Source organism: Humulus lupulus, chromosome 8 (genome assembly GCF_963169125.1).
Source record: "Humulus lupulus chromosome 8, drHumLupu1.1, whole genome shotgun sequence".
In the NCBI taxonomy this organism is placed as follows: Eukaryota; Viridiplantae; Streptophyta; class Magnoliopsida; order Rosales; family Cannabaceae; genus Humulus; species Humulus lupulus.
The window spans coordinates 42,212,241-42,284,329 of NC_084800.1; the positions used below are offsets into that span (position 1 = coordinate 42,212,241).

General features: G+C 33.0%; 6 protein-coding genes across 6 annotated transcripts; 2 read left to right on the forward strand and 4 right to left on the reverse strand.

The window, feature by feature from the left end:
* Positions 1-4,306: 4,306 nt before the first annotated feature.
* LOC133795313 (uncharacterized) lies at positions 4,307-5,375 on the forward strand. The gene is made up of 2 exons (XM_062232768.1): positions 4,307-4,813; positions 4,929-5,375. Exons 1-2 carry the CDS (start codon positions 4,307-4,309, stop codon positions 5,373-5,375), a joined length of 954 nt encoding a protein of 317 aa, XP_062088752.1.
* A 2,840-nt stretch (positions 5,376-8,215) lies between these two features.
* On the reverse strand, positions 8,216-11,676 carry LOC133793736 (uncharacterized). The gene is made up of 2 exons (XM_062231030.1): positions 10,806-11,676; positions 8,216-9,137 (listed from the first exon to the last, which is right to left on the reverse strand). Exons 1-2 carry the CDS (start codon positions 11,088-11,090, stop codon positions 8,976-8,978), a joined length of 447 nt encoding a protein of 148 aa, XP_062087014.1. The 5' UTR covers positions 11,091-11,676; the 3' UTR covers positions 8,216-8,975.
* Positions 11,677-35,685: 24,009 nt separating this feature from the next.
* Positions 35,686-36,710, reverse strand: LOC133796964 (EG45-like domain containing protein). The gene is made up of 3 exons (XM_062234683.1): positions 36,404-36,710; positions 36,013-36,313; positions 35,686-35,904 (listed from the first exon to the last, which is right to left on the reverse strand). The coding sequence occupies exons 1-3, from the start codon at positions 36,600-36,602 to the stop codon at positions 35,898-35,900; spliced, it is 507 nt and encodes a 168-aa protein (XP_062090667.1). The 5' UTR covers positions 36,603-36,710; the 3' UTR covers positions 35,686-35,897.
* A 3,243-nt stretch (positions 36,711-39,953) lies between these two features.
* On the reverse strand, positions 39,954-43,714 carry LOC133796965 (26S proteasome regulatory subunit 8 homolog A). The gene is made up of 9 exons (XM_062234684.1): positions 43,372-43,714; positions 42,552-42,649; positions 42,208-42,432; positions 42,013-42,075; positions 41,747-41,910; positions 41,223-41,379; positions 41,005-41,103; positions 40,648-40,758; positions 39,954-40,483 (listed from the first exon to the last, which is right to left on the reverse strand). The coding sequence occupies exons 1-9, from the start codon at positions 43,565-43,567 to the stop codon at positions 40,343-40,345; spliced, it is 1,254 nt and encodes a 417-aa protein (XP_062090668.1). The 5' UTR covers positions 43,568-43,714; the 3' UTR covers positions 39,954-40,342.
* Positions 43,715-45,751: 2,037 nt separating this feature from the next.
* LOC133796966 (uncharacterized) lies at positions 45,752-49,728 on the forward strand. The gene is made up of 7 exons (XM_062234685.1): positions 45,752-46,377; positions 46,625-46,760; positions 47,975-48,056; positions 48,410-48,585; positions 48,708-48,845; positions 48,944-49,083; positions 49,196-49,728. The coding sequence occupies exons 1-7, from the start codon at positions 46,260-46,262 to the stop codon at positions 49,456-49,458; spliced, it is 1,053 nt and encodes a 350-aa protein (XP_062090669.1). The 5' UTR covers positions 45,752-46,259; the 3' UTR covers positions 49,459-49,728.
* A 1,806-nt stretch (positions 49,729-51,534) lies between these two features.
* Positions 51,535-59,328, reverse strand: LOC133795315 (mRNA export factor GLE1-like). The gene is made up of 7 exons (XM_062232769.1): positions 59,158-59,328; positions 58,738-58,905; positions 58,490-58,648; positions 58,150-58,159; positions 57,977-58,047; positions 57,706-57,787; positions 51,535-51,564 (listed from the first exon to the last, which is right to left on the reverse strand). Coding segments are annotated over exons 1-7 (522 nt in total). The 5' UTR covers positions 59,160-59,328.
* Positions 59,329-72,089: the final 12,761 nt, after the last annotated feature.

Sequence of the window (72,089 nt, forward strand, 5' to 3'; positions counted from 1 at the left end):
TAAGTGCGTGACTATCCAGTAGAGGTGTGTTCGACCAGCTTGAAGGAGATATGGATCAACTAGATAGAGGAGGACTAAGTCAAGATTCCCAGAAACGGCTCCAACAAGAACCGATCTTGGCACACGCGGGAATCTCTCATTCTTTCCACAAATTGGGTGTTCTGTTATATTTTGAATATTTTTGTAATTTAAATGTAATAAATATAATGAAATATCCCGATTCTAGGGGATATCAGATGTATGATCCTCAGCCTATAAATATATGACTTATGGGATTAGAAATGGGTCTTCTTCTTCTTTTTGAACTCTTTTGGGAAATTTTGGGTCTGAGTTTTCTAGAGAGAGAAAGTGCTTGTATCTGAAATAATTCTTGTATTCTTGTAATCTGTACTGAAGAAACTCAGTTGGCTCAATTCATCTGATCTTGAGTACAGATCTATAATCACAACTCTAAATGGATTAGGCTATTACCAACATATTGGGGCTGAACCACTATAAAAATTGCATGTGTTATTTACTTTCTGTTCAAAACCGTCTGTGTCGTTTAATTTCTCTTGAAGGTTCTATCGTTTTTTACGTTCTCACGTCGTTGGCCAAAAACGCGGTCAACACGTAGATTAACAAAACAATAAAAGTCTTGTGCACTATTTTAATCTTATGACTAATTCTTTTAAATATATAATTACATTTAAAACTACTGTGACTCAATCACTATAAGTGTAACTTATTTATATGTTCGAAATTTTATATATATTTGTATTAAGCAAATAATCATGTAATAAATACAAGCAAGCAACGCAATTGATAAGAAAAATAATGTCTATTTCTTTATTGATAATAAAAAATGTTACATAAAAAAATATAGTTTTATAAGGGTATAAAACACAACAACCATTGAATTCAAGTGAAGTGCAAATTTGAAGATCTAGATTTGACTATATCTATCTATATTTAATTTTTATTGATAGATTATGAGGAATTCTCATATTTGGCTTAAATTGTGGCGTGAGAAACTCATAATAGAAGCTACTATAAACAAACTGAGAACAACTTCTTTAGCCTTATTGACTCTTCAAAGTTCATCAGCATACATAGGCCTCTTAAGTTGAGGATGATCTAGAAACAAACAATCTAGCAGTATGTGGGTTTTAGAGAGAACCTTGATCAGCCAATGGATAAAGAAGACCAGGATGGAATTTTTGAGAGAGAAAGTAAACAAAAATAGTAGAACCCGAAAGTCGTTATTTCTTTATTTTTAGTACAAGTTTTGATGTACACGTGTCAATCAAAAAATTGTTGTGTGAAAAAGAGGTTGTATTAACGTCTGTTCTTAGCACAACTCTTACTAAATTTTATCTCATCATTTTAAATACATTACCAAAATTCACATTTTTTTTTATTTTACTATATTGAGTTTATTTATTATATTCATATCATTTAAATGTTATATTTTATAATTTTTTTGCTGCCATTATAATAATATTTTTAATTAATTTAAATGTTACGAAATTAAGAACAGAGAGGAAAGAGATAAATTAATCTAAAATATTGCAAGTATATGGTTAGTATTTTATTGACATAGAGAAAGTGCCGTGACAAAATATAAAATATAAGAACCGGTGAAGCCATTCTTTAAAATGTTTTGGAAAAAAAAGTTTATTTTGAGAATGTTCTCAAAAAATATATTTTTTTAGATCATATATTTTGTTTCGAAAACTTAACATAAATATGAGAATTTTAACTAAACTTAACATATATATGGACAAAAAAATAATTAAGCTAAATATGGTAATACACGGTTAATACAAAAATATAAATATGGAAATCCCATAAACTAAACAAACAGATTCCCATAATTTTCTCGCCCACTGCCAATCAAGAAAATTTTTGTCCGCGTACAGCAATTCATCGACCATTTTTTCCGATCACAGCTTCATATTCTCCATTGTTTCTGATCAAGAACTGGTGGCTGCTACTGTCATCATCGTCTCCGATCAAAATACGATCAAGAATTGGTGGCTGCTACTCCATCATCGTCTCCTTTCTCCAGTCATCCAATTAAAAATTCAATTCAATTTCAGATCTTCTTCTACTTCTTCTCCGGCAGATCTTCTTCTCCGATTACATCCCCTGCTTATATGTTCGTTCACATCAGCAAAAGCAGAAATCAATCAACTTCTCTGATTTCTCAAACAGGTAAGCAAATCTTTCTTCAAATATACGACATGCAAAATATTACACAAAGAATCTGCAAATTACTTCCTGATAAAATTCTTGACTCAAACTACTTGTTTCAAAACTTTTTTAATTACACACGTGAAACCAGTTACATAACAAAAAAGTTCAACATTAGATAATTCAAATATTACAAAATAATATAAAAATAACAACAAAATAAATACAGAAACCAGTTACAAACGAAAAATAATAATAATAACATTCTGCATAATAAATTATCATGAAAAATGTAAAAATACAAACTGATTTACGTTTATGAAACCAGTTACACAATATAATTTTAACTTTGCATATTTGAAAATAAAAATAAAAAATAAAAATAAAAAGACAACACATTCACTAAAGTAACCAGTTACACACACAAAAACAGAATTTAATGCAACATAAATAATTATGGAACCTGGAAAATAGTTCTCAATTCAGTAAAAGAAACCAGTTACTAAAATAATTTCAACATTAATAATATTCATTCACTAACACAACCAGATACATTTTAAACATCACTAAAAATTATGTTGTGTTATATTGCAGATATGGAGACCATAATGACATTGATTCGTTTTGGAGGAAAATGGACAGATAGATATCAGTATGATGAGTACACCATGACTGGACTGATAATACCAACAAATTGTTCTCTAAACAATTTGGTTCATTTAGTGAAAACTGAAATAAAATGCAATATTCAAAATATTGAGCTGAGTTACCAGTTATCACCAGGTATGCCACCAATGAAATTACTCACTGACAATTCAGTCCTATTCTACATTGAGCTGAAAAAGAAGCAAAATGAAGTAACTGAGCTACCACTATGCATCACCACTGTTGATCAAACAATAGCTGAAACTGTTCAACACACTACATATGAAGAAGAAACACAAAAACAGAACACAGATTTAGAAAAGCTAGTTCTTCAACTAAACAACAAGCAATCAGCTACAGAATTACAATATCACGAAGCAACCTACACGAGAAATAACCAGGTACAAACGTTCCCAAATACTATAGACATAGCTGATGATGTAGCAGAATTTATCATAGAGAGAACAGAAGAAAACAAAAGAAAAAGAAAAGAAGAAACAAAAATTATAAATGATCATAAAATTTTCAAACTTGAAGAAGGCCAGATTTATAAGGACAAAAAGCTCTTAAAATCTGCTCTATGTTATTATGCTATGATCCACAACTTCCAATTCAAGACAAAAAGATCTGAACCAAGAGAGTACCTGGTAACCTGTGTGGATGACAATTGTAACTGGTTACTTAGAGCTTCAAAGTTCAGGAAAACAGAAACATTTAAAATCAGAAAGTATGTAAAAACTCACACCTGCTCCTTGGATATCATTATGGAAGACCACAGGTAGGCTAATTGCAATGTCATTGGGGAACTAATAAAATCAAAATACATGTCAATAAAGAGAGTACACACACCACATGACATAATCAACGACATGCTAGATGATTTTGGTGTTTCAATGGGGTACCAAAAGGCCTGGAGAGCAAGAGAAAAAGCTTTAGAATTGGTAAGGGGAAACCAAGATGATTCATACCAAAAACTTCCCATCTACCTTCACATGCTAAAAGTCTCGAACCCAGGTACAATTACACACCTGGTTACAGACAATACAGATCACTTCAAATATATGTACCTAGCATTTGCAAATTCCATCAAAGGATGGAAACACTGTAGGCCAGTCATTGTGATAGATGGAACTTACTTGAAGACATCATTTGGGGGAACTTTATTCACTGCTTCAACAATGGATGCTAACAACAACATATTCCCATTAGCCTTTGGAATAGGAGACTCTGAAAATGATTCATCATGGTTATGATTTTTCACAAAGCTGAAGAAGACATATGGAGAAAGAGAAGGTACTGTTTTCTTCTTTATTTTCTTATTGAAACAAACTAAACTCATAAAATTATCAGTTTAATAATAATCCAGCAATAAAATAGAGAAAACAGTGAAAAAAAATAAATAAATAACAGTCATATAAATTAATGAAACCAGTTACTCAGTTAAGACATAATAACCAGTTACTCCATTGTGATTTTGCAAACAGGTATGACAATCATTTCAGACAGGCATAAAAGCATAGAAAATGCTATAGACGATGTATACCCAAAAGTTTTCCATGGAGCATGCATATTCCACCTGTTAAACAACATCAAAGTCAATTTTGGTGTCCATGGGGAGGACCTAAACCTAAACTTTGTCAAAGCAGCAAAGGCATACATGGTACAATCATTTGAGCACTACATGCATGAAATAGACAAGATTGACACACGCATAAGACCGTATTTACAAAAAATTGGATATTCAACTTGGTCTAGATGCCATGCTCCAACAAGAAGATATACAATGATGACATCAAATATAGCTGAATCAATAAATGCTGCATTGAAAGCTGCAAGAACGCTGCCAATCACTACAATGATGGAGGGCCTTCGAAGTTTAGTTCAAAAATGGGTATGGAAAAATGGTAACGAAGCAAACGGAACATTCACACAAGTAACAACAGATACTGAAACTGTGCTTAGAGAAAACTTTATTCGTGCCATTAAATTTCAGGTACCTGACATATATTGAGCACTGAATATTATTTATCAAAACTTTTAGTAACCAGTTACTCAAAAATATCACAGTATCCAGTTTCTAACATGTGTTTCTCTACTAAAATAAACAGGTCTTCCCAGTAAACACTATACTGTACCAAGTTGTGGTTGAACAGAAAGGAAATTTTTTGGTCAACCTAATGGAGAAAACATGTGAATGCAAAAGATTCCAACAAGACGAAATACCGTGTGCACATGCAATAGCAGTATTCGCCAAAACACGGCTGAAAACATATGATTATGTTGCTGATTACTACAAAACTACAACTATGAAAGCAACATATGACTCAATTGTTCATCCATTGCCAAATGAAAGCGAATGGACACTGCCAGAGACTTTAAACATAATTGTCCTACCACCAAAATCAAGAAAACCACCAGGCCGCCCTAGAAGAAAAAGAATCAGATCTAGAGGAGAACCAAAGGTGCAAATAAAATGTGGAAGATGCGCGCAGCAAGGGCATAATAGAAAAACATGCAGGAATGAACCAATCCCAAAGCTGCGGAACACAACATAGTCAAAGAAAATAGACAAATAATTTTCTAAAGAATAGATATACTACAATTTCAATATTTTCATTTGATGTAATAAAATTGTATCCTAATGTTTTCTACCTCAATAAAAGTACAAACTTTTTAAACATTTTACATTTTATAAACTTGATACTCAACTTCATGGTTCCAAACACAAAGATATTCCAAATCTGGAGACTCAAGTACCTGGTTACAACTCATATTATAGAAAGAAAAAAAACAGATACTATAACTAAATTTAACAAACAACTACATATACATGAAACCAACGATTTAAAAACCTTATTATATAACCACAAATCTTTCACAAAAAACAAAAAAACATAAATATTATAAACTTGATAATCAACTTCTAGGTTCCAACACAAGATATGCAAAAACTTAAAATTCAAGTACCTGGTTACAACACATAAAAATATATATAAAAAAAAAAGCAGTTACTATAAGATAATTTAACAAACAACTATATATTAATAAAACCAACTACTTAAAAAACCTAGTTATATAATTACAAATCGTTCACACAAAAAAAAAAAAACACAACAAACATAAATAAATCAAAAAATAATTAAAAAAATTGAAATAAAAACTAAATAAACAGTAACCAGTTACCTGAACCATATAGCTTTTATAATCTAACACAGAAGTAACCGGTTACACCATCTTCATACAATAATAATCGAATCCTATATGGAAAAAAAACATGTACATAACAATATCTTCACACTTTAAAAAAAAAAAAATCACCAACTCTATTGAAAAAAGAAACATACACATTAAAATAAAATACATTAAAAAAAACTTTATATTAAGCCAAAAGTTGAAACCAATTCTTTACATTGACCAAAAAAAAAAAAAAAAAACAATCCATAAGTCTAGTACTAAAACAGTATCCAGTTACAAACCACAACTTCACTATTAAACAAAGAAAAAAAAAAGACATGGTCGTTAATACAGCTAAAAAAAAAAACTCCAACATCTCTACTTATAATTCCTCCTCCTCTTTGATTTCTTTGATGGAGCATCATCTTCTGTCTTGTACCCACCAATCTGCTTGCATGACTATACAAGTTAATGGCAAGATAATCACGATAGGTAGCAATTTTGGCAGCCATGTTCTTCGGGATGTCATCAATCTTCCCATGGATAAACAAATCAACATACTTGATAACAAATACTCCACAATCACTGCAAAAAAAAAACACAAAAAACAGCATATGAAATTATTTAAAAACAAACAAAATAGAAAAATAAACAACAATATACAAAAAACCAGTTACTTACTTATCCTCTTGAAATGACAAGTCTTTGGCAAAGTTAAAATCAATTGGATCCTTCTTCCCAACAGAATATGGACCAACATTCAAGTCCAAATCTTTCCTAGAACAATAAAAATCAAGAAAATCTAGAAAATATGGTAAAACAACAGAATAAGCCTTCACATATGGCAAAGCATTACTCTCATTCTTCTTCCCCGTCAAAGAATTGTAGACAGTTAACATCCTACTCTTAATGGAAAAGTGAATAAAAACCCAATGCAACTGAACCTTCACATGCACAGGAAAAAGAACATGATCCACATCCACCCAAGGAGTGTTACAAAACAAATATTCACCAATAATGTAATTTGAAATTAGGTTATCAAAACGAATGCTGCTTGAATCACATTTGGCTGCCACAAAGTTATCATACAAACCCTTGATAGTTGCATCAAACCAAGAGTCTGTAGTTGTTACCCTCTTGTTCAAACCATGAATCAACTTAATCTTCTTCCTCAAGTAATAAAAACATACATTTATATGCTACAAAAAATAAATAAACATACAAAAGTTAGGAACCTGGATACTAGCAAATATATAATAAAAAAAAACAAGTTACACACAATGCTACAAGAACCTGGTTACTACCCATAAATAATAAAAACAATTTACACACAGTACTAAAAGGAACCTGGTTACTTGTCTTCACCATGATCAACAACAAAAACAAAACATCTAAACAAACAAATACTAATTAATAAACATTATATCAAGAACCTGGTTACTAGCCAATATATATAAAAAAAAAAACAAGTTACACACAATGCTTCAAAGAACCTGGTTACTACCCAAAATTTAAAAATAATTTACACACAGTACTAAAAAGAACCTGGTTACTTGTCTTAAACATGATCAACAAAAAAAAAAAAAATATAAACAAACAAATACTAATAAATAAACATTATAACAAGAACCTGGTTACTTACAGTGTCCATAAGCTCCTCCCCACAAGTTTGAAGCTTGTAAAACCACATTTTCTCATAAATTTTAACAAAAGAATAATCCATTGGGGGATTGATAATGTTATTGACATCAGAAAATTTCTTCTTCCTTCAAAACAAAAATATATATATATATTAACAAACAATTAAATATCAAGAATAATAATATTAAACAAAATATAAAAAAACATACTTATTCTTAAAATTCATTTTATCCTCAATCCAATAAATATAATCCAGGCAATCATTCTTTGAAACATTCTGCCCAATTTCATTTTCAAATAGAAGCAATCCTCTAACAATCACCACTTCCTCTTCACAGTTTCTTTTACTTCAGAAGAGCCAAACTCAGTAACAAAAGGAGATTTGACATGAGTACTAGGTTTAGGCTCCCTCTTTTCAATAGCAACAGGAACCTCATCATCATCACCAACCATCACAACCTTCCAATCATCCTTACTCCCACTAAATATCTTTTCTCCTTCTGCATACTTAACAGTTTATCAATAACACTCAAAATCTCTGGATCCACATATACTTCTTCAAAACTTAAATCAACTGAACTGAACTCAGGCTTCTTTGTAAAATCCTATAATGAATAAAAATAAAATCAATTACAACAAATTCAATTTTAAATAAAATAATACAAGAAACAAAAACAAAAATAAATTACAAAACCTTATCTCCACACACAATATTTGACAAATCCAACCCAGAATAAACATCATCAAAATTTTCATTTAAATCCTTCTCAACACCCTAAAAGAAAAAATGAAACTGGTTACAACAGTAACTGGTTACACTAAACAACTACAAAAACACAACATACTATTAAGAAACATAAACTAGTTACCTTACTACCATCAGACTCTTCAGCTGAATCATTTCCACAATCCTAGCCAAAAAAACAATCTGGTTACAACTAAAAATGGTTAAAAAAACAATAAAGCATAAAAACAAACAAGTTACCTTAGAATCATCAGAAATAGGACTGGAAACATTATCACAATCAGCTGGCTTTTCCCCTTCATTAAAACCAGCACTTTCATCACTTGTATTTGCAACTTTTTCAGAATTTTTTGCAACAAATTTTGCAATCATTGCAGATAAATCACTGAGTTTCCCCATGAACTCAGATCTCATAACTGCAATGTCACTAATAATAGTTTCTTGGCATGCTTTTATTGATGAGATTGATTCACAAATCAATCTTAACTTTTCACTATCAACCTAAAAAAACAAAATAAAATACTTTACAAAACAACAAAAAAAAAAAAAACATAAAAAGAAACCTATAAATTTCAAAACAAAATAATATTTTTTTTTAACTAAAACAAACAACAAAACTAACCAGTACCTGGGTACCCGGACTACTGTCTCCATCTTCAGCACACACCTTCGGCAAGTACAGAGGCTCAAACTTAAACTTCTTTACTGCCAGTTTCTTTCTCTCCTCAAAAGACGGATAGACATTCAGGATAGTCAACTGAATAAATTAAAAATATATATATACAAAATCAAGAAAACTGGTTACCATCAACTGAAACCAGGTACACAAACAAAAATCCAAAAATGAATAAAACAAATTTAGCAAGAAACCAGTTACAAAACAAAAAGATTATACCTTCTGATTGTTGAAAATCTTTCCCACCAAGTTTGCATAGAAGGCATTATCTGTACTCTTCCAATTCAACAAACGTGGAAATTTTTTCCCAACCCGTTGACAAAACTCAGGACTCAACTTAGCTATACTTTCATATATCCATACAAGAAAAGCAATGGGAAACCCAAGAAGTTTGTAAGGGTGAAGGCCAACCTTCCCATCAACGAACAGTCCATCAAAGATTTTATTCTCACCCTTCAAAGCAGTTTTCAAATAATGAAAACTCCTATCCCATACAAACTTGCCAAAACTAATATTTGCTAATTCAGAAAAATCTCGATCAACCATCTCAAAAAAGAAATCATCAACCAACTTATCACTAGTATAGCCGTACAAATAGTTAACTAGGATATGAACTATACCCAATTTGACAACATCCTCATCATCAACTAGATCCTTACTAATAAAAGCATTTCGTAATTCAGACTTTGACACCTTACCAACAAAACGGCCAAATATTTTTTTCTTAAACAAAACTTTCTTTTTTTGAAAATGACTTAAATCAAAAACACCATCACATCTAAGACCTGTAACTAGAGCAAACTCTTCAATAGAAAACCTACACACTCTACGACCAAGCTTAAACCACATTTCCTCTTCCCCCCTCTCATGAGAGACCTCTCTCAATAACACAAGCTGGGCAAGTTGAGTTTGAAAATGAATATCACATACTTCTAAAAAGTGCCCAAATGGGGTCTTCTTAAACAATGATTTCTGACTTTTCGTCAACTTAGATTTCAAGTCAGTAATGACACTCTTGTCAGTAAAATGTTGAACCTTACTACCAAACCTCTTGGAGGGGTTTATCTTTAAGTGAGCCTGCAGAAAAAAACAAAACAATTAAACATGTAACTAGTTTCAAAAAATATAAACATGAAAAATTGATAAGTACTTTACATTTATAAAACCACTTATATGTATTTAACTTTTGTATGGTTGAAATATACATATAAAAAAAACAATTCATTCACTAAGGTAACCAGTTAAAAACTCATTAAGCAAAATCGTTCACTGTTATCTGCAAAGTAACCAGGTACATATGTAACCAGGTACACATGAAACCAGGTACAAAAAAAAATAAAACAGTGTAACAACAAAAAAAAACACAACAATAACAATAAAACAAACACAAAACAGAATTGAAAATTATGCAAATTAACTACAAATCTATAAGAACCCAGATACACAACCATAAAAAAATTAAAAAAAAAATAGAATCCACATGTAACCAGGAACACATATAACCAGGTACACATGTAACCAGGTAAAAAAAAAAACAGTTTAACAACAAAAGAAAACACAACAATAACAATAAAACAAACACAAAACAGAATTAAACATTATGCAAATTAACTACAAAACTACAAGAAACCAGATACACAACCATAAAAAAATAAAACAAACAGAATCCACCGAATGTGAAACACAATAACAGAAACATAAACAGATGAACAATTTTTTATTATAATAATTAAAAAAAGAAAGACATACCACAACATGTTTAGTCTCATGAGAATCATCTCCAGCATCCTTACTACCAGATGCACACGAATCCTTCGTCTGTTTAACAGTGGAAGGCGATTTTCTTGTCTTCCTTGCAACAGAGGAAGGGGATTTACTCTTCTTCCTTGCAACAGATTTCAAATGTGTAATGTTACTCCTTCGAGGAAGAATCTCGCCAATATCATCCCCTACATTCTTCGATTCATCCTCTACTATACCAGAAATTTTCTTCTCAGAACCAGAAACACCACCGCATTCACCAAAGTGATCCATCACACAAATTCGAGCAAGAGAAATATACAATGCACTGCATAAAAAAAACAAACAACACAAATGAAAAAAGAATAACAGATAAACATATATATAGAGCACAAATTACAAATAACTACCCATAAACTTCCCAAAAAATAAACTGATAAAAAACTGACAAAAACCCCACTAAAAAACTAACGATAAAATCGTGCACCAAAAATAAAAACCACCATTAACACAGATTAAAAAACAACCACCCACGATCAAATCAAAATATAAAATACAAATCAAAATTAACAATCAATATACATTAAAAAAATAAAAAAAATAAACCCAGAAACCGGGTACTCACCGATACGAAAACACCACAAAGAAGCACAAATCCACAACGAGAAACTTATAAAAATCCTAAGAAAAAGAAAAAAAAAAAAAGAAGAAATCAACACAAAAAACCAAATGCTGAAGGAAAGAAAAAATTTGAACCAAACGATATATAAAAAATGTGATACTGAAGCAAACGGAAAAATACATACCTGAAACCAGGTACTCACCGAGACGAATACACGCACAGATGGCACAAAATCGACAACAAAATACTCAAATAAACCCTAAAACAACAGGGAAACTAAGAACAAATATCACCCTGAAGAAAACGTGATGCTGAATAAAATAAACTAATAAAATTGAAGAAACGTGATGCAGATAAAAACGTGATAGAGCATATGTACTCAAGTACCTGCATGCATACTGGGAATTGATTTCCTTACAAATTTTTTTTTTTTAAAATAATAATAAAAATAATAAAAAAAACACATAAAAGGATTGAAAAGCCCTCACAAAAATCCACATAAATGCATAATAAACAACTACTGAATTAAAATTTTCTTACAAAAATGTTTACCAAAATAATAAAAATAATAATAATAAAAAGACAAAAATTTCCTCATAAAAATACCCCTATAGAATAAAAAAACGTATATAAAAAAAATATGGGATACAAAAGCTATATTTTGATAAATATGGGAAAACCAAACCCATAAAAAAGGAAAACAACAAAAAAACCATAAAAAATGCACACAAAAAAAAAAAACCATATATATCAAATTTTATTGAATTTTCTCATATTTCATGTAAATTCATTTTTTGTCTCATTATCTGTTTTGACTTTGTATTTTAACAAATTACTTTTTGAATCCTGTATTTTTTAAAATAGTTCAAATAGACTCTTAAATCTGATTTTGATCAAAAAAATTTGAACTAAAATCACAAATAATTCATCAAACTAACAACTCAGAACAAAAATACAGTCATTCTGCCTAAAAACTGTGTTGTTATATTTAATTTTTTGTTCATCAAAATTAAATTTACGAATCTATTTAAATTATTTTACAAAATATAAGATCTAAAATATAATTTTGTCAAAATACAAAATTCAATTAGATAATAAAGCAAAATTCAAAATCTAAAAAAAGGTTGAAACCATGATCTTATTACAATGTAAGGCCTACTTTTATAATATGAATAGTTGGGCAAAAAGTAAAACAGCAACCAATTATTTTTATTATTAAATAATGAATCCCAGGCCAAACGTGAGAGAGTGAGACCACATGGCTGGGGCTGAAACTTCCATTAGAATGTTCAACATTTTTGTTCTTATATATTTTGTCGTTGTTCCTTACATTTCTACTAAAGGCTCCCACTCAAAATTTGGATTACATTGTGTTATATATATTTTTCTTTTCTTACATGCCGTGAAACAAATATTTGGGCGACTCTATTGAGATTGGGAATTTTCTTGGATTTTTAGGAAATGGATAATTTTGTAGAAGTAGTGACTTGAAAGGTTTAGAAACTGAGATGATTATTAGAGATGAATAATGAAATAATGATTATGCGTGTTGACTACGATGAATGATAGTACTCTTATCTTATTAACCAATAATGAATGATAGTCACGTTCAGTCCCTATTGATCGTCACTATATACGCAGCTAGACTGCACTACATTTTTTGGGATCGACGCGACTGCATGCATTATCAATGCCTTAACTTTATCTCTCAGATCACTAGATCAGATATGGACAAATAATCCATAGATTAAGTTCAAGCATTCACACTAGTGATGTAGACATATGCATGGTTATAATTTTAGAACGGAAAAAAGTCCCACATGCCATGTGAGCAAAGGCTCCACTTCTTGGGGTGGTTGTGGACTCGATCAAAGTCTCAACCGATGACGCGTTTATATAATATATCATTGTCAACAATCAAGATTCTTTTTTGGTTTGAAATGTTGTTGTTTGAATTTGATTTCTAATTGTTAATTCAAGAGGAACAAAATATATGGAAAAAAAAAGAGAAAGAGGAGAAGTGCCGCATGCATAATTTTAGAAGAAAATTATTAAAAATACTATATTATATAATATGATATATCATCTATCTATCTCCGTCCCTAATTGTAATGAAGCTTGTAATCTTTTCTTTACATTCATGTTCGTTTGCAACACAACAAGGAATAAGAGATGATTATCACTAATAGTTTATTATTATAAATAATAACTAAAGGAAAACTTAAATACAGTATAACTTCGATTAAATTATATTTTTATTCGGTATCAATTCGAGTCTAATGTGATAAATTAATAATTTATTATATTTATAAGATAATAATTTTACAAAAAATACATATATCTCATTTGATATATAAATTAATAATTTTACTATTCATGTATTAAGAGATTTTTGTATAATATAACTATTATATTAGTTGCTTTATCTTGAAATTTAAGTCAATTTGAACTTTATCTCTAAGTATTTTTATTGTATTAAAAAGTCCCAATATAATAAATTTGGTGTATTCATCAATTTTTGACATGTAGTACACATATTCAATATTTTTCCACGGATAATACTTTCGTAAATAAATATTTAATTAACTAGTATATAAAGTAATATTTAGATTAAATAATACTATTTGATGTTCTCAATGTTATAAATTTATGGAGAGATTTTATTGTATATTGGTCAGAAACGGTTTTTAATGAGTTATGACTAGTTCCGGCGTACGCAATTAGCTAGACTTCTTAGGTACAGAAAATATATTACGGGACTTCATTTGGATTTTAATAAAATTTTGTTATATAATTCTTGTTATAATAATATGGTTTGAAATCAACATAAAAAATAAATAAATAAAGTGGGTACATACAAAAGTCATATTATAGTAAAACGGATTCGGATCAACATATGTGTACTGGTGTACATATGACACGATGAATTTGTATAACATAAAAAAAGTGTCAAATAAATAAGTATAACTACTTTACAAATAATTTATTAATTATTATCAGTTATTTACAAAATATATATTAAAAGACTAATTTGCACAACATAATATATATGCTGGAGCCAGTGAGAATTTAAGGAAAGTAGCCTTTGGATTTTTTGTTTCTTTTATATTTTACATGCAAATTAAACTTTTTTAAAAAATATTATTATAACTCAAACTTTTTTTTTAAAAAAAGTAACAATATAAAGTCCCCGAACAAACTAAAACTACTATTAGTCCTCCAAATAATAGTTTTGGCTCCGACAAATATTATAATGAATATGTCAAGAACTTATATTCAAATGCAATTAACATACATTTTTTCTATATAAAAAATGTGTAGATAACAATTTATTTTTTGTTTTAACAGTTTTTTATTAATTTTAACAGAATATTTTTATATTTAATGATAGATTGTAAACATGAATTAATTTTTTGACGGTTCTCGTTTTGCGAGGGGAGGATTCTCAGTAGTATATATCTTTGGTGGGTCCTCTAGTTCAAGACAATTTTGTTTCTGCTAGGGGTCCGTTGGGATGGAGTCGGGGCTAGTTGTGGGGTTAGGGCGGGTTGGATCTGGGATTGGGGATTCTGGTACTGTATAGGTTGGGCTTGTTTCCATTGTGGGTGGTTCTGTGGTTGGGTTCAGGATGACTTGATTTCGTTCGCATTGGTGTCGTTCGAGTGATGTGGTTGGGCTTCATCAATGTTCTTTAGCTTTTGATGTTTTGCTTGATTTTTTTTTTAAATTCTGTTTTTCAAGATTACCAACTGAATTTAACCAACAATTTAATTAATGCGAAACAGTTATAAAGTTGTTTGATCAGACAGATATTCTGATGTATCAGGACAGATTGCTGATGAATTAGAATATACAAACAGAAAGTAAACAAACTTAAATGTAAAGTGACACAAGAAATTTTTTACGTGGTTCGGAAAACCTAGTCAACGGGACCACACCCAGATATAAAATCAATTAGTAAAGTCTCAAAAATACAATAAGCAATTGACTTATACAAATTTAGACTCCCTCTAAATCCTTTTGGCAACATTGTAGTACTCCCCTTTAATAATTAATTTGATTTTGATAAACACCAAAAACACAAAATTCCTTCTAATCTTGATGGGTGCTCGCTTCTTTCCAAAGTGAGACTTATGAAAATCTTCTCCCGAAGATTGTATGTCATGTTCACAAGTTTTATGACATATTTAAAAATAAACAACACAAAGCAAAACAAACAAACAAATAAATATAATTAAACAAAGACTACTCTTTACATAAAAAATAACTCTTCAAAAATATAAAACGTTAAAATGGTGAAGAGATAAGATTAGATGTTACTTAAGTTTGATATTTATAGAGTTTATTAGATAACCCTAAGATAAGCCAATCTAAATCATATAAAAACAGAAGCTCTCAATACATTTAATGCAGAGAAATCCGAATGTAACATATTAAAGAGGTAGTTGTCTCCTGATTTTTTTTAATATATTTTTTTTGGGTCCCAGAGTGAACAAAATTTCTAGCTAATCCACAAATGATGAGTTGATTTTTTTTAATATATGCATGCAGGTGTGTGCTAGTCAAATTAGAAAGATGTAATTCTTTCCAAAAAGAGGAAAAAAGGAAAAGGGAGATTAAAATGAGACGGGCCAAAGTTGTCACGGTGCTTAACTATGAAACTTGATCGATGATTTCACTTTCTTTATTCTTACTTTCACACACGTTGATTAATGTTCAGTTGCTAGAATTTTGACTTTAATATTCACTTTATGTAACTAATTATTTAATTAGATCATGTAATGCAATGGTAGTTTGACTTTAATATTCATCTTATGAAACTAATTATTTAATTAGATCTCCCAACCCATATTTTTCTCTGTGGATGGTAGATGTACGTGTTAATTTTTTAGAAACAATTATGCTTGAACAAAACAAAAGTAATAGATTCTTTCATCTTTAAAATAAAATGAAAACAATATACTTTCTAATTCTACACTTTTAAGATCAATTTTAGAAATACAATCAGTCTATTGATTAAACGTAAATGATTCACAAAAATCATAAATTTAATATTTATATAAATAGGAAAAGAAGGAGAGCATTTTAATAAAATTTGAGTAAGCTATTTTTAACTTTTAAAATTTAAAAGAAAAATATATTTTTGAAAGTATTTGGGTAAAAAAATAAGAAATCTTTTTAATTATAAAGATCTTTTCTCTTAATTTATTTCTAAAAAAGTAAAAATTATTTTCTAAATTAGAATAATTTTCATAATTCTTATTTTATTTTCAAAATATTTTTATTAATTATCCAAATATTTTAAAAAGAACTTTTCATTCTGAAAAAAATCTTTATATTATAGTTATCCAAACACAAAAATAAATAATTTTTTTCACTAATACAGACAAAAGTAGTAAACTATCCAAAAACAGTCAATAAATATAAGATGTTATTGGCAACATGTATGCTTTCGTTCAAAAATAAACTAAAGGATAAATATGACATGAAGATGTAAATTAACAAGCTAAATCTCTCTCAATCATTTCACTTCTTTTAAAAGTACATGAGACATATTTTATCAAAAAAAATTAGTGGACTTGCCTATATTTGCTAAATTCTGATTTGATTTGCAAAGAAAAGAAAAAATAAATAAATATATTTTTTTTTTTTATAAAGATTCCTCTCACCATTCTCTTTAAAATTTTAATTCATTTAAGTTAGAATAAATTAAAAAAAAAAAGTTATAATAAATTTTAAACAAAGTTATATGTAATTATAGTAAGCAACTTATCTAAGAATAAAAGAGTATGCAAAGTAGATTTTTTTAAGGATGTTTTGCAAAAGGGTCTATGTTACATTAACATCTCAAACAACACTCACACTTACATAAGAAGGTGTTGAATATACAGATAAGAAGATTCTTTTTTTTTAAAAAAAAAACTATTAACATATGTTATTTTTGTAAAATTGATATTTTAATAACTTTATTTAGTGTTATTAAAAAAAAATTAACTGTTGAGTATTTAAATGCTTTATTTTTAGAGAAATTTTGGGTATTTTTTCGGTTAAATTTTTTTAGGTATTTAAATGCTACATTTGACCAATTTTTGATATTTTTTGCGTTAAAAAAAGTTTAGGTATAAAATACAACTTTTTAAAAAATATTAGATATTTTAACCGCTATTTACTCTAATATATTTTTCACATAAAAAATATAATATTTTACTACAGTAAATTTTAATTTTTCTAAAAATTTATAATTATTTAAAGTATTAAATTAACTGATAATATATAACTACGTTGAAATAATTAGGTGAATATAATAATGGTTATGATTTTGATAAAATAATATAATATTAAAGAGAATATTCTATTTTGTTAGATAATATATACATATTTTTGTGTTAATTTTAGAGTTGGGGTTGGACTAGGAAAATAATATATACAAAAATTACACAATTTGTTTGTTGGTTCAACTTTACAATAGAATTTAAAAACACTACAACAAAATAGAGGTTTTATGACTTTAATTGAAAGACACTGGAAGTCTACAATGTCTCCCACCTAGGGAGACGTTGTTGCTAGGGTCATTGTAGGTATATATCCCACGTTTCCTAATGGGAGACGTGCCTCACTTCCCACGTCTCCCACTGGGAGAGGTGGAAAGTCAAACGTTGACTTTCCACCTCTCCCAATGAGAGACGTGGGAAGTCCCTAGGAGACATCCCACGTCTCCCATTGGGAGAGGTGAGTCACTTCCCACGTCTCCCACATTTAAAAAAAATAAATTAAATAAATAAATAATTAATATTATTTTAATTTGATTTAATAATTGATTAAATTGAAATAATATTAATTTAAATTGAAATTATTTTAATCTAAATTTAAATTAATTTAATAATCAATTAAATTGAAATAATATTAGTTTAAATTGAAATTATTTTAATCTAAATTTAAATTAATTTAATAATTAATTAAATTGAAAGAAAAAAATATATTTGTTAGATATATACAAGAAATGCAATCTTTATTAGAAATATTCAAAATGAACAAATATTGCATTGTGTATGAAGAAAGAGTTAAAAAATTAAAAAAAAAAACCTATCAACGAGGTCGGTAACTTTGGATTATCGGCAACATATATGTCGCCCATTCTTGTCGCAACTCATCAATTTGTGCCTCTGTATATGATGTGCTTGTTAGCTGCAAGAAATATAAAGTAAAATATATTAATTAATTATTTGATTACATTTATAGTTTCAAAAATAATTTGTAAATTTTAATTAATAATATCGTTCTCAAGTAATGTCCAGGACTCGCATGTTCAATCAAATCCTTCAACATCCTCATTAAGTAGTATCCACATGCCACATTGTCCGGTTGGTGTGGACACTAATTATTTAAAAATATGAGTAATTTATTATTAAATTGAAACTTTTTAAAAAATGCATACATATTATTCTACTTAATTATTATAAATGTTCAAAAATTTCTGCTGAAGTTACTTACCTGAGGTTGCTTAATGCGTAGAGTATCAGGGATCTCGACATCAGGAAGATTCATAGAGAAAAAAATATTGAAAGCGCTGACGATCACTGATACAATCTCCTCACGGTTATTTAGCTCTGAATTCACCGGATCACAACAATAAACATGATATGCATATGGTGCCAAAATAAGCAACATCCAATGTTTCACTGTATAAGAAAAACAAAAAAAATTATAGCTCAAATGTTAAACAAAGAAATTATTGATATGGGTCGGAAAAATGACAACTTTTTAAACTTACCAATGGTTCCAAGGGACAAGCATAACTTGTTCTTTTGATTTTACGTCATTGCAACGTCTGAACAGATTCTGAACACGATCGTCGAATGAACTCCCTTGAGTGGCGACGAAATTAGGATTGACAAATAAAAACTTATTTTGGCGACCTTGTTGTACCACATATCTGTAAATGAACATAATACAAAAATATGAAAAATTGTTATATGAATGAATAAATCAAATTAGAAAATTAAATGAAAGACCTAGACGAATATTACGATATTCATTTCCAAAAGAAGGCCACTTCAAATCAACTCTCTTCCAAGCAAGGGTGCCAGCTGGATGTCTTAATTTACCATCCTTTATTCTTTCATTAGCATGCCACGACAAACTTTTAGTATGTTCGGCATTTCTAAACAATCGGATGAAACGAGGAATTGGCGGAAGGTACCACAAAACTTTGGCAGGTACTCCTTCCTTGACATCGTCACTATTTATTTTCTTTTGCCATCGTGACTCACCACAAGTAGGACACGATTTTGCGTCGGCAAAACTATTTCGATATAATATGCAATCATTAGGACATGCATGAATTTTTTCGTACTGCATGCCTAATGAGCATAACGTCTTCTTTGCCTCATAAAATGAAATTGGAATTTCATTATTTTCAGGCAATAACTCCTTCAAAAAACCAAATAATTCACTAATGCTTTTATCACTCCAGCCATGTTTAGCTTTTAGATTGTACAACCTAAGAAGCGCAGATAATTTTGTAAATCTTGTACAACCAGGGTAAATTGGTTTCTTGGCATCATTAAGGAGTGTCTCAAACTTATTTGGGTCTACTCCTGATCCATAATGTGCGTCGTCAATCATTTCATCTAATGGATCCCAGTTCTCCTCCACTATATTCCTCCTCACTCCTTTTGGTCTACTTGGCAGAGTTGGAGCAATCGGAGCTATCTCCCCATGATAATACCAAATTGTGTAACTCTTGTCGATCCCATTGAAATATAAGTGTTCTTTAATCTTTTTAAGATCCATCTTTTTAACATTTCCACACTTAAGACATGGACAATAAGTAAAATTTGGGTCATTCACATTTTCCGAACAAAACCTTAAGAACAAATCGACCCCGTTCCTATATTCCGCAGATAACCTATTCGCTGACATCCACTGTTTATCCATATATTCTCCTATGTCTATGGAAAAGAAAAGAAACAAAACTAAATAAGCATGTGATAAAGTTGTATGTCTATATAAAACTAATTTTTTATTATCCTAGATAAAATCGGGCAGCATTTCCCCTATAATAGTGACATAACCATCTGCATGTGAATATCAAAACAAACAATTCAAACAACTTACAATAAGTTTCTTCCTTATAGAATGTCTATATAAAACTAATTGTTTATTATCCTAGATAAAATCGGGCAGCATTTCCCCTATAATAGTGATCTAACCATCTGCATGTGAATAGCAAAACAAACAATTCAAACAACATACAATAAGTTTCTTCCTTATAGCTCCGCAGCACACAATCAAATTGCTCAGAACCTACTTCACTATGGATGAATATTTAAGATATTCAAACTCCTCTAACATTTGTTTAATAATATTAAAAGTAGAAGTAAGAGAATATATATGTACCTCTTGCAATCTTTAATCCAAAAGCTAGCAAAATTACTTCACTTAGTAATCAAATTCGCTATTAAATCCACAAACCAATAAAATTAAATTAATAAATAATAAATAAAACATCACTAAATATCTAGCAATATATAATGTATTATTGTAATTTTAGAAACTTAATTACCTTAAATGTGTGATTGGTATAGGAATTTTGATGCAAAATACTCTCTAAAATCTCACCACAAAAATCACAACCTATGAAATTAAATTAATTAATATGTTAAACATTACTAAACAAATATCACTAAATATCTAATAATAGTAAATGATATTGGTAAACAAATAAAAAAAAATCCCAATGTGCCACTAATTATAACCTCAACAAAAAATCAATATAAAATTTCATAACCTAAAAACTTAATAATAAACAAAAACATAAAAATTTTCATATATTTATATTTTATAAATTATTTAATAAATTTATTTTAACATAACTATATATATATAACAAAATAGTTACAATTTAAAAAAAAAAAATCAAATATACAAAAATATATCTAAATTTCGAAATAAAAAATGATAAAATTTTTAAAAAATCATGAACATATATACTCTAATGAAATCTATACAATGTGATAGGTTAAATTAAAAAAAAACTAAAAAATCATAAATCCCTAAAAACTTCCATGGAAAAACCACAAAATCCTACAATGTATATAAAAAAATGCATACAAATGTAAAACTAACACAAAATCATGTATATTACTCATCCTAATGCAAAACCTATGATTTATTTGCAAAATAATTAACTAAAAATCAATAAAATAAAATAAAACTTACCTTAGAATCCTAAAAAACGCAGCCCCAATTTTCTCTCCTCTGGTTTTGCATGCTCTCGGGTTGGTGTAATGTGAGGAAGACAAAGATTTTGGTGATAAATAAAGGGAGCACATCCAACGTCTCCCACTGGGACACGTGGGACACGTGGCACGTCTCCCAGTGGGAGACGTTGGATGTACCCATAATCACTACCCCAGCCTATTTCCAACGTCTTCCACCATTTTTAATGTCTTCTAATTGCAGCCATTAATATACACTTTCAATGTCTTACACCATTAGACATTTAAAACCCCTAATAAGTTTTAATGTCTTACACCATTGGTGTAAGACATTGTAGGGAGTCATTGTATATCAAATTTGTTGTAGTGAAACTACGGTTTTAGAGCACTCGGAAGAGGTAAAATGTTTAATTCTTTATAATATAGAGAAAAAATTGTTAAATAGTATTACAATGGGTGATGTAAAGTTATATTTATTTACCTAAATGAATAGTATTTCTCTATATGTAGTAAACACTATTCATCAAGCTATAAATATTTTATTATTTTTTTTATAAACTTTTGTATATATATATGAGTGATATTATTATATTTCTTAAAATGAATAAAATATTTTTAAAAAATATAATATTTAAATGATGTAGAGAAAAAATAGAGAAGCTGATGTATGGTATAATGTAAAAGTTTGAGGTAAATTATAAAAAAATTATGTTTTTGTGGTACATTTTGTAATACACTTTCTCTATAATATTTAGCTAAAACTCACAAAAACATCTTTCATCAGCTCCTTTATACATATATTTATAATAGCTATGCACAAACTCCAATTAATTCATATCTACATTTACATAACATTTATAATACTCCCAATGGATGTTCCACTCCATCATTTAAAATACCTTCCCAAAACATACTTTTTTCTATTTTACCTCTAAATTTTACATTTTACCATACATCAACTTCTCTATATATTTCTCTACATCATTTAAATATTATATCTTTAAACATATTTTATTAATTAAAGTAAAATAAAATAATTGAAAAAAAAGAAATAATAAATATATATACTTAATGAGAGAGAGAAATCTTATAAAGAAAAATAATAATATTAAAATATTATATAAATGATATGTAAATGTTATATAAATGTAGATATGAATTAATTGGAGTTTGTGCATAGCTATTATAAATATATGTATAAATGAGCTAATGGAATATGTTTTTGTGAGTTTTAGCTAAATATTATAGAGAAAGTGTATTACAAAATATATCACCAAAACATATTTTTTTTATAATTTACCTCAAACTTTTACATTATATCATACATTAGCTTCTTTATTTTTTTTCTCTACATGATTTAAATATTATATTTTTTAAAATATTTTATTCATTTTAAGAAATAAAATAATTAAATATAATAGTATCACACACATATATAGACAAAAGTTTATAAAAAAAATAATAAAATATTTATAGCTTGATGAATAGGGTTTCACTCATATAGAGAAATACTATTCATTTAGGTAAATAAATATAAATTTACATCACTCATTGGAAGACTATTTAACAATTTTTTCTTTATATTATAAAGGATTAGACATTTTACCTCCTCTATTGGGAGTGCTCTTACATATTCTTTATATAATATTTTAATATTATTATTTTTATTTATAAGTTTTCTCTCTCCCATTTAGTATATATATTTATTTTTTTTTCTTTTTCAATTATTTTATTTTACTTTAATTAATAAAATATGTTTAAAGATATAATATTTAAATGATGTAGAGAAATATATAAAGAAGTTGGTGTATGGTAAAATATAAAATTTAGAGGTAAAATAGAAAAATATGTGTTTTTAGGAGGTATTTTAAAGGAAGAAGTAGAGCATCCCCTGGGAGTGCTCTTACTAAATCACTTCATGCTGCAAATAGGACTCCATTAATAACTAAACCTCTCATTTAGCGTGGACTTATAAAGTTAAAATCATTATTCCTTTAAAAGTTTTTTTTTTATATCTCATTTATATAAAAAAAAAAGTGTGTAAATAACGGAAATTTTTAGTTTTAATGGTTTTTTATTTTTTTACCTTTAATTTTAACATAATATTTTTATATTTAACAGAATATTTTTATATTTAACAGTAGATTGTAAACATGACTTAAACTTAAATAAATAAATAATTAAACAAATTAAAATAAGATATTTTTGAGATATTTTACAATGATAATTATTTAAAAATAATAAAACTAGATATTTTATAACTTAAATAAAATTTAATTAAACATAATATTATATTTAACATATAATATATATAATATTTTATTGTCACTGTCAAATTCAAAAATCAGAACAAACATAAACTTAAACAAAAATAAATAAATAAATTCAAATATGTACTTTTCAGATATTTTATGATAATTTAAATATTTAAATCATATTTATTTAAAAATAATAAAGACATACATATCATTTTTTATCTTATAAATTTGTGTGATAGTTTGTTTTTTATCAGGTGATTTGAGCTTTTTTTCTTCATCAAATTCACCAAATGATATTGTGAGATATATTAGAAACTAAAAATAATTGATGCATATATACTACTGTCTACACTATGACTTTTTCTATTCTTATTTTATTTCTATTATTAATTTCTTTTTAATTATTATTGTATTTTATATATATGTCATGTAGCTATGTAAATATATATATATATACGTTGTGTTTAAATGTCATATATATATAGAGATTAATGATATAAATATTTATATATACTATAAAACTATAATTCATTCTATTATATATATATATATGTTTAAATAATAGTGAACTTGATTTTATTAAAATTATGGACAATGTTTACAACTTTAAAACTAAAGAAGCATGCATTGCACGTTGTTTCTATCTAGTATATAAAAAATGCGGCAAGACAAGTATATATTGCCCTAATTAATTTCTTTGTAATTGCATTTTATTATCAATAAAATAATAGAAACCATTTTTGACTTGGTCAATCATTTAGCTCACATGTTTTATTTTTATGATTATTTATTTAATATAAATTTCTATTAAATCCCGAGCATATAGCTAATTTTAATCATATTTATAGTGACGTAATCACAATTGAATATAAATATGATTATATGTTCAAAAATAAGTTATTCCTAAGATTAGACAGTGCACAAGATTTACACTAACTTGTCAATCTACGATATAATCTACTTACACATTGTTGTGTTATGTTCTTTCCAGAATATTAGCAAAGTAGATAAGATCAGATGTATTTGTTACATCGAACTGAACCGATATTGACTTTAGACAGATAAGTAAATGTACCGTTATTATTTAATATAGTAATATCATAAAGTTGGCCATCAGTCAATTCAATCTCAATTTTGAATGGTTAGTATTCTAACTGATTTTATTATTCAAGTACTTTGATTGGTTCGTTACCATCTCACCCTACGGACTAGCCTATACTTACATCTTGGGGACTTGGTAGTATTATTGAGTAGAAGTGTTAATCATAGATATGAACATCTACAACTTCTAGCAATAAGTGAAATGATGATCACCTTATAGCTTTGTTCAACGAGTTAAATGATTGAGTACTCATTTCTGTGATTAAAGTTCACGGAAATGTCATTTACAAGGAACTTAGTGGTATTTAAGGATAAAATACAATGAAGGGCAAAATGGTAATTTGAACCCGACTTAGTTGTAGATCATCTATAGAGGATTGAATAACAAATTATGGTTGTAACAATGGATAACGTATTTACTTTAAGTGTAAAACGTTCTATGAGTTCAAGAGTGCAATTTCGAGTCTTTAGTGGAGTCACGAGAAATTAATAAGGTAGTGAAATTATTTTATAATAATTTTACGGTAACTTATTGGAGTTTGAATTCATGGGTTCATGGTCCCCACAATGCCTTTGATTAAATCAACTAGATAACCTCGATTAATTGATTTAATTATCAATTAGGATTGCCAAAACTGTTTTGTGTCAATTTTGGACAATTTTACTTAGATGTGGAATTTAGAGAAGAAAAGAGAAATTTGGAAAAATTTATTAATTATGACAAATTGGTGTCAAAATTGATAATTTGTAACCCCTAATTTCTCATAATATTATCGAGAACACAGCTTTGGATCATAAACATAAATATTGCTTATTTATTTAAGAAAATCATAATAAGCAAAATGATCCCATGTCTTTACAAAAATAAAATAAGGTTTTCAACAAAATGAATTGAGCAACATTTGAATAAAAAGAAAATGTTTTGTAAATAAAGTCATAGGCCCGTTGATCATTCCTCGACTATATGGTACCCACGAATACACCACTAAGCTCTTAAGTCTCACTCGCCACCGGCCATTCTAACCACAATTATATCATAAGGAGTGAACTTCTATGCCCAGTTAGGAAAATACAAACAAGCAACCATATAACCACATAGTCATAACAAACATACCATAAGTCCACACAAGTGTTCATAACAACGCTAATTTATACTAATCATACAAGATCATAATTATAGGTCATAATAGGACATAATAACAACACAAGTATAAGAAAAAGATAAGCACTTATACAGGGGTGGCAATTAAGCCCCGGATATAAGTCTGTCATACATACAATTTTGGCAACCGAGCCTACTGGACATCAACTTAGGTCTGTCATACATTTCTGAACACCTTAGGTCCAGCCACACTTATCTTCTTTCTGTACCTGAAATGGTAGGGTCATACATATCACAAACTAGGTCATAAACTAAACTACCTAATTTTTCTTACCTTGAGTGTGGAAAAAGATAAGAAAAAAGATTGCTTTTTCTATATAGAAATGCCCAAAACCTTTATATATGACATAAAAATTTATGATTGGAGACTTATAATAAAACTATACATCCAATTATTCTAAACCTCATAAAGTCATACCTTCACCCTAGAACCAAAAGATGAAATCTCGAGCCTTCACTCTAATGCCTATTTCCAACAACGACACCAAGAGCTTTAATACTTAAGTAGATTTGGGCTATATATTGGTTTGATAGGGTTTAGTGTTTCGGCTATAGGGTTTTTAATGGTTATAGTGTTTTGAGGCATTATAGAGAAAATAGAAGAAAAAGAATTCTCGAGCACTATAAAGGCTATAGTGGTTCGGCTATATGGTGTGTTTATGGGGCAAAAAGATGAAAGCTTTTGAGAGAGAGCAATTTCGAAAATGAGAGGCTTGAAAGCTTTGTTTTGAGTGTGAAAAATGAAGTGGTGAAATACTCTATTTATAGGCTTCAAACCCAACTCATTTCCTTATTTCTCTCCACATCTGTTAAACCATTTTTCAAAAATCAAACTTAGTCTTCCCTTAGGTAGTTTCGGCCAGCCCTATATTGCTCATTCCTTGTTGCTACATCATCTCTCACCATGCCACATAGTCTTCAATTGATTCAAAATGAGTCAAAGTCCATTCTTGTTCCTCTACAAAGCCTACACGCCCATGAAGACCATTTGAAATTCAAATCCTTAGTTCAAATGGTTTCAACCATCTTCAACATACTCACTTGATTCAAGCCTAGTGTGACACCTCGTTATGTAAATTAAAAAATGAGTCAAAACTCATCCTACTACTATGCCACACGTCCAAGACCAAGCTATTGAAAATTCAAATATTTCAACAAGCTTAATCTATCTCCAACTTATCAAGCTTATTGTGACACCTAGCCTTTAAACTATTTTGAAATACAAACCCTTCCTAATTAAGTGTTACACGCCTATGACTAAGCAATGATTTACTTGGTTCTTTAAAATAACTCTAATATTTAAAATAAATTCAAAAAAAATTCCACCTAATAATACTATAGGGAAATTCGGCTATACTAGCTAATTTTAAATAATTGAGACTTAAATTAATGTCACGTGTATACTTCTTAAGCTGCCATTAAACATGTGTACATTATTCTTAATAAAAGCTTAAAACTTGTAACGTCCTGAATTTGCTAATAGGGCTTAGTCTTTGATTAGTGTGCCGGGAGGGCATAAATGGATTATTATATGAACTTAATTGAACATATGTATGATTATGTGAAATATATGTGTTGTATTAAGATATAACTATTCATGCCTCCTTATGTGTATCAAATGTGATTGTGGGCCCGTTTTTGTGAAAATAACATTTTTGTAATTTTGACCCGTTAAGGGTATAATTGTAATTATATGTGTTATGTGAGTGGAACAACATTATTATGTGGATATATTTGTGATGATTTTAGGGCAATTTGACAAAAAATCACAACAGGGATTTATTCTCGGCTTGAGGTGAGCCAAGGGGTATTTTGGTAATTTTGCGTAGGTCAGGAATTAGTGGGATATTATTGGAGGAAATAATTGTATTTGGAGGGTTAGTAACTTAATAGGGAACTTAGGACGTTAATTGAAGTTTAGTGGGAGTAGTGGCAAAATGACCGATTACCCTTGGGGAATGCTTTGGATTGAATTATTGGGAAATATGTCTGGGCTATTGCAAAAAAAGAAGAGAACCTGTGGGTGAAATGGATTCATGCGGTTTACTTAAAGCAAGATGACTGGTGGAGCTATAAAGCGCCTAGCTCCAGCAGCTGGTACTGGAAAAGAATCGTAAGGATTAAGGAGGAGATTAAGGAGTCTTATCAAGGAACTATGCTCAAATGGGCTCATTATAGTATAGCCAACCTGTATAAGTTGATGAAGAACACCTCCCAGATCAGATGGAAATTTGCTGCTATCTGGGATAGATTAGGCATCCCAAAGCATAAGTTTGTCTCTTGGTTGGTGTTAAAGCAGAGGCTGCCTACTAAAGACAGACTTTTTCGGTTTGGAATAGCCCAAGACTCTATTTGTGTCATCTGTGGTCAGTATGATGAAAGCCATAGTCACTTATTTTTTGAATGCCAGTTTAGTAAGAGTTGTCTAATCTCTATATTGAATTGGTTAAGAATTGGATCACACCGATGTGAGTTGACTGGTTTGATGAATTGGATAAGGCGTGCAGACAGTCTGAATGTAAAAGAAGAGTGTATTTGTGTTCTCTTGCTGCCTGTGTGTACCACATATGGTTGGCTAGAAACTCAGCTTTTTGGAATCATCAGGTGCCGTTAATTTGCTGTGTCTCTCAGAATATTAAAGCAGACATTTGTTTTAGATTGAGATTGTTATTTGATAGGAACCTTGGTAAGGAGGATTTGATCTGGGTGAGGAAGTTATATTGTAATTAATGTTGGTTGGTTGTTTTGATTTTGAGTTTGGTGTCTGTATTGATTGGTGTTTGTAAGTAGTTTTTGTGCATAATACAAGCTTGCTGATTTACCAAAAAAAAAATGCTTTGGATTGAATTATAGATTGAGGGCATAGTGGTCATTTGACCAAGGCAGCAATAGCCAAAGCACCCCAGGTTTGGGCACCCATTACTTTCCCTTGGTTTCTCTCAAAATTTGGTGTTAGACTCTCAAATATTATCCCAAGAGCACAAGGCACAAAGGCTTAAATTTGTGGGGATTTCCTTGGAAGTTTGGGGAATTGGGGAGGATTAAAGGGCTGCAAATTCATCCTCACTCTAGGAGATTTTGAATTCAGAGGTACGCTGCCAACTTGTGAGGTTCTTTCTTGCTTCATGGTTATGTTCTTGAATTTTGGGAGTTTGATGTGTTTTAATTGAGATTGAAGTGCTTAGAGTTAGGTTTTGGGTGTACTGAGTTTTGAAATGAGTTTTGTTGTTGTTAACTGTAACGCCCTGGATAACCAAGACCATTACACTGTGTGTTTGAATAGTGCAAGACTTGCTAATCAAGTCATTTGAATCAAAATGTGTAACTAATGACATAAGCAAGTTAGGTTAAAAAGAATTTTGGTTATAAACGATTAAATTTTACTAAAATACATGTTTGATACATAGGATCCCAAAACAAGGTTTAAATAACATAAATACAAAATTCTCGCTAACAAATAAATAACCAAGCCACTCTAATGGAAAAATTTACAATTTAGGTTCCCGTCCCTGTATAATCCCTCGACCGTGGTGGCCGAGCAGCTGATAATGTACACCTCGCCCCCAGAGCTCTCCAACCCATGGCCAACTAGCATTACCTGCACCACGTGGCACCCGTGAGCCGAGGCCCAGCAAGAAAACATAGCATCACAATATAACAGTAATAGCAGCTAAACAGTTCGTTGAGCATAATCCAAATAATCACAAGGCATTAATCAGTTACCAGCAAACCATAAAATACATTCAAGGCAACACACTGGTCAATAACCAATAATTCAACTCCAGATACTCATAAAGTCATACACCATAATCAAAAATAGAACCTATGCCAAGCAATAACTAGGGTTAATGCCTGCAGGTCGCACCCTCTGTTTAATTCACTGTCTTTCGCTCGCTTAGGCCAAGCCCAGTGACATACTCATTGACTCCGGCCAGCTTAACCGAGCTCAGTGATTAATAAGCTGTCATCGGATACCAGTGTCCGAGCCGCGCCATGTGCGCAAGTGTTGATTTCGGCACCCTTAGGCCAATTATCACAGGTCCCAATGGCATAATACCACCTCATGACATTCATATAATTATAGGGAACTCTTAGTCCCAACATATTCACATAGCAATACAAACAAATATAGGGAACACTTGGTCCCAACCTATCCACCTACATAGGTGCAGTTTTCTTACCTTGATTCCAAGTGCTTTAATTAGAAAGGACGACCCCCGAGCACGATCCATTTCCCGAGCCCTAGCTTAACACCCAGTCACAACCAAGATAATGGATTCCATTAATATTCAAATATAGGTTTTCGTGTACAAAACTAGCTTCCGGGAAGTCGAATCCCACCAAGCACGGTGGTGAGATTGATCCCGAGCACCCTAGGCTTGATCCCCGTACTTTAAAACCTTGAACGTTCAAGTATGCGTCTAAGGGTTGCGGCCCCTAAAGCTTAGCCGTGGCCCTGCCCTTAAAACAGAACCAAGGCCCTCCCTGAAAGAAGACACGCACAGCGGCCCTTGCCTTGGGCGCCACGGCACTCACCCTTGGCCGAGCCCTCCTGGCTCATCTTCATCCTAGGGCCGCAGCGCTCTAGAACAGAGCTGCGGCCCTTCCCTTCGAGCCCAGAATTTCCACCATTTCCAACCTCCAAACCTTACCCAAAATCATCCCAAAGCTCCCTATTTCAATATCAATCATTCCCATCACTTTTAAGACAACTTTAACATCATAATTCAACAGGAAACCCAACCTAAAACTCATTGCAAACCATGTTTCAATCTCTAAAACTCAAGAACATCAAACACTAAAATCAACCATACAGAAATCAAATTTAAGCTTCTAAATCATAAATTAAAGTTTACCTCTTCAGTTGAACCCCCTCTCTAAGCAGATTCCCAGCTAGTTCCCCAAGTTTCTAGCTTCAATTCAACCTTAAACATCAAAATTACAATTATCTTACTACTCAGAAAAACTCAGAGTTTCTAACCTCAAAAACACAGTTTGATTCTCACCTTGGCTTTGATTAAATGTTCCTTGGATAATCCTTGAGCTAAGCTTTTAGATCCCCACTGAAACCCTTTGAAATCCCAGCCCAAATCCTCCAAGTTTCCTCTATTTTCCTTGTGTTTTTCCTAGTTTCCTTGAGAGAGAAGAGGGAGAGAGAAAAAAAGTCGGTCTAATCTTCTTTTTCCACAAGCTTCTGTTTTAACTAAGTCTATGCTTTATCTCGTTAAGTCAATCCCGAGCCTCGGGGTGCCGGAAACGTCCCCGATGGCAAAATGGTAAAATTCCCCAATATTCCCACCTAGACTTCCTAACCTCAAATATATCTCCATATATTTATTTTCATAACCCGAGAGTCAAAATAACTACCCGATACCTATAATACCCCTGACTTATCCAGAGTCAACTATTAAGCCCCGTTGTAACTTTTCCCGCTACGTGCTCCCTAGGATCGCCTCGTGTCGATAGTTACAAATGCACACACATGTACACACGTATATATTTATCTATCTATCCACATAAAAATGTGGTCTCAACAATTTATCACACACATTCACATTTATGCCCTAACGGACCAAAATTACGATTAAGCCCTTACCAGCCGAGCAGGGTCTGCCTGCTTATCCAGTAACCATATTCATACTCCCTTACCATTACTTCCCTTAACCTCCAATTATGCCCTCCTGGCACACTAATCAAGGCCCTTAAGCCTTAATAGTAATTTTGGGTCGTTACATTAACCTTGGTGTGTTGTTGTATGGTTGTGATTTAGGTTTAGTATTTTCAAATTTGGTGGTTGGAAGCTTGAGTTCTAAAGCTCAAAAATGTTAATTGTTGATATGTTGTTGTTTTGACGAGTTTTAGTGTGTTTTATGGTAGATTGATGTTGGTATTAGGTTGCTAGGGTTGTGTAGGGCATTTTGTGACTATAAACTTGCTGGAGAGTCTGTTTGGGGTTGATTTTCTGGGTTTGATTATAAACGTGATTTTGAGAAATTGAGGAAGAACATGAGAGTCTGGGCTCGTTTTCAAGTCTCTAGCGACCTAGCGCGACCACACTAGGTTGGGGCGCGATCGCGCTAGTGTCTCAGGAAGTGGGGATTTTGATTTTTGGGTTTCGGAGTTAATGGAGTGACTGCACTGGGATAAGGCGCGAGGCGCCAGTATCCCAGAAAGTCCAAACTTTCTACAGGCGCGATCGCGCCAGGTACCCCGAAACATGGTTTTTCTTAGGATTAGGGCTCAAGGAGTCCAAGAATCCATTTGGTGGCCCACTTGGGGGCTCGAGGGATGTTTCTAACATCCCGACAACTGAGAATAATAATCTTAAGGATATGGTTTTGAGTGAGGCTCTAGATTTAAAGTCGATCCCTAATAAGAGTATGTTTATGTTGTGACTATCGCAAGGCTCGGAATCAAGATTGTACTTGAGGCCGTATAGTCTATCGCACAGAACTCGAGGTAAGAAAATTGCACCTTGGTTGTGATTGGGGCTTAGACCCCTGTAAATGGATATGACTGTGATTATAATTGTAATTACTCGATTGGGCATGCTTGTATATGTTGTGTCTGGTTGTGTGTTGTGCAATGTATATATATGTGTGTGATTATATATCTGCTGAAAGTTCGGCCTAAGGGCGCCATGGCCGACATTAAGTGTGCGGAACGCAACCCGGCCTATGACCAGAGGACTCGGCCTAAGGGCGCTGGGTCTAAATGTCACTTAAATAAATAAAATTGTCGATTGCACTTAACTAACTGTATTGATTGTTGATAATGAAATATGTATTCGATTGTGCAGATTATCACTGCAAAGCTTATTGCTTATATCCCGTTATTTATTGAATTATTGATTCAAGTTTACTGCTTATATGTTGTTGCTTATCGTATTCGTTGATTTAAGTTTTCTTACTGAGTTTTGACTCACGGGTGCTATGTGGTGTAGGTAAGGGAAAGGGAAAGCTGGCCAGCCATGAGTTGGAGAGCTTTAGGGGCAGTGTGTACATCAGCAGCTGCTCGACCGACAGCCGAGGGATCAACAGGGGCTACAGCCAAATTTTATTTTCCCACTTAGGCTGGCTTCAATTGTAATTATTTTGAGGGTTGTAATTGTCTTGTAAGCACTTATTTTCTGGGATCACATGTACAAACTCACACTTTTTAATGAGAAACAATTATTCCTATGATCAAAATATTTTAACCATAATCCATTAATTATCCTTAGTAACACGTTTATATCCAAAAGACTTGATTAGCAAGTCCAACACTATTTAAAATACACAATGCAATGGTCTTGGCTATCCAGGGCATTACAAAACTATACTCTAATTTAATCATATACTAAAATCCCATAAACTACTAGCTATAATAATTATAATTGTCTAAATTATAATTATTTCTAAGTCATAAGATCATACCTTAAAATAAATAATTAAACTTAAAGCAATCTTTTTAAATTTCCACCACTCAAATTAAACTATAAACTGAATAAAAACTAACCTATTGTCATATTTAAGGAGCTTATAAGAAAATAATAAATTTGGTTATTACATAAGTAGTATTAAATCAAGGTTCATATTATAATTAATTGATTTAAATAAATGATTGAATTAATTAATTAATTATTATTTAAATATAATTGTAATTATATATATTTATATTTATATAAAGTTTTAATAAAAAATTTATAAGATTTCGAAATCAGTTTATATATATTATATTATATTTATTTAATTAATTAATAATAATTTTGTTTTATTATATAATTATAGAAAATAATAGTATTTGAATTTAAATGTTTTTATTATTTGAATTTAAAAATGGAAAAGTGCCAAGGCATGGTAAAATATCTAGTATCCAGCCATATACGGATTTTTAAGCTTATATTTTAATTATATAATTAAATAGACTCAAGAGATCTATTGTAGCCGCTCATATTCTCTCTTTTTCTCTATAATTTTCTCTTCTCATGTATTGAGAATTGTCCACTCTAGTCTAGGTGATCAAATGTAATTGTGGAAAAATGTGTAGTTTGAAGATCAATTCACTCTCTTGTCATTACTCTGCGACGAAAATGAATAAGGGCTAGAGAGAGGAAATGAAGAAGTCTCAATATCAGCTGCGTAAAAGTAAAATTCTTAAAATCTCTTATATTATAAACTTTATGAAATTCATTAGAAACATATTTCTAAGTTGTTTTATATGTTAATTTGTTTAATATATAACAAACATGAAGATCCTGTAAAATGTATTCCAAACATATATGTACTCAATGGCAAGAATTATAATACAAGAGGAGACAAATATATATATGGGTGCACTCTTAATGGTTACTACCCATGGATGGTTACTTTAATGTTAACTATTGGATTAAGATCAATGGTTCATATATATAGTTGTTAATTAATATTTCTAAAAGTAAATTTTGATTTTTTTCAAATTTTTTGAAAGATTACCTGATGAAAAACGTGTATTTATCATGAAAATATAATATTGTAAGCTTTTCATTTTTCAAATGCATGTCAATTTCTAAATATAGTTATTGGTTCGAAACACCATTAATTATATGAAAAAAAATTAATTAAATTCGAAATTAATGTAGAAAAAAATATTTACTTGTTGGTGATTTGCTATACCAAGTCACTATGTTGCCAAATCATTATAATTGTTAGAACCCATCTATGAGTAGTAACCATTAAGAAGTGTTCCAAATATATATATATATATATAGAACTATTTTTTTGGTTGTACTAGTGTAGTTATTTTTATATTTTGGCACCTAAATAATTTTTTTATGACGGAGTATATTATAGTCATTTAAGATAATCTGTAAATTTTCAAGAAATTTAAATTAATTTACAGTATTGAAAATAATGTTCAAATAGTTGAATTTTACACACACATACAAAAAAATAAACACGTGTGTCAAGCTGATTAAACTTTGTTTTTGACACTGTAAATTATTCTAAATTTCTTGAAAATTTACAGAATATCTTAAATGACAGGCACTGTAAATTATTATAAATTTCTTGAAAATTTACAGAATATCTTAAATAACAACAATGTACACTCTTATAAAAAAAAAATTAGGGTAAAAATATTTAATTGCCAAAAGGAGTCACTTATCTGCATCCATCCTGCATCCGTCTAGTAAAAAAAGTGAGACAACAATAATTTTTTTTTTTTTCAAAATTACATTGTACTAATATAAATATTAGGAGACTGATATAAATTTTTACTAATTTATTTCTTCAAAATTACATTACTAAAATGTAGAAAGAAAAAAATTTGGCGACCATGGTCCGTCTCATTTGGCCGCCCCTAGGACTTGGTCCAAAAGAATATGATACCAAACAATAAGTGAGACAACCTGGTAAGTTACTGTAGAGAATCTTCCAAAAGGGAAGAAGCACGCACGAAAGCTTGTTTTGCTAGTAATTACGAAAAATAATTACGAAAAGTACTCTATCATTGATTATTTGAATGGTAGTGCTAACGTAGAAGAATGAAATATGAAACTCAAACCAAATGATACCAAAACCGACATATTTTTTTATATATAATATTTCCAATATGATATTACAATTTTTGACAGATTTGCTATTTGTCCAACACCAACCACATGAGAACAATATTAAATTGCTCGAATAATTATATGTGATCTTGTTATGGTATTGAGAGCCCCTTAGCAATACTTGATATCGAGCTTTTAATTCTATTTTCCACGAATCTTCTCCTCCATCATACCCTGCAATTGCACACATATATATTAATAATTTTCTATTATTAATTGAAAAAGGGGGACGAAGAATTAAAAGTAACGTAAAAGACACATGGTGTATGGTGTACTACTTACTGCTGAAATTCAATATTGATAGACGAAGCCGTTGAATCGGCAATGGCACCGAACCCGGTTTGGGACAAAACCATGGTTGTCCCTGTGGCGGAGGGACTGGAAACCAGCGAACCCGCGTAATCCACAATCTTGATAAGGATAGTCTTATCCGGGATACAAGTTCCCGGTTGGGCTGCGCTGATGCACCTAACTTGGTACTGTCTCCCGCACGAGGCCCCATTGTCCCAGATCCCATCTCCGGCCGCCGCAAACAAATTACTCGACGGAAATTGCGACGAGTCGCTGTCGTAACACGCCGTCGCTAAACAATGTTTTCAATTCCAAATTTAGTTGCAAGTTTTGGGGGTAATTGATTAAATTTTAGAATAGAGAGATAGATAGATCGACTTACGGAGATAGGGAGGAGAGTACTGAGCTGAGGTGCCGACGTCACCATGAACGGTATGGAGATTACTATGTAACACGAACAATACAATAAGAATGAATAGCAATGGCCGTGGCCGAGGCCAAGTTTTGTTTCTCATTTTTTTGGGCTTTAATGAAAATTTACAAGAAAAGGCTCGGGAATAAATATTGTAGCTCATCATCATCACCCTCTATACTTCTTCTATTTATGCCCTACAAAAAAAAATTATTGAATATTAAAAATGCTATTCTATTAAAAAAAAACTTAAAATATAATATGATTAGTATTCTATCTATTATTAGTCCTAGTCAACTGCTGAACCCTGAATTGTTTAATATGGTGGTTCGAGTTGGAACTTTGAAAATGATAATTTATGAAGTTTCCTTTTAATCTTTAATTATTAAAAAAAACGTGAAAGAGACGGCGGAGTGAGGAAGACTCCTTTTTTTTTAGAAATGCTAAACATTAGGATGGAATTTTCTCCCGAGTCGATGTGGCACCTCAATAAGTATATTTTAATTGTTTATTTAATAATAATAAAAAAAATTATACTTTGTATTTACTTCCCCAAAATCTTTCTTTTTTTTTTTTGGAAAAACAAGAAAAATCTTACCATATCTAGCAAAATCACTCAATCACTTTCTAAGAAAAAAAAAATTACTCACCAATTTATTGCAAAAAAAAGAAAAGAAAAAACTAATTATATAGATTTTTTTTCCTAAACTGATTTCTAAGAAAATGAATAAAATTGTGCTATACAGGTATGCTATATATATATATATATTTTAAGTTGTAATCTTTCTTTATATATTTTGATCCCTGTAGCGAACTGCTGTAAGATTTTTTTTTAATTGTTATATGATTTATTTTCACAATTATTTAATTGTGAAAGATCCTTAATTTTTTTTCTTCCTCATTTTTAGTTCTCTCTATGGCATAAACTCACTTTTTTCTGTACTAACCCAAATGCAGAAACCTTCCTCAAAAAAAAAAAAAAAAAATTGCAGAAATCCCTTTCATTCTTTTTCCTTCCTTTCGATAATGATATGAAACTTTTTTTAAGGGAGAAAAAAATTAGAAACAAAAAAGAGATTAATGACAAATAAATAAATTATCAAGAACATAAAAACAAATATATATATATATATATATATAAGTTTGATGTGCAAAGTCAGATAAAAAATTCCCTCTCGTAAAGATTACTCCAATTATAAAGAAAATACAGCAAACCCAATGCTTTCAACATGCATTAAAAAAAAAGCTTTCATCATATATGCTTTTGTTCTTCTTATAATTTTTAACCAAGAACCTCAATCATACTTTTGTTCTTTAAGAGAATATATCGTAGAAGAAAGATAACCGTGTATCTTGTGGGTCTCCTCCTATTTTACGGAGTTTTTTCTTTTCTTTTTGCAAAAAATGGGCTGAGTAATTTTGATAGACATGATGGGCTTTTTTGTTTTTCCAAAAAAAAAAAGGGATAATTTGAAAAATACCCGGTTTCATGATTAGTTAACTAAAAATAGCCACTAATAGTATTTAGTTGAATATTACCCATTTTTTTAAGCACATTTCCCATATTACCCTTAAAACACTACTAGTAGTCCAATGTAAAAATCACAATCTTTGTCTCTGTTGTGTCATTTACTTCCCTCTTTAAATAATATTCTACTGTCAGTTCCACTAGACCACTGTATAATGGGTAGAGTCATTAATAGTTTGTGTATTAATCAAAGAGTTTTAAAATATGGGTAAAAATTAAAAAGGTTAACTTAAATTGGGTACTAAGTATAATTTTAAAGAAAAAAAAAAAAAGACAGACTTTGGAAAAGTAAATACATAGTACAATTTTACTTATTTTTTATTATTAAATAAACAATTATATTATGTTTATTGGGATGCCACGTAGACTCGAGAGAAAATTTCAATGTAATGTTTAGCATTTCTCTTTTTTAATAGGCCCCTTTAATGGCCACGCGTTTTGAAGCGTTATTATTATTATTATTATAAAAAAACTACTTTCTACCAAATTTGGCTTGAATGAAATGTTTTTTTTTTCATGACTTTAATAGTATTTATATCCTCACTAAATAAAAATATTTATATCATTTGAAAAAATATATATTTATATTCGTATTAATTAGCCATTTAGATAATAGGTAAAAGAAATATTGATATCACTATAAATAATCTATATCTATATAAGAAAATTTTAAGGTAAATTATGTTATTGTTTTAGGCACGTAAATTATTTTTGTTCTAGTTTTTTATAATGATATTTATTATAGTTATAGCAGTCTCTTGTAAAATTTTAGACAAATTCAAATAATTTACAATACCAAAAGTATGGTTCAAATTGATTGTTTTCCCGCTCATATAAAAGAAGCATATGTGCAACAAACTATTTAAACTCTTATTTCATAATCATAAATCATCCAAATTTTCTCAAAATTTTGCAGGAGGCCTGCTATGATCACAATGAACACCGTCATAAAAAAATTTAGGTCAAAATTGATTTATGTGGCTAAAACAGGACCCTGCCTTAACGCACCGTATCTTTTTTAAAAAAATTTCCTCTATATATATAAAGTTCCCAAAAATCACTATAAAATTTCTCTAAACCACTTTCTATTATCTCCTTTTTTCACATTGTTTTAATATTATATTTTTTTTCTAATTTATAGTTATTAATTAATCAAAAGAAAAATATCTATAATAATAATTATATATCAATTAAAAATATCTAATTTATGGGATGTTTCACTCTCAAATTTCTCCAAATCAAACTACATTTTTTTTTTCAATTTTTATTCAACTTTTTCTAATTTATAGTTACTAATTAATTAAGAAAAACTAATACCTATAATATAATACATATCAATTAAAAATATATAATTTATAGCTATTAATTAATGGAAAAATATCTATAATAATATATAATAGATATCAATTAAAATATCTATAATTTATATCTTTATATATAATAGGTATGTGTTTAATAATTTTTCTTAATTTTAACAGTATTTTTGGTCAACTTTAATAAAATATTATAAATATTTAACAAAATATACTTTTAAAACTAATTGAAAATATGTTTGAATAAATATTTAGAAATTATATTAATATAAATTCAAATATTATAAAATATTATTATTTAATATTATTCAAGACACAACTAAATATTTAATAATTATATTAATATAAATTAAAATTTTGTAAAATATCATTATTAGTGGATATTTAATAATTATATTCATATAAATTTAAATATTATAAAATATTATTATAATAATAATAATATATAATACATTATCTTAATTTTTATAAAATTTAAGTATAATAAATATTTTGTAATAAATTCAAATGTTATAAAATATTATTATTATAATAATAATATTTAATACAATACTAAATATTTAATAACAATGTTTTAACCTAATTTTTCTTTTAATATATTTTTGTTATTTTTTATATATAATATTATTTATTTATTTAAAATTTATGTCATAAAATTACACTTTGATCGCACCTAGTCTACATCTATATATGATTTATTTATTAGGCATGAAAAGTGAAAAACATTTCACGATGGACCATTACATCAATCAGTGATTCGGTCCAATCAGGTTTTCACAATTTTCTTGATGGGTCGTGCTAACTTCGAGCCTAGAATCAATGAGAACATGAAATGAAGCACTCAAGCGATGAAATTTCATAAAAGTGTCTCCTACGAATCCATTCACAGAGACCAGACGGTGAAAGAAAATACCCAGTTACCAACTCTGAAAAACAATAAACATGCACAAAGTCGAGCGTCAGCGCAGTCGGAGGGCTTGAGAACTTTGCATGTGAAAAAAGCATAAGCGCCAGCAAATTTTCTTGTCTGCCTTGTTGCCTTTCACAGCATAGTATTCAGTTAAAGAACTACTTCCATAGCTTGCGCAACGACATGTTTTTCTCAGTATCCTTCTTCATAACCTTGGCCACTGCCATCTCAAAGTCTTCCTGAGTTACATGAACCCTTCTCTCCCTCAAAGCAAACATCCCTGCTTCTGTGCATACAGCCTGTAGACATAATGCGAGGTATTGTATATGAAACGTATGTGTATAATTGAGTACTAAACCAACTATCTTACTGCATGGCCTATTGGAGTTCCATCATTAAAGAATTAACGGAAAAGTTCTAGACCAGTAGATGTGCATTTGACAAATTTAGAGAAAGAAACTACCTTCAGCTCTGCACCAGATGCCCCATTCATCTTCTCTGCAATCTTCTTCAGATCAATCCCACGCATTAAATTCATTCTCCTTGAATGAATTTTCAAGATGTCGAAACGAGACTGCAATATTTTTAAGAGTGAATGAGTATTGTATCTAGAAGACTTCGCAATACACAGTTCCTAGAATAAAACTGAACAGAATTCGCAAGCCAACAAAACAACTAAATAGAACAGTAAAATGACTAGGCTCCAGGGAAACAAACTAGAGGACTCTATATATGCAATAGTATAGTAGCAATGTATGCTAGTGGAGGATGAAATGAAGATTTAAAAGCCTTTTCTGCCTACGCCACTAAAAAAACTTACATCACCATTAGGATTTGGAAACTCAATCTTTCTGTCAATTCTCCCTGGCCTAAGGAGGGCTTGATCCAAAATATCAATGCGATTTGTTGCCATCAATACCTGTGAAGGGTGCAAGTAAGAAATGTACTCAGCATTATCAAGAATAATATATTTATTTAAAAATAAATAAATAAAAACAGCTCTTTTAAGTGTGTAGGGAATCCGAATCTATGGAAAACCTTGATCTTGTTTGATGCTTCAAATCCATCCAACTGGTTGAGAAGCTCCAGCATAGTCCGCTGCACTTCACTGTCTCCATTGCCACTTCCAGACTCCATTCGAGCAGACCCAATACTATCAATTTCATCCATAAAGATGATCGATGGAGCATGCTCCCTATGACAAACAATACTTGCTCATTTAAATGGTAATGGAAGTATGAGAATAAAGCATGAAATCAATCAGAACAAGAGCAACCATCAGAAGTTCAAAGACACTTCAAAGCTTCTAGATGCCATGCCACTAGCTGGTACACATGGTTGTTGGGCAATAGTCGTTTCATACAAATTTACAATGCTTCAATTATACCATCAATATCTTTTTACCCATCATTAGATATAGAAGAGCCTCCCAACCAGTATAACATAATGACACAAGTAGAATGGGTAACAGAATTCCTTAAGACAACAGATTAAAAATAATACCATGTGAGCGAGGGAAACTAACACTAATACATGGATCAAAGAACAAGATCAGAACAAACCTTGCCATGACAAAAAGTTCCCTAACCATTCTAGAGCCTTCTCCAATGTATTTCTGAACTAATTCAGAACCAGAAACCCTGATGAAAGTACAATCGGTATGATGAGCCACAGCTCTCGCCAAAAGTGTCTTTCCTGTACCCGGAGGGCCATACAGAAGGACACCCTAAAATAGGATAACAAAGATTTAGAATGATAAACACTCAATGCCTCAAAATAGGTTACTGCTAACCAGTTGCTAATGCTACAACTTGAAATCCAGTATTACCTTTGGTTGAGCTATTCCAAGACTCTCAAACAACTCAGGGTGTTTAATAGGAAGCTCAATAACCTGAGACACATATCACAATTTATAAATCAGTGCGTTAATAATCAATTAAATAAACAACACAGCATACACAATGAATTGTATAGTTGAAGAAAAGAAATGGAACTTCAGAACTAAGGATGCGGCAAGAAATACCTCTTTAATTTCTTTGATCTGCTGATCAAGCCCACCAATCATATCATATGTAGAATCTGGAACCTTTTCAACTTTCATAAGGTTAACCAAAGGATCTACTTTGCTCGGCAAGATCAGATGAAGAACATAACTGTCGTTGCGGAGAGCAACTCTAGTTGATGGTGTAATCTTTGTGATATCAATGCTTTTATCAATATCGACAACGTATTTTCCTTCTGGATGAACCTGCAACACGAAAGAAATAAATACATGTAACTAGGTTGAAGAAATTTAGATGCATACCCATTACGGTAGGAAGATTCAAATATCACAAATTAGCAGTCTGGAGACCATGTGAAACTTACCTTAACCAAGACCTTGTTTTTTCCCATTACTTTGACTACTTCGCCAACATAGGATCCAGGTTCCTGAAGCAGTTGTAGCTCTTCCCTAAGCATCCTCACTGTTAAAGTACACATTTAAACATCGTTGACTGATGCAACAATTCCAAATTTATAAACTATAGTCGCCCATTGAGTTGAAACTTTAAAAATCAACTCCCAATAAAACGAAAACTACCCATTAACATCCTATGGAATTTTAAAAAGAAATACCAATCAGTTGCATCTGCCGAAACCCACCAGCAAAATGCTTACTTGCTCAAGTACTTGTTTGATTAAACTAGTACCTTTCTCGTTTCATTTCCAAGCTTACTTCCATGTAGTAAGCCCAATATAAATATAATATAAACCGGATGGATTTGCTTCTCCCATCAACGCACAAGATATACAAATACGTTCACGGTACCACGATGTTAGTACCACAAAAATTCCTTCCGGACCAAATCTAAACAAAGGACAGTGCTTTATAAACCAGAGAACAGCAACATGTACCAAAATCTTAGCATGATACTTCCATACATGTCCATATAAAGAATTCCTCCCCAAATCCTCATTTTCATACATCACTTTTTCAAACGTTCCCTACACAGTATCACTTTTTCAGAGCAACAAACGACCCTATAAATTCCACACCTAACAGGCTTCAAACGAAACAAATCGAACAAATCATATGAACAAGAACAAAAACAAAAACAAAAACCCAGTCCTAGCACCTAATCCATCATAAGAAACCGACCCAGAAATCCAAGCAAATAATAAATTAGGGTTAGGTTAAAAAGAGAACCTCTTGAATTGAGCTCATTGCGCTGAGCTTCGAGACGATTAAGATTGTGGGTCTTCTGGCGGACCTGAAGCTGGAGCTCATGAATGTGTTGGAGGTAGTACTGTCTGAGACCTTCCCCTTGCTTCGTCGACTTGGCCGAGCAAGTCTCCTCCGGCATGGCCTCTGGTAATTTGGATTCCACCCCGACTGTCGCCATTGAAAAGGGGCTCGGATCAAGATATGGTTTTGCCTCAAATATTCCAAAGACAGGAGAGTCAGTATTCTCTTTGAGTTGCCTTGCGTAAGAAGTCGGTCTGTGATTTGGGAATGGTGGGTTTGGGTGTTGATTGTCTTTATGGATTGTGGTCTCTTTTATTCTCTCTGATCATTCGCCAATTTTAAGTTCTTAACTTCCAAACTTCACTGAACCTGTCACAAAAATTGGGCCTTATGTGAAGTTCATATTTGTCCTTTGAAGACAAGTAGCACTTCTAGAATTTAATTTTACAAAATTAACACAATATCCGAGTGAGAAAGATAAATAGCGGTATCTCTTTTTTAGCAACATACAATAACACAAAACTTCCCTCTCTTTTTGAGGATAAATTGTTGTAGTATTTTATATTAAAAAAAAACAACACATTTTAAAAAATTAGCCCAGCCCAAAAATTTATTTACAATTTTTTCCTATTTAGACCTAAAGAAATTAGTTCTTATACCCATTTCTTTTATTCTGGTTGAATAATGCCTCGTGTTCAAAAATACTTTTTTTAGTTGATATTCCCATTATGCCCTCAATTTAATTCATAATATAACTTTTATTATTATTATTATTATTATTATTATAAGTAAAACCTCTCTCCAGGGATGCACATTTTTCCTACGGGGATGGGGCCTGTGGGGACCTGCCCCTAACAGGGTGGGGAATCCCCGTCTAAATGGGGAACGAGGCGAGGACGGGGATAACTTTCAATCTCCGAATGTTAAATGAGGTGGGGACGGGGATAGCACTCCCCGCCCCGACGGGGCCCCGTTTAAATTTTTATATATTTTTGTAATATTTTATATGTATTTTATACCTTTTTTTATGTGTTTTTATAGTATAGTAGTAATTTTTTTAATATTTTAAATTTTATTTAGGATAGTGTTTAATATTTTAAATAATAAATATTGTGTAATATTTTAATTTACATATAATTTATGATTTTTATTTTAAAATTTATTTTTTAAATGAATGGGTTCCCCATGGGATTCCCCACCCCATCCCCGACGGGGAATAAGCAGGGATGGAGATTAGAAATATAAATAGAGACAGGGATGGAAGGAGCACTCCCCGCCAATTCTCCACTCCGTGTGCATCACTACTCTCATCACTCCAGTCGATTAATCTTTGAATCGTTATAAATGTGAGGAGAGTAATTGATAAGTATATAAAAAAACCAAAAAAATGCTAGGAATTTAATTAGAATATGGATAAATATGATTAATTTTTCTTTTTTCTTTTTGAAAGGATGGTTAATTCAATTTTAAAATAGGTGTTTTACCACAAGAAACTATAACGAAATGAGTATTTATTAAGTTTTCCCTATAATATGATGCTTAATTTTTCTATTTACTTAAAAATCCACATATTATTTTGTTTGACAGTGATAGATACTACCAAAATAATAAGTGATATTTATAGTGAAAATACTTTAATTATTCTTAGAGTTGTAATTAAATACTTAAATATTTTTATGACAAAAGTACATTTGTCACAAATTCGTTGCCCTCTTTAGTACCACGTCTTTAATAATCGCTAGTGGCTAATAAAGTAAATCTTTAGTGTAATTTAGTATTCGTCTCATATATTATTTTTTAAATTAAAATATATGAAATCTAATGCTAAATCGTTCAAATAATAGCATGTCATGTGGTAATTTGTGCTTATTAGCCATACTTCAAAAACAATGAATTGATCTCGCCGATATCATTGAATAACTTTCTCAGCCTCAATGCAGAGACTTTTTTTCATGCTAAGATTTCAATGTTGAGACTTGTTGCAACTTTTATTTTGGCAATGACTTGTTGCAACTTAAATTCAGTATATTTCAAAATTTTGTATCAATTTTAATATCAATCTGCTGCGTTTTGCCATAAAATTTCCTTAATTTCAGTTTAGAGACATAGAAATGGGTCCCCTGAGCCCGTATTTGACGAAGCTGGTTGTAGGCCCATAAGAAAAAACAAGCCAGCAGGTGTGTCCAAAAGTCAGTCCCACTGGTACGGCCCCTGGTGGCTGGTACAATACAAACTGAATCGACTCAAAAAAAAAAGGCCGTATCAGCAGATGGACTCGGCTAAAATAAGGCCCAAAATTAGTCTCTATATAAGCGAGACACTTCTACTTGCATCTTCTTTGCGCCTAGCCCTTTTGTTGCAGGGAGCTCTGTTCTCTAACTTTTCATTTTCTTTTTTTTTTTTTAGTTTTTTTTCCTTCTTTTTTTTCCCTTCTTTTTCATGATTTAGAACTTTTAATTTATTTCTGGGCAATTTGATTTAGATTTTTTTATAATCAGAGCCATTGTCAAGGGTTAGGAGGTGTGGATCGGTTCTTCAATTTCTCAAAATAAATCGTATTTTCCCACCTGTGTCCAAATATACCGCCAATTTCTCTTTGCACTGAAATCTCTCTGTATAATCTCAGATTTACTAACGAAATTCCAATTCCGTTTAGCTGATCATTTTGTTTCTATTTATTGGCCATTTTGCCTTTTTGAGTTTAATTGTCAAGGTAAGAAAAAATTGGGACTTTTTGTGTGTTGGTTTTAGGGTTTTTTTGTTGCCCTGTTTAATTGGAATATAGATCAGAAGGAGTAGTCTTGTTGTTTTTGGTTTTTGGGTTTATCTGATTTTGAGTTTTGAGTGATATGGATAAGAAGAAGGTGTCTGTTCCCCTTGTTTGCCATGGCCATTCGCGTCCTGTGGTTGATTTGTTCTACAGTCCAGTCACGCCTGATGGGTTCTTCCTCATTAGTGCCAGCAAGGGTGCGTTTGATTTATAATTTTAATGTTGTTTTAAATGATTCAGTTGATTAGATAAGCGAATCATTATTTGATGTATATGATGATATTGAATTGTTCAATCAAACTTTAGTTTTTCTTACTCTAGTGCATCTCAATACAACAGAGAAAAGCAGTGTAATGGATTGTAGTAATGCTTGTTGGTGTTTTAGTTTTGATTGAATTCATTTAATGAAAAAAAAATTATGGGCGGTCGTACTGTGTGATTTAGATTCCAGTCCCATGCTGAGGAATGGGGAGACTGGTGATTGGATTGGAACATTTGAAGGACATAAAGGTGCAGTGTGGAGTTGCGGCTTGGATACCAATGCTCTTCGTGCTGCAACTGGTTCTGCTGACTTCTCTGCGTATGTCTTTTTTTTTCCCTCTAAAAGTTGGTTTAGTAGATGGTTTATATATATATATAAATAGATAGATAGATTCAGCCACACAGTTTGACTAAATGAACTCGTATCTGGAAACTTGTATGATGTCATTTGAAATATGCATAGATGTTAAAAATTGGCTGCACTTGGAATGTATGTGTTTCTGTATGCTTGAACTGAAATCGGTGACCTTCAATTCTGTGTTTTCAATGTTCTTAGTAAGTTGCCCATGCATATATTGGGGAGGTTCTTTTGTCCTTATAAGGGTGACAGTAAGATGCATTTTTCTTTGAACTTATTTAGTGAAAGGGTGATGATTATATACCCTATTTGATCTAAGGGTGACAGTTGCAATATTTTTCAATTAAAAGAAAGAAAATGAAAAAGATAGCTACATATTTGTTTCTTAGAAGTGTGGCAGTAAGATACTTATTCCTTTAAAGGGTGAAGGAAAGATAAATATTTCCGGGGGGTAAGTACACTTGTATGATGCAACCCTCTAGACTCTAGTTCTTAGTTTGTAGTACGTATCACATCATCTGCAACTCTGTTGCATACGCCATATTTGATTTCTTAAGGGTATCTGGTTATGCCCATATTTGATTTCTCAAGGGTACCTGGTTATGCCCATATTTGATTTCTCAAGGGTACCTGGTTATGTCAACTTTATCAGTACTTAAATTTATATTTTAACTGACGTCAGAACATACCTTTTGTATTATTTAGGTCATGATATGCATTTGATGATCTCTTAGAATCACGCTAAGTATTAAATTTACTCTGATTCATGGATGACTTTTATTAGATCATAATTCATAAGTGAACTGAAAGAAAATGAAGATGGTTGACTTTTTCCTTCTGTTTTATATTCTTTATTCTAACCCTTTTTCTTTATACTTGTTGGTGGATCATCAAGCAGTATAAAACTATGAGCCCTGACAAAGAAGTGAACATGTTTGATAAAATAGTAATGCAAGGGACACTCACACATTACACATGTATTGTTAATTTTAGCTGTTAATATTTTCAAGTGGGACCCTATAATTTCCTAATTGTGTGGTTTATATTAGTTACGTATCATTGTGTAACTTTTATGTGTCTTTAGCATTACTCTTATTAAAATTTCACAATTTGGTAAATTGATTAAAACAAAATAATAAACTTGACAAAATAATAATAATAGACTTGATTTGCAGGAAAGTTTGGGATGCCTTAACTGGGGATGTACTACACTCTTTTGAGCATAAGCACATTGTTCGAGCCTGCGCCTTTTCAGAGGTGGCTTCTCCTTCAAGCTGGTTTCCATTTGCTTACCCTTTTTGTTCCTTTCGCATTCATAATTTGTAAATGTTTCACCTACAGTGTTGTCTAGCTAAGTTTTAATGCGTCTGAATATTTATTGTTTATTGCTATGCTTAGAGATGTATGTAATGGTTATTGTTTGCCTTATTTCTAATGGTTAGATTTTGTGTTTTTTTAAAAAAAATATTTTTATTATTATATGAAATCGGCTACCAACTGTCTCTTGAAACCTTTGTTTTTGGCCTGATGCTGTTCTTTTACTATTATAGAGTTATTATTTTCTCTTTAATGTATTTTGTCACATTTGATGGCTGACAACCGGAACACAGGATACACACCGTTTATTAACTGGAGGATTTGAGAAAGTTCTTCGGATCTATGATTTGAATCGGCCAGATGCCCCTCCTAGAGAAGTGGACAAATCCCCTGGTTCAGTTAGAACTGTTGCATGGCTCCACAGCGATCAGACAATATTAAGTTCTTGTACTGATATGGGTGGTGTGAGGTATGCATATCTCTGCGAAAACGCTCAACATTGAAAGCTATCATGTTTATTTTAGAGGTCTGGATGGTGTCCTCATGCTTGCGTCTTTGTCTTTGTTTTACTTGTGACTATTGACCATACAGATTATGGGATGTAAGAAGTGGTAAAATAGTTCAAACTCTTGAAACCAAGTCATCTGTCACTAGTGCTGAGGTTAGTCAAGATGGTCGCTACATAACAACTGCTGATGGATCTACTGTTAAGTTCTGGGATGCAAATTAGTAAGCCACGAACTCGCTTTTAATTTTGTTGGGGAATGAGTGTTTTTTTTCTTTTTGCTTGGTTTATGATGTGTTTTATCCTGCTTACGTGTACCCAGTTTCGGGTTGGTGAAGAGCTATGAAATGCCATGCACGGTGGAATCAGCTTCGCTGGAACCAAAATATGGGAACAAGTTCATTGCTGGGGGAGAAGATATGTGGATCCATGTATTTGATTTCCACACCGGTGAAGAGATTAGTACGTGCTCCTATGTCAAAATTCTTTCTTACTAACAGTATAAAGAGGAATGTGCTGAGATTTACATGAAAATAGATTTGGGTTAGGTTCTAATTCACAATCATTTATGCAGCATGCAACAAGGGTCATCATGGTCCTGTTCACTGTGTGCGTTTCTCTCCTGGAGGGGAATCATATGCCTCAGGATCTGAGGATGGAACCATTAGAATATGGCAGACTGGCCCTTTGACAAACGAAGACACTGAAGCTGTTACAGCAAATGGGTCAGCTGGAAAAGTGAAGGTAACTGCAGATGAGGTTTCTCGGAAAATTGAAGGGTTCCAAATTGCCGACGAAGGAAAATCTGGAGAGAAGGAAGAGGCAGGAAATGAGTGACAATCGCCAAGTGATATAAGATATAAACCAGACTTTTTGTTTTATTTTTGTACCATTTTTAGTTGCTGCTGCTGCTTTGGTCAGATGTTAAAAATTGCCCTATAAGATTTTAGGTGCTGCATTACACTCTCCTTTTACTTTTTCTTCTTTTGTTACTTTATATTCTGGCAGAATGTATATGCAAGACGACAAGTGTATCTTTTTTATTCAAACAGCTTCATGTTGGAAACTTCTTAAAGATCAATAGAATTAAAATGTTTTGATTGATCATACTCATTCACAATTTTCAATCTTACCTTTGAAAGTATGATAAAACACAACCCCGCTGGTCTGGAGTCACCATTTGTTATGTCGTTTTTTGTAATTTTTATAATATTTAAATAAGTAAATAACGTGGATCAATAAAAACATGCCATGTGTACTCTTGTGTGCACATGGACTATCCACGGTGGCAATTACCAGACTGGAATGGACGGAACTTAAGAAGGTTTTGCCGTCAATTACTATTTTTTTTACTACAAATAACTCTTTTTTAAGAAAAAAATAAATAAAATATATACTAAATTTTATAGACAAGATTTTAGAGCTTAGAGTACTCCAAAATTCCAAATCCAGTCACACGCTCTAATTTTATCAAGGAAATAAAAAAAAAAAAACCATAAGACTAAAATAATTATGTCTTCCCTTCTTAGCTAAGAGCATCTTCAACCACACTATCTATTTTTTTTTTTTTAGCTAAAATAGCTAAAAAATAACTTATTTTGTATTTTTAATCACTCCAATGGGCTAGCTATATTTTAGCTATTTTAACTTTTACATTTTTGGCTCTCCAAATATAAAGAGCATCCATGACTAGCTAAACTTTATTTTATCATCATTATCACTATTTGATCATTATTTTAACAAAATGTATATTTATAGAACCAAAGGGTGTTCCATAAAAAATATTAAATTATTCAATAGCTAGCTATAATAGAGAGTGTGATTGGAGGAGTTGAGTTTAAAGCGGCTCCTAAAATAACTTTTTAGCCATTTTAACTAAAAAATATAGAGAACATGGTTTAAATTGCTCTAAGAATTGTCTGCATCAATCATAAGTTGGACATCTCCATTTTATTAGGAATTTCATTACAATCATGTGTTTCCTTATGTCCCATTTTTTAGTGAGATCATTTGATGGCGACCATGAGGGAGTTTGAAATGCGTGGGTAATGTTAAGTTTTAGAGGAAGGCAAACGGTTGAGAAAGACTCTATATAAGTGCTCAAGTGCCCGAAACTACAACCTACGCGCTACTTTGTGCATGCATACAGGTGTCTCCGAGTGTAGAGCAGGGGAAGGCCAGTAAGGCCGAGATGACATGAAGGGAGATGGCCTGCACATGGCCTCGTTAAAGCGCCACTACCATAGCATCATCAAGTGTCCAAGCTGCCTCTTCCATTGAGCATTATGTCGTTGCACTTACTAATGACAACATCATCAGAGAGCATATTTCCACATATCTTACCTATTATATAAATGGCTATGTAATAGAATTTAGTATACTTAACAGAATTTTGTATGTTTAACAGAAATTAGTATGTTTTAATAGAATTTGTTCCAAAAAAAAAAAAATAACTCTAATAATACCTGTCAATTAGTCATCCAATTCTAAGAGTTGATTCTTCAACAACAATTACATCTTTACATAACCAAGCAATGCAACATTTTAAGAGTACACAACCTTTCACATTTACAAGAGAAAGTACAAATAAAGAAAAATTATCTCAACATTCTAAACAAGATTCGTTAGAATCTCATATTAATTTCAGTTGAACAAATAGTATTACAAATATACCATTCAAATTCATCAATTCACAAAAACTAACCCATTCCTTCTATAAATTTTTTTCTTTTAGATTTGTTATAGAAATAGGGTCTCTTCTGTAAGGAATTCAAGGAACAGTACAAAAGTTAGTTTAATTGCATTTACTATGATTATAGCATTTAAATTTCACTTTGGTATATAACAACATTTCAAATTAGTTTTCTTTGTGTAAACCAAACCCAAAAGAAAACCACATCAAAGATTAGTGATTCAAGCAAAAGCATGCACCATCATCACCATCTGCAAACACCCAAACAGAAAAAGTGACAAACAGAAGCTCATAAACCAAAATAGCGAAACCCAGACAAAAAAAATACAAGAAAACCTCGAAACAAAAAAATGGCAGTGCTACAACCACCATCATCATCTGCAAAACTAACCACAAAGAGACAGACACAAAGAAAGAAATACTCCCAAATCCATGGTGAGAAGTGCATGTGGTCGTGGCAGCAAACCTGAGCCCCAACTCAATCCCTGAAAACAAAGAAATCTCAACAACCAAAAAAATGAAAACTACTCAACAAAAGAAAACACTAAAACATAAAAAATTATGAAGAAAAAAATTCAGAATAAGAATACACTGACAAAACCAAAACAAAAAGAAAGGAAAAGATAAACAAATGCCCAAAAACGCGAGCAGAGAAACCAAACTAGAACAAGAGAGATAAACTTACTACAGCAACAACCCAATGCTTCTTGATTACGAACAACACTGTCGAATTGATGGAGAGAGGTCGACTGATTTTTGGATTTGAGAGGAAAAAAGGCTTGTAAAAACCACTGGACATAGATTTCGAGAGGAGAAAGTCTGTGTAATTGTTTTAGGGAATTGACCATGTAAGAGAAGAGAAGTGTAACACCTTGGTTACCCCAAGACAGTTACGGTGAACGATGAACCATGAATTTAACTCGCTACCTGAGTTCTTTGGTTAAAAACGTACTTCTAGGTGTTATTAACAGGTTAAGGTGGAAAACCAATAAGAGGAAATGATATATTTATTTAAAACATAAAACTGTTCATGGGCCCATAAAAACGTTTACAAGTTGTTTACGATACAAAATGGTCATTACAGTTTGAAATTTACAACCCGCCAACCTAAGCGGCAAAAATAGGGTAAACCCCCTAGTTCCTCTGAGAACTCCTGGCCGTGGTGGTCAAGCGGTCGCATATGTACACATCACCACCTAAGCTCTCCACTCAAGGCTGGGTGAGCTTTTCTTTCTCTTTACCTGCACCACATAGCACCCATGAGCCAAAGCCCAGCAAGAAAACTCAGTAATGCATATAGGTATTATCAAATGATTATTATTATTATAATCACACAGAGCTTATAGCTCTGAACAGATGAGTGAATATTTGAGGTTCTGGTAAACCATAATGAGTGACTGACAAGCAAGTCACTAACTTAAACAGATGAGTGACTGCTGGGTAAGACACTAGCTTAAACAGATGAGTGACTATTGGGTAAGTCACACGGGGCTTGGCACCCACAGCCATGTGACTAAATAGTCACTGTGGCTCTAAGTAACTAACCTTTGGCTAGACAAGCGCTTATAGTATTCATCGAATTGAGGTCGGTCCGACATTAATGCTCTTCTGAGTCATTTAATGCAGATGTCGATTAGATCTAATCTTTGTTGGCTTGCGTTGAACACACTAAGGCCGTTCCTGACTTATGAGTCAGCACTGTGTGACCAGTGCCCAATACCACTGCCGAACTTGACTAATGAGTCATAGCTTCACAGTTGATACTAACATATTTGCCAATTCTGACTACTCAGTCAGTACCATGCACAAGTGAGCAAGATTTGCTAAGCATTCAATAATCAATCCATGTCCACATTTAAACATTCAACATGCCTCATGAACAACCATGCATGTCACATATGAGGTGCAGTTTTCTTACCTCTGGTTCGAGCGAGAATTAATAAAGGAACGACCCTTGAGAACGATCTGTCTTTTAGTTCCTTAGCGGTCACCTAGTCATAACCAATTGGAATCCATTAATAAAGTAAATCAATAAATGGTTCACAATCTAAAACCACACTCCCGGGATCAATCCTACACTCTTGGGAATCTCAATCTACTCAAACGGGGTACAGGAACCAACCCCCGAGCCTTAAAACCATTATGAGTCCTAAAAATGAGATTTGCTGGAATTGGCCTAGCGCTGGGGCGCTGCCAAATGGCGCTGACCCAAGGCAGTGAGGCCCTAGCCTCTGCCCTGCATAGCGCTGGGGTGCCAACTTCAGACCAGAAAAGTTTCTGGTTTTCCCTCCTTACGATTTCCCTCGAAACCAACCTTCCAAACCAATCCCAAACCTTACCAAAACATCCAATTCAACCCCTAAACTTCATCTACATCACACCCTCATCAAAACCCAAGCAATCTTACTCAAAAACCTCCACTAATTCCCAACTATCCACATCAAAATCCATAAGTTGAAAACTATAAGAAAAACAGAGCAAAGCTTAAAGTTCATGGATGATTTCTTACCTCAAGCTGGTTTTGAGTCATCTTCAATGGATGCACTAAGTCTATATCCTCCAAGCTTTGATTTCCTAGCTTGATTCTTCAATTTGGGATCAAAAACTTCAGAGGAGAAAAAAGGGAAGATGATGAACGTGAGGAGCAAGAACAACACTCTGTTTTTGGGTAAACTTCTACAACCTTCAAAGTTGATATATATCTTAGGGGTGAAATGACTATTTTGCCCCTAGGTCATTTAAAAGTTTCTAAAGGCTCCCAAGGGTAAAATCGTCATTTCCAACCTATTTCGTTAATCATAATTAACACCTTCCAATTCTCGATATTCTCAAATACCAATGATTTATATCTCGTTACCCTTTAATTCCCGGCAACGTTCTAATCATTAAGAACACCCCGAGACTCATTCTGAGCCTCGAACTTAATCTCGTTATGACTAAATCGCTACTTAATATTCAAAGATCGTCTCATGCCGAATAGCTCGAACAAATCCACATTATAATGTGGCCTTAACAATATATCACCGACATGCATACAAATATACAATTACGCCCTCAACGGGCCAAATTACCAAAATACCCCTGTCATGAAATGTGGACCCACATGCATGCATTTAACATCATATTATAATATAATTTACATAAACATGCATATAACAGTTTAATGACATAGTAAATCAATTATGGCCCTCCCGACCTACTAATCTAACCATTAAACCACATTAGGGATTTTGGGGCATTACAAGAAGATACTAACCCCTAAAAAAATGTGGGCTTGGGCTTTATGTTGCTATAAAAAAAATGTAATATTTGAATATAATATTTATGGGGAATTCCCTTATAGGGATTCACTTTAAGCCCTACTGGTGGGGCTCTCAGTGTTCTCGACCCGTGAACAGTTTTCGGCGCAATTTTTTTTTACAACCGTGTATATTGTATCTATTTAGAGCATCCTGCAAATTTTCAGAAAATTCCGAATAGTTTACAGCACCGAAAACTAAGTTCAAACATGTTGTTGCACGCGTGACTAATTTTTTTATGCGCGTGGAAAGCAACATGTTTGAACCTAATTTCGGTACTGTAACTATTCAGAATTTTCTGAAAATTTGCAGGATGCTCTAAATAGCTACAATATACACGGTCATAAAAAAAATCGCGCCGAAAACTGTTCACAGGTCAAGAACACTGAGAACCCCACCGGTAGAGCTTAAAATGAAGCCCCTATACGAGAATTCTCCTAATATTTATTACAAAAGAATATTTGAATATATTTACAAAAGTAAATGTTATGGGTTAGAAATAACCTTATATATTATTGATTTAATTAATTAGGAGAGATGTGTTTTTAGAGAAATAATCCACATAATAAGAAAATGAGAAATAATAGGAGAGATAGAGCTTTTATAGGATTGTAAAATAACTAATAAAAAAATCTTATAAATAATTGTTGTTATTCTTTTTAAATTATGTTACTTATAATTATATATATAGAAAATTGATTTAAAAAAAATGATCATCTAAAATTACTAATATCATTATAATTAATTTATATATTAATTTTTCATAAAATTATCAGTTTTGTTTTTTTTTTTGTTCCTTACAAATATATATATATAAAATTATTTGTTTTTAAAATTACTAATATGATTTGAATTTATTTATAGATTAGTTTTAAGTAAATCAAAACAACTTATGATATCTACTATTTCATTAATAAGTTATTAATTCGATTATTTGATGTATTGTACTTCATGCAGATATTTTTTATTGAAAAAAAAAATAGTTGTGCAAGATACATTTTACTATTTATGTAAGCAAAATATATTTAAGTATGCTCAAATGGATTTTTAAATAATTAATTAGATACCATAACCAAAATTCCTAGGATTACTAATATTGGCAAGATTAAATTAATGTAATGCATGTATCTACATTCTAGAATTTAATTATCATCCTATTATTATAAATTTTTGTATCAACCATATCTTATTTCATTACATAACCTCTCCAATGTTCTAGAATTTAATCAATTCAAATTAAAAACTAGATGATGTTAAAAATCTAAAATTTATGTATCTTAAAAAGGGTGGAAATTTTTTATTTTATTTTTTAAAAAATAGTTAGGAAAAGCACAAGATGCACACATCAATATAGGATATTGATTCAAGAATTTCTTCACATAATATGACAACAAATTTTCTTATTCAATCATATTATACATTTTTATAATTTTTCAACTTCAAATATATATTATGGAGTTTAATTATTTCAAAAGTACTATCATATAAAAATATTATCAAACTATTTTTTTTTTTAAAAATTAGTTCGTTCTTGAAAAAACACAAAACATGTCGTGCAATGCACGCACTGCAAGAAAAAACAATATTCATAACACTTAAAAACTGCTAACCGGGACTATTGATAGCACTTTTGAAAATGCTAACATAGCCTCTGTTATTAAAAGTCCAGTCTTTTCTATAACAGTTTTTGAATGTTATGTTCGGTGTTATCTTAAACTATTCAATAACACTTTTTAGGTGCTATAATATTCAAATAATAACATTTAGATAGAGTTTTTAGTTATAAATTTGAAGTTTAATCTTGTACTTTTTTCATAACACTTTTCAATTGTTACATTTGATTGTTTTGATAACATTTTTAGTTTGTTATATTATATAAACCATAACAATTTTTTACGCCTATAATATGTTTTTAAATCATAACATATAGTAATAAAATTTTAAATTTTATTTTGATAAGTATACTTATATGGTTTTTTTTTTAATTAAAAGATTTTCATTATTGTATTTTGATAAAAAAAAATTCAAAATTAATCATAAAATGTAATTCTCAATAGATTGATAAACCATAATTATTACATTAAACAATAACTAATTCAAACCATAAATGTGTCTACTTCAAGAGATCTTAATTCTAACTTAAGTTTGAATGCATAACATAATAAAGTTTTATAATCTTGAACAATTTTTACTTCAAAAATGAAAAATAGAAACATTACAAGATACACAAAAGTAAACCATGCGTGAAACTTGCTCCATCCTTCAATTCATCATACTTTGTGCACTTGCTCCATATCTCTCTTCAACAACCTTATCCATTTCCAAATTTAGTCTAAAGCTCTTCCTCTTTTCATTGAGGAGTTTAACTAATTTTCCTATAGGTATGTGTTTTGGCCTCTTTCCTTTTGTAGATGGAGGTGACATATCTTGTACTTGGCAAACTTTTTGACTAGTTTCTGATCAACCGTATGTAAATTGCTAAAAAAACGTATGTACTAGTTTATGGGATATATTTTTTTATCCAACAGTTGGTAAAGAGGAAGTAAAGGGAAAAGCAGACATAAAGAGTAAAATGGGCAGTTTGGTTGGAGAGAAAAGAGTGAAAGAGACAAGAAAAGTGAGACCTGCAATTTTTCTTTCTCCAGAAAAGGGGTGAGAACTTTTTGAAACAAGTGTAATACAATATTTCTATTTTGCCCTACATACTACAGTTACCCACATACCCCTCTATTACCTATATTCTATTATTTGACCACTTTACCCCTCATTCTAGTTGCTTCTTAGGATGCAGTTTTATACATAAACCATTTAATGAAATGACTAGTGAACAATATAAGAACTCCCCACATGATTTCTATATACTCAACAGAATAAAATTCTACACACTGCCATCAAAAAGTGTATTTTAGTTACAATGCATGCACAACATTTCTAGTCCCTTGATATGAAGAACCATATCTCATATCATATCTATACATGTATAGTGTATGTGAGAAAAGAGACATATTCTCAAATTTTGTTTCCACTCTCTCAATCACCAAATAAAGCAAAGAGATAAGAATCTGATCCAAAGATACAATAAACTAAATGTACCTTTCTAGCAAATGCTCCAGCACTGATAGATTGAGGGTAAGCAGGATTTTTGAGGATCTTGACAAGTTCTGCTGCTTTTTGTCTGCAAAAGGAAAATTACGTTAAGTGCAAAATCTTTCCACCATATTATGTAAAACAATTTAGTCATTTACATGAGAAAGAAAACACATTATGTGAAAACCAACTAGGTAAGTAACATGATAATAAGCTAATTAGATAACTAGTTGTTGAATAAAAATATGTAGATTGATGGACAGAAATCCAATATTACTTGACAGCATCATTAGTTCCTGTAATCTGCCATATCAATTTAGAGATATTTCTTTCATGGCGAACATAATCCTGAAAAGAAATAACATTATGTGAGAAAATAAATATTTAACATATCAAAAAGAACTTTAAGAAGAAAAAAACATGAGATATGATTAAAAATGACAATCATACATAGCAATAACTGTGGAATGATAAGTAAGAAATTTAATATACAGTAACATCCATGTTTACGAAATCCAGTTAAATCTCATTTGAATTTAGTGTATAAATACATTCTTTCAGTACTATATATTTAAAGAGCTGACTCATTCTCAGAGTCGCCATCATCACTAAGAGATAAATCAATAAAATACAAAGTATTAATAGAAACTAGTGAGATCTCTAACAGTCAATGTGATATACACAGCAGCTGAATAAAGCTTTCGATGACAGAATAGGGATGCAAAACTTGAATTGATAAAAACATGGAATATAAGTAAAGAAAAACAACCAAGGCCAGTTAAATGCATACCTAACATAAAGGTCGTTAAAATTAAACCGATTAGCAGAAAGGGAGCTTCTATCTTGAGCTTCCTCATATGCATTGTCAATTTCATCCACCTCATCATCGAGGACACGCATTACAAATGGCCTAGAACTTCTTTCTACGCTCTTCACATTTGAAAATTGACTATAAAAAATTTACAACTGAACGCTTAGTTAAACAAAAAAACACACATGCACCAAGCAGTTATCTAAATCACACACATACATACTTACCGCGATTGCACTTTAGTGAATGGCATTGGGACTTTGGAAGAGCTACTAAGTTTTGTTTCCAATGCATTAAGCTCTGTTAAAAGAGCATCGAAGCTCCAATCAGGTTCAGGGTCGGCAGCAATTCCCTCAACAGTTTGGGGACAACGAAGTTCCAACTTAACAGCTCCCCTAAACAAATCCAAATTGATCCCACAGATCATAAACAATCCATGATATCAACAGCCATTTGCTTATACGATTTAAAAATCATAATTTTCAGTCAAAAAGAAAAGTGTCAAATTGTATCTCTATTCCTAGATGATAATCAAACTATGAATTCCAATAAAAAAAACTGCATTCTCTCTTTATAAATGTAACTGAATTACAGAAGAAAATTTAACCAAAATATGAACGATAGAAAGAATCAAGCTTGAAACTTACATTGCGTAAAACTTCAATTCGAAAAGCTTCGGTTCCCCCAAATAATAGGGTTTTCGCAATCCACTGTATAGTACCTCCCCTCGTTCGTGGCTCAAAACGCAATCACCAACACCGAGTTTGGGTTTTTGGTTTTTGACCGTTGGCAGCAATACCACACTGGACGAAAGAGGTTGTTCAGTGATGGCCAAGAAAACTGTTTTAGTCCTTTCTTGGATTAAAAAGAAAAGAGAGAGAGTACTCACCATGAGACAAGAGCAAAACCAAGGCCTAGCCTCGCACTGAGAGAGAGCCTCCTCTGCTGGCTTGCGGACGATTTCGTCACCACCCAATGAATTGGTCAAGAATGAGTATATCGCTGGGAGGTCCGATTTCGATAGCGCATTACAAGCGAGCTTTCGAATCAGAGATTATCTGATATTAAATTGCAATCTTAAATTAAAAAAATACCTCACATAGACAAACGAGGTTAGAGTGCTCTTGCCTGGATTTTTGCTTCCAGCAGGAGAAATGCCATGAGGGAGAAGGAGGAGTTAGAGAAGGAGCAGCAAGACTTGCATGAGGGAGAAGGGGGAGACTGAGCAGCAAAAATCGCGTGAGGGAGAAGGAGCGTCAAGAATCGTACAGATCGTGGTGATCCAACGGCTGAATGGATTAGAGACATAGTGTGAGAGAGAGTGAGAGAAGGAAAGATAGTCGAGTCTGAAAGAGAGGGGCAGAGGAGGCAAATGGGTTAGACAAAATTTTCATTAGGCGCTTCTTTCTTTTTTATTTGGCGCCTAAATTGGCTGTGAAAAAAAATTAAACGTGTATTAATAACGTTTTTTAGTAAGTGTTATTTTTTACTGTAATATATACTCAAAATTGTTGTAGTGACGTATTTTCTACCTAGTATATATATATATGTGTGTGTGTGTGTGTATAGATATACCAAAACTTCTATATATGTGTAAAAGCGGAGGTGATCAGGTAGTTTTTGGCTATTGAAACATTTTGGGTTAGGAGGAAACTAAAAAATAAATTAAAGAAAAATGAGCGTTTTACTTCAAAAAAAATTTAAGAATAAACTATTCAGTGTGATGAAGACAAACGTGAAAATGAGAGAAGGAAGATTTCAAATTAGGTATTATTATTTTTTTGAAAAATACATATTAAAATGTTAAGAAAAAATGAGAAAAATGAAGGACAACTTGTCTAAAGGCGGCAAAACGAGTCCAACACGATAACACGATTCGAAACCCACACGAAGTTAATGGATTTGAGTTTACCTTAAACGGGTTTGGATCATTTTCGGGTTGACCCGTCTAATCCATTTAATAAATGGGTCGTGTTTGGGTTGACATGCTTAACACGAAACTGACCTGTTAATGACCAATTTAAAATAACACACTTTTATTTATCATATTTTTCTTGTATTTTAAATAGGTACATAATTTTAAAATATGCTAATTTGTTTATGTTAAACTTGTTAAATGAGTCATAAATAAGTTATAAGTGTGTTAAAAGTGTCATAAACAGATTGATTGGTTTACCAAAATTTAACACAATCTTTATATAAATGGGTTACACGGGTCGGGTCAACCTCTTTATAAACATGTCAGGTTTGGGTTTTAGTTTTCGACACGATTAATAAATGGGTCGGATTTGAGTTAAGTATTTTCTTATAATACAAGAGCCTCGACACACCCGAACATGACCCGTGAACACGAATTGTCACCCCTACAATTGTCAATTGTTAACCTATTCAATTTCTAATTAATGCTATAATTTGACTTTAAAGAATGGACAAAACAATATGCCTCCACACAAATTAAATTACAACTTATCCATTGTTAATCTTCATATTTCTAATAAGAGTCTATAATTTGACCCTATTAATGGGTAAAATATAGGCCCCACAATGGTAGTCATATATTAGTTATATGAATAAATAATATTTTTGTCTCCAAAACTTTTCACTATCAGATCGTGCCTGTAACGTCCAAATTTCCCTAATAAGGCTTAGTGCCTTAATTAGGGGGCCAAGAAGGCAAATAATTGAATTAATTATGTATTTATGCGGTATGTGTATATTATTATGTGAGTTATATTTTGATATGACAATGTTTGCCTGTTTAAGTGTATTAAATATGCATGTGGACTTGTTTCTTATTAGAAGAATATTTTTGTAATTTTTACCCGTTGAGGGTATAATTGTAAATATATGTGATTTGTGATTGACACCACATTATTTTGTGGATATATATGAGTTACTCAGCACGAGGCGATCCTAGTGAGCAATTTAGCGAAAAAATCACAACGGGGCTATGTAATGACCCACTAATCTAGACTATTTGGACCATTAACGAAACTATACATAAAACTTACATTTTTACGAAAATACCATAATTTTATTGAGTAACTTGCAAAATAAGACTTATTTACAAATAAACAGAATACTAAGAAGGATTTGGGATCCCATTGTCTTTAAAAACAAAACATGATTAAAATGAAGTGAATTACATAAGAAATGCGGAAAATACATATAAAACCATATAAGATAAAATGAGACTACATCCTCGAATCGAATAACGCTCGGCCCCTTGACTCCATTCACCATCGATACACATCCTCTAAGCGTCACGAATCTTACCGCCTCTAAAGCTTATTTCCTGCACATAAACAAAAAGGAATGAGCCTAATGCCCAGCAAGGAAAAATCTAACACATAGTCATAAACATAATTTCATAAGAAACATAAAGACATATCATAACACATAATACACTTATTATAATGGCCATTATTACTTGGGGTCCCATAGACTAAACAAGCTTATGCCCATGAGATTAGTGGGGTCCTACCAGCTAAATAGGCATATGCCCACAATCTTTTTGGGGTCTTGTTAGTCAAATAGGGCATAAGCCCAAGCCTACAAACAAACACATTTATAACATATTCATAACATATCATAACATAACACATAAGATAACATAAACATAAACATATAGATTCTAGCCTATTTTCCTTACCAAAGTTACCGGGAAATGTGGACTGAGTTGGGACTTTTTGGAACACTCCTAAAACCATAATGAACAAGAGTGAGTTGAAAGAAGAAAGGAGATGAAATGAAAGGGATGGAAAGACTAAACCATTTGAGAAACATGCTTACCGAAACTTATGTGCTCAAGAACTTAGATTCCCTAACCAAAATGAAGATTAAGGTTAGAGATTGAGTAGAAGACTATGAGAAAGAAAATAACATAATACAGAAAGGAACTAGAGTTTTGGTTACCTCAAAGACTTGAAAGACCAATCTACACCTCAACCGAAATACTATAGAACCTCACTTCCCAAAGTGTTTGATAAGCTTATGATGTTTAAGCTTATGATTTTCCCAAACCAGGTGTTTACACTCTCACACTCACTTAACACTAGTAGCTTCTGAACTTAGAGCAAAAGGTGAATAATGGCTGGGTACTAGGTCCTATTTATAGAGTTTGGAGATGAAAGGATCTTGATTTTACTTGAATAAAAATAATGGCTTTTTAGGTGAAAATCATTTGAATAATCGTTCAGCAGAGGCTGAAGACTCGTTCAAAAGATGCTGGACTGTTGAAGGAGTTTGAATGGCTGAAAGGAAATGAATTCAAAAGAGTTTGAATTTATGCTGAAGGAGGCGATATATCGCCCCCTGTAGGCGATATATCGCCTGGGCCAGTATGCCCGAGGCGACCGTGCATCGTCTCGTGTTTTCCGTATCTACGTGCTGCGATATATCGGCACACGCTGAATATTTAAACACGAAATTACACATTTTTAGCTAAGTTTGAATGGAGTAAACAGCCTTGACTAAGCCTTCAACGTATTCAAAGCTGCTGACTGACCCTATATCATTCAAACTTTACCCTTATTTAATTTAATCCTCAAAAATACTTAATCCTTAATTACCATTCATAACATGTGCTTAAAATCCTATTGGTTGATATCTAAACCTTATAATATAACAAATACTATCATTAATATCAGTCATATAATCAAACCTTAGGTTATACTTAATATTCTTAAACTATAGGTTAAACTTAGAAAATCTATAAGTACTACTATGAGTGTCCAAATAATTCCCGGTCTGAACCAAAAATCCACAGTAACAAAGATAATACTATACATACTATAATACTACTAAACAATTAGCTAAGTAAAGTTCTTGGACTCTACAGGCTAAATACTCAGCACGAGGCGGTCCTAGAATATGGGATTATGGAGTCACTCCGGAGCCCGTTGCCCTATCCTCTGTATAACCAACCTTGGAGCTGGCCTAGCATACCTGGCGCTTTAATTTTCCAACGACCATTGGGTTGATCAAGCGTATGTCACGCTCCTAATTATGCCTAACCATATTGACCTGCGCTCAACATGCTATTGCCGCCCTTGACTTATATGTCAATGCTTTCGACCAGTGTTCAACGCGCTATTACCATCCTTGACTTATAAGTCAATGCTTTTCAATCAGATAATGCAAACATGCATACAACATTTAACAATTATCCACATACAGAGTATTCAAGCATGCTCAATTAAGCAATCACAAGCTCAATCATAATCATGCTCACTCACAGGGGCCCGAGCCCTAATCATATCTATATTTAACAATCAAGCCAAGCCCTAATCACATATATCATGTATTGGGTGTCGTTTTCTGACCTCTGATCTAAGTTCAAGTTAGTTATCAACGACCCTCCAGCACGATCTCATCCCGAGCCCTAGCGGTATCCTAGTCACAACCATAATAAGCGATATCCATCAATATCGAGTAAATAAAGACTTCTGGATCGAGTCCTAGTCTCCGGGAGCTCGAATTCTACTAAACCGAGTAGTAGAATCCTTCCCGAGCCCTTAGGCTTGAGTTCCCGCCACCTAAAACCTAATTTGGCCAAAGTTCCCAATTTGAGTCGCGGCGCCCCTCCCAAGCGTCATGGCTCTCAAGTCAGAGAGCCCAGCCCTCAACTTCACTGGACACAAGTCGCGACGCAGTCCATCAAGCGCCGTGGCGCGATGGCGGTTCAGGGAACCGCTCTAGCCTATGGGTTCAAAAGGCTACGGCGCCCTAAGAACAGGGTCGCGACGCCCCAAGAAACCAATTTTTCAAACATTTTCCTTGAGAAAATTTCCTCAAAATTCACCCCAACATAGTACCAAACCCATAATTGAGCCCCAAAACCTCAACACTACATTCAGAGTAGCACATACACTCAATAACTTAACCAAAAACCTCTTCACAAGCCAAACTTAAAATCTTGAGTTCAAAGCTCAAAACACTCTAAAAACCAAACCAAAATTTAATCAAACAAGGTTTTAAAGCTTACCTCAACTGGGAATTATGACCTCCTAGCTACACCTAACCCAGTTCTAGCCTCAAGCCTTTAATTCAACACTAGTTCTTCCAAGTGTAATGCCCAAAATTTGCTAATAAGGCTTGGTGCCTTGATTAGCATGTGAGGAGGACAATAATTGATTTAATTGTATTACTATGTGATTATTTGTGATATATGTGTATCAATACTTAATTACTTGAGTTATATTATAATGTGAATATATATGCATATTTAGGTAAATTAAATATGCAAGTAGGCCAGTTTTTGTTAACAATGACATATTTGTAATTTTGGCCAGTTTAGGACATAAATGTAATTATGTGTGTGTTATGACTAAGACCACAATGTCGTTGAGATATATTTGAGATGTGTGATCCGAGGCGGTCCTAGGGAGTGGATTAGCCTCAAGCCTTTATGTAATGCCCTGAATTCTCCGATGTGGTTTAATGGCGAGAATAGTAGGCCGGGAGAGCCATACTTGTTTAATTATGCCATTAATTGATAAAATGCATGTATATGTGGATTATATTATAATATGATGTTAAATGCATGCATGTGAGTCCATATTTCTAATTACAGGGGTGTGATCGTAATTTGGCCCGTTGAGGGTAAATTGTATATTTGTATGCATGTCGATGATATATGTTGAGAACACATTATAATGTGGGTTTGTTCGAGCCATTCGGCATGAGACGACCATGGTATGTTAATTAGCGGTCTGGTCATAACAGGTTTAAGTTCGAGGCTAGGGAGGAGTCTCGGGGTGATTTTAATGATTAGAGCGTTATCGGGTATTAAAGGGTAACAGGATATGAATTATTGGTGTTTGGGGTTATTGAGAATATCGGGAATTGGAGAGCGTTAATAATGATTAACGAGATAGGTTGGAAAGGACAAATATGCCCTTGGGATGACTTTAGAAGCCTTAAATGACCTAGGGGCATTTTGGTCATTTAGTTTGGATTTATATGAAACTTTAGATGGCTGTAGAAAAACAGAACAAAACAGAGCCTTACTTCTCCTTCCCGTACACCATTTTCCCTCATTTCTTCTTTGGAGTTTTTTAGCTCAAAGTGAGGAATCAAGCTAGGAAATCAAGGAGTTGAGTTCATAGAGTTGGTTCAGCCATTGAAGGGGGATTTAATCTCAAGTTTGAGGTGAGTTTCAGCCATAAGTTTTTCTGGTTTTACTCTGTTTTCTTTTAGTTTCAGCCTATGATTTTGTTGAGGATAGTTTGGATTAAAGGAAGTTTTGATTGATGTTTAACTTGGGTTTTGATGAGGGTTTGATATAGATGATGTTTGGAGGTTGGATTGAGAGTTTGGATGAGGTTTGGGACTGGTTTTAAGGTTTGGTTTCAAGGGGAAACGCAGGGGAAGAATTCTGGTCTTTTGCTGATTTGCGTAATGAGCCGCGGCATGGCTATGGTGAGCTGCGACCCACGATGCTTGACAGGGAAAGGCCGCCTCTGTTTGAGGGGCGAGCTGTGGTGCAGCTAGGGAGGGCCGCGGCCCTTAGTGGCTTTTTGGCTAGAAATGGCTTTTTAGCTTGGGGATTCAAGCCTTAGGCCTCAGGGTCGATCCTACTACCCAATTTAGTAGTGTTTGATGTCTCGGAGGCTAGGTTTTGGTTTGGGAACCTTTTGTTATTCATTTTATTGATGGAATCCCATAATTGGTTATGACCAGGTAACCGCTAAAGGACCAAAAGGTTGATCATCTCAAGGGTCGTTCTTTTATTCATTCTAGCTCGAATCAGAGGTAAGAAAATTGCACCCCATATGTGACATGCATGGTTATTCAAGAGGCATGTTGGTCGTGTAAATATGGACATGGGTTGAATATTGAATGCTTAGCAAATGTTGCTCACTTGTGCATGGTACCGACTCATTAGTCAGATTTGGCAAAGGTGCTAGTATCAACTGTGAAGTTGTGACTCATTAGTCAGGTTCGGCAGTGGTACTAGGCACTGGTCACACTGTGCTGACTCATTAGTCAGGACGGCTTTAGCGCATTCAACGCAAGCCAATAAAGATTAAATCTAATCGACCTTCTGCATTGAATGACTCAAAGAACATTAATTCCGGACCGACCTCAAGTTCGATGAATATTATAAGCGCTTGTGTGGCTTACCCATCAGTCACTCACTTGTTAAGGTAGAGACTTACCCATCAGTCTCTCATTTGTTGAAGGCTAGTGGCTTACCCAGCAGCCACTCTTCCATTTGAATTAGTGACCTGCTTGTCAGTCACTCATTATGGTTTACCAGAACCTCAAGTGATATTCACTCATCTGTTTGAAAGCTATGAGCTCTGTGTGATTATAATGATAATCAATTGATGATGTTTATATACAATACTGTGTTTTCTTGCTGGGCTTTGGCTCATGGGTGCTATGTGGTGCAGGTAAAGGGAAAGAAAAGCTCACCCAGCCTTGAGTGGAGAGCTTAGGTGGTGATGTGTACATATGCGGCCGCTTGACCACCACGGCCAAGGAGTTCTCAGAGGAACTAGGGGGTTTACCCTATTTTTGCCGCTTAGGTCGGCGAGTTTGTCATTTTGAAACTGTAATGACCATTTTGAGTTGTAAATAACTTGTAAATCTTTTATGGGCCCACGAACAGTGTTATGTATCAAATAAAATATATCTTTTCCTTTTTATTGCTTTTCACCTTAGCCTGTTAATACCACTTAGAATACGTTTTTAACCAAAGGACTCAGGCAATGAGTCAAATTTCTGGTTCACCGTTCACCGTAACTGTTCTGCGGTAACCAGGGCGTTACACTTTAATTCAACACCAGTTCTTCAAAGTGTAACACCCCAAATTTGCTAATAAGCTTGGTGCCTTGATTAGCGTGTCAGGGGGACAATAATTGATTTAATTGTATTACTATGTGATTAATTGTGATTTATGTGTATCACTACTTAATTACTTAAGTTATATTATCATGTGAATATATATGCATGTTTATTAAATATGCACGTGGGCCCGTTTTTGTTAACAAGGGCATATTTGTAATTTTGGCCCGTTTAGGACATAATTGTAATTATGTGTGTGTTATGACTAAGACCACAATTTTGTTGAGATATATTTGAGATGTGTGATGTGAGGCAGTCCTAGGGATCGGATTAGCGTAGTAGTCACAACGGGGTCAAATACCCGGTTCGGGGTGAGCTTAGGAGTATTTTGGGGAGTTACTGCCCATTTGGGGTTGATTGGGTAACAAGTAGTTATATAGCGGTTATTTGGGTATGCCAGGATTAATTGGGGATTTATAGGAATACTCCAGGATTTAGTGGGAATGGTGTAAATGATTGATTTTCCATGCTGGTATTAAAGTGCTAAGAGTTAATTTAGGGGCAATTTGGTCATTGTGGTGCCAAGAGATAGACATAGACTTAGGACTCTGTAGAAATAACCAAAACAGAAGGAACTCAGCCCTTCATTCTCCTTCTCTCTCTCTCTCTCTCTACTCGGATCACTCTCTCTCTCCCTTGGTGTGCTTGGCGACTTTGGGGAACTCTTGGAGAATTGGCTCAGGAATTGGAGATTTGAAGTATGAAGTGTTGAGGATTTAGCTCAGGGTCGAAATCACCACTAAGGTAAGGTGTAAGTCTTGATTTATTTGTGATTTTATTATGTAGTTTAGGGTTTTCTTGAGGTTTAAACCTTAGGCTAGTTTTGGATTTTTGGTAAAAGTATGGAGTAGTTTTTGAGCTAATTATAATGATTATGTTGTATTGATATGAGTTGTAGACTGAATTATGGGTTTGGGTATTGTTTAGGATGGATTTTAGTGAAATTGGCTTGAGAAAACGTAAGGGAATTATGTGTTTTGGAGCTCGAGCCGCGGCCCATGTGTGTGTTAGGGGCCTGGCGATTCTCTGAAATCGCCCAGGCGCTGCTGCGCAGGTTGGGGCGCACCACGGCCCGCGTCCCCCGGGAGAGAGAGCCTTGGGTTCTCTGACTTGTAGCGCGTCACAACCCTAGGGGCTCGGTCGCGGCTCAAATTAATGGAAATGGCCAAAATAGATTTTTAATCACAAGAACTCAAATTTAAGGGCTCGGGACAGATTCTATTACCTCTTTTAGTAGAATTCAAGGTCTCGGAGGCTAAAGTAATATTCTGAAGTTTTTAATTGGTTTAGGGTTTGATGGTTATTTATTATTAATACGTTGTGACTATGTTTTACCGCTAAGGCTCAGGATTATGGATCGTGCTCGGGATCACCCTATGTTGTCAACTCGGGACTCAGGTAAGAAAACTGTTTGTGCCCATAGAGCAGAGCATGGGCCCGATTACCTATGTTTAGTGTTATGTATGAATGTTTATGTTTACCCAAAAAACAGTTGTTGATGACGTGGCAAGGATTTCTCATACGTGGTTGACACGCGGCAGAAGTGTTGTTCGACTATCGATCAGAGGCACATCGCTTTGTCAGGGCTTAACTTTTAGATACGACTAGGCTAGTCGTATAATTTGATTTGTTTCCTTCTAAGATTGTAATCTTATAATAATTGCATTGAATATTTCCTCATTATTACCTTGATACGCGGTTATTAAGGAAAGATATGGCCCGTTGGCCGTGTAACCCTCCTTGAGCCTATAAATATGCATGAAATAGCTCAAGGAAGGGACTTTTGATCCCTGAATCTTTTTGCTAAGATAGAGAGAGAAAGAGAGCTATAGTGCAATTATCCATCGTTTCATTGTATTTCTTCCAAGGTTTGTGAAACTCAAGAACCCTAGTTCTTTGATCACGATTTTGAGATTCAATATTAATAATAACACTAAGTGGGCGTAGGTCATTACCATTCTTTGGGGCCGAACCACTATAAATCCTTGGTGTTCTCTTCTTTTCCATTGGATTAAATTCTTAATTGTTGTTTTATCTTTTGTCGTACATTTGACTACGTGTCGTTGGCCAAATCAAGGGTCAACATTCTGGTGCTTTCATTGAGAGTTTGACGAAAAACTATGAAAAAATCTAATGGCGAAAACATCCAAGAAGACTGGACAGGCTGTTGGCACTGCACCATCCCAACCTCCTCCCCTAAATGTGGCTGAGAATGAACCACATTTGGAGTTTGATGAGGAGGAGTTAGATTCCGAAACACTGAGGGCAACGCTAGGGGTGTTGCAGGATGAGTTGGCTAATCTAAAGGCCAATCAGGAGAATGCTGCGGAGACAATGGCGCTGCAGCAAAGAGAAATAGAACGCCAGCACCAGGAGCTGAGTGAGCGGTAGGCGGAAATGGATCGTCGGCAGAGGGATGCCATGGCCGCCCTTGAAGCAGCCATCCAACTAGCTAGGAGTCAGGCCTGCCAGCCTCCCAACCAGATCAGCCACCGAATGTGCCATCTCAAAGAGGTCCCAATCCTAGCCCTCCGCTCCAGCCGGCCAGCCCTCAAAGGCCGGAGCAACAGCCTGTGGCTCAGGATGATTTCCCACCTAGGGATCCTGAGTAGCAGCCTCCATCTCAGGCTTGTCGAGGCAATCCCCAGCGCCCAAGGCAGAATAAGGCGGGGCAACCGCCCCGCAGCCTTAGACGCCCAGGGGATGAAGAGCCGAATCTACTGAGTAGGGGGCATCACCCTTCTGCCAACAGAAGGGGCACAGAGTCAGGCTCTGCGATCAAGGGCCCCCCACGGCATAACAATGCACGGGGACCCAATGACCAGCGCAGGCCTTCCCCTGACACTCAAGAAATGCCAGCCCGAGGAGGAAATAGCTTGAACAGCCGGTCACGTCGTAGTCAGCCACAATTCAGAGATGGCCATGACTATAATGAAGCCGATTCCGGCAGAAGAAATGCTGGTCGGAAAAACGAGGAGAGAGGTGGAGGCAGGAGCCCCCCACCAAGGGATAATAGGCTAGCTAGCTAGAACGCTGGGGGGCAACCTAGGCAGCAGAACGTCTTTAGTCGCCTAGAAGCTAGTGAGCAGAGACGTAGAGACGATGATTTAAGGGACGTACTTAACAACCATCGTGAGAGGCACGACGAGTACGCTCCCCTGGCACCAGTGGCCCCGGCATTCCCAGAAGTTGTTCAGGCTCAGATTGATGCCCTGAACCAGGTGGTACAGCAACTGGTCGGGGAAAGAACATCCCATATTGAGTACGATAGGAGGAGGGGCACCCCCTTTTACAAAGGATTGCTAGGGCTGAAACCCCTAGTAAGTTCAAGATGCCAACATTTTCGAACTTTGACGGGTACGGAGGCCCGATATCTCACGTTAATAAGTTTGAGATACAAATGGATATACAAAAAGTGTCGGAAGATGCCCGTTGCCGGATCTTCCCTGCGACATTGTCTGACACCGCCCAGGAGTGGTTCTTCAAGTTCCCTCCTACTAGTATAGTATCTTGGGAAATGTTCGTGAAGGAATTTTACGGCCAGTTCTATGTGGGTCGCGTACACCCCACAGAGGCCAACCAGCTGGTCAAGATACGCCAGAAAGAGGGAGAGCCCTTGAAAGAATATGTCCAACGCTTCATGCGAGAAGCAGCTGGAGCCAAGACAGTGGGCGATGAAGGTAAAATGATGGCTCTAACTGCTGGGGTTAGGCGCCATTCACCCCTCTGGAGTAGCCTCAGAAAGAATGGGGTAAGAAGTACCCAAGAGTTTTTAGATCGGGTTGATCGATATATCAAGCTCGAAGATGCGATTTCCAATGAAGGGAAATCGCCAACAAAAGACAAGGGGCCCAAGGAAGAACCCTCCAACGGGTTGGAAAAGCCCAATGGTAATGGCAAAGGCAACGGGAATGGCAATGGTAGCAACGGTGGAAAATGGGCGAACAATGAACCCTCAGCTTCTGAGAGTAAACGCCCCAAAGGCAATCAATACGAGCCGAGATTCACCAACTACACGGCCCTTGTCGAAAGCCGAGCTGAAGTCTACTAGGAGACCAGCTCAAGCGTGCCTTACAAACAACCTGCAACTATAAGGAAAGATATCTCCAAGAAAGATACGACAAAGTTCTATCATTTTCACAACGACTACGGGCACGACACCAATGAATGTAACCAGTTGAAAGACGAGATTGAGTTCCTGATCAGGCAAGGACATTTAAGAAGATATGTGTGAGCCGCAGGAGGGTCTTAGCGAGAGGCTCAAGGTGGCAACGAGCAGGCGCCTGCACGCCAACGCTCACCACCTCTACAGCCAACTCCTATGGTAGGCACTTTACTCATCATCTGCAGAGGCCCACATCTTGTAGGAGACAGTGGGAAGGCAAGGGAACGATACGCTCGAACCCTACGCCACGACCAGGACGTCGAGATGATGAGCGTGGAGGATCAAGCACCGAAAAAGGCTCGAACAGAGGAGGAATTGATAACCTTCTCTGAAGACGATGCCTAGCACGTGCGATTCCCACACTCCGATCCACTGGTCGTAGACGTACAAATTGCCAACATGATGGTGAAGAGGGTGTTGGTCGATACAGGAAGTTCGGTCAACATCCTGTATAAGTCTTCGCTGGAAAGAATGAAGCTGTCCGTCAAGGACCTGGAGCCATGCAACCAAACCATCTATGGTTTTTCCGGTGAAGGGATCTCCCCAACAGGGTCGATTAGG

Coding starts and splice junctions, on each gene's coding strand:
- LOC133796966 (XM_062234685.1), top strand. CDS start 46,260: ATGGATAAGAAGAAGGTGTCTGTTCCCCTTGTTTGCCATGGCCATTCG. Junction 48,057..48,409: donor GAGCCTGCGCCTTTTCAGAG/GTGGCTTCTCCT, acceptor ACCGGAACACAG/GATACACACCGTTTATTAAC. Junction 48,586..48,707: donor ACTGATATGGGTGGTGTGAG/GTATGCATATCT, acceptor TTGACCATACAG/ATTATGGGATGTAAGAAGTG.
- LOC133795313 (XM_062232768.1), top strand. CDS start 4,307: ATGACAATCATTTCAGACAGGCATAAAAGCATAGAAAATGCTATAGAC. Junction 4,814..4,928: donor TTCGTGCCATTAAATTTCAG/GTACCTGACATA, acceptor TAAAATAAACAG/GTCTTCCCAGTAAACACTAT.
- LOC133793736 (XM_062231030.1), bottom strand. CDS start 11,090: ATGGATCACTTTGGTGAATGCGGTGGTGTTTCTGGTTCTGAGAAGAAA. Junction 9,138..10,805: donor ATGAGACTAAACATGTTGTG/GTATGTCTTTCT, acceptor TAATTTATTCAG/TTGACTATCCTGAATGTCTA.
- LOC133796964 (XM_062234683.1), bottom strand. CDS start 36,602: ATGATGATGAGCTACAATATTTATTCCCGAGCCTTTTCTTGTAAATTT. Junction 36,314..36,403: donor GTACTCTCCTCCCTATCTCC/GTAAGTCGATCT, acceptor AACATTGTTTAG/CGACGGCGTGTTACGACAGC.
- LOC133796965 (XM_062234684.1), bottom strand. CDS start 43,567: ATGGCGACAGTCGGGGTGGAATCCAAATTACCAGAGGCCATGCCGGAG. Junction 41,104..41,222: donor AAGCATCAAACAAGATCAAG/GTTTTCCATAGA, acceptor CACCCTTCACAG/GTATTGATGGCAACAAATCG. Junction 40,759..41,004: donor TTCCAAATCCTAATGGTGAT/GTAAGTTTTTTT, acceptor AAAATATTGCAG/TCTCGTTTCGACATCTTGAA.
- LOC133795315 (XM_062232769.1), bottom strand. Junction 58,649..58,737: donor TTCACTAAAGTGCAATCGCG/GTAAGTATGTAT, acceptor AATTTTTTATAG/TCAATTTTCAAATGTGAAGA. Junction 51,565..57,705: donor CTGGAGCATTTGCTAGAAAG/GTACATTTAGTT, acceptor GGGTGTTTGCAG/ATGGTGATGATGGTGCATGC.